A 72,089-nucleotide genomic window follows, 5' to 3' on the forward strand; every position below is an offset into this window, starting at 1 on the left:
GTGGTGAAGCAAAATGCCGACATACAGATGTATTTGTGGTGCTTTTATATTCAAGCGTCGCATATCCCCGATGGTAACGACACGATACAATTTAAAAGTCTCACATACCATCTTTTGTGCCGTCTTTTTTTTTTTTTTTGCAACTTCACAACAGCAACATAATGCACAGCACTGTATTTGAGCCACTGAGAAAAAAATAAAGGACACGGTGAAAGCGTGTATTTTGTGATTAAAGTGGAAATTTTGGCTTTAATCTCGAAATGTCCACTTTAACCTCGCAGTTTAATTTATCATTAAAGCAGACCATCGTAAACGTCACCCAGTTTTTAATCGCTATGAGCTTCTTGGACCTGACAGCAGACGGCAAGCAGCAATAGATCACCACACAGAACAAACTGAATGTATGATATTTCAACTCTCTGCACATTTAGAATCTTTAGATTTATACTTGATATCACTTTCATGATGAAATGCATTAAAGTGTGTATGTTACATTTTACATATAATTTCATTTAAATAATGAATACTGTAAATAATTACACACATGGGGGTGACACGGTGGCGGAGCGGTAGCACTGCTGTCTCGCAGGAAGTTATGTTGCTGGTATTTCATCCTTGTATTCCACACTGTGCTCCGGTTTCAAATAGTATAGATTTCAAACAATTGCTCACTTGTCCAGGCCTGGCAAGCCAAGCAAATTCAGCCAAAGAGTTGACCATTTGATACCAAAATAAGTTTCCAGAAACCTTAAAATTTTATTGTGGGATCTGCAGGTAACTCTTGCAAAAGTTGGTGTCAAAGTCTATCTACAGGGTGGGCCATTTACATGGATACACCTTAATAAAATGGGAATGGTTGGTGATATTAACTTCCTGTTTGTGGCACATTAGTATATGTGAGGGGGGAAACTTTTCAAGATGGGTGGTGACCATGGTGGCCATTTTGGATCCAACTTTTGTTTTTTCAATAGGAAGAGGGTCATGTGACACATCAAACTTATTGGGAATTTCACAAGAAAAACAATGGTGTGCTTGGTTTTAACGTAACTTTATTCTTTCATGAGTTATTTACAAGTTTCTGACCACTTATAAAATGTGTTCAATGTGCTGCCCATTGTGTTGGATTGTCAATGCAACCCTCTTCTCCCACTCTTCACACACTGATAGCAACACCGCAGGAGAAATGCTAGCACAGGCTTCCAGTATCCGTAGTTTCAGGTGCTGCACATCTCGTATCTTCACAGCATAGACAATTGCCTTCAGATGACCCCAAAGATAAAAGTCTAAGGGGGTCAGATCGGGAGACCTTGGGGGCCATTCAACTGGCCCACGACCAATCCACTTTCCAGGAAACTGTTCATCTAGGAATGCTCGGACCTGACACCCATAATGTGGTGGTGCACCATCTTGCTGGAAAAACTCAGGGAACGTGCCAGCTTCAGTGCATAAAGAGGGAAACACATCATCATGTAGCAATTTCGCATATCCAGTGGCCTTGAGGTTTCCATTGATGAAGAATGGCCCCACTATCTTTGTACCCCATATACCACACCATACCATCAATTTTTTGTTCCAACAGTCTTGGAGGGATCTATCCAATGTGGGTTAGTGTCAGACCAATAGCGGTGGTTTTGTTTGTTAACTTCACCATTCACATAAAAGTTTGCCTCATCACTGAACAAAATCTTCATCGTAAACTGAGGGTCCTGTTCCAATTTTTGTTTTGCCCATTCTGCAAATTCAGTGCGCCGATCTGGGTCATCCTCGTTGAGATGCTGCAGTAGCTGGAGTTTGTAAGGGTGCCATTTGTGAGTAGCTAATATCCGCCGAAGGGATGTTCGACTAATGCCACTCTCCAGTGACATGCGGCGAGTGCTACGCTGTGGGCTCTTGCTGAATGAAGCTAGGACAGCCACTGATGTTTCTTCATTAGTGACAGTTTTCATGCGTCCACATTTTGGCAAATCCAACACTGAACCAGTTTCACGAAACTTAGCAAGCAGTTTGCTAACTGTAGCATGGGAGATGGGTGGTCTCGTAGGGTGTCTTGCATTGAAATCTGCTGCAATGACCCGGTTACTGCGTTCACCAGACATCAACACAATTTCTATCCGCTCCTCACGTGTTAACCTCTGCGATATGTCTATAAACAAAAAAAAACTTGTAAATAACTCATGAAAGAATAAAGTTACGTTAAAACCAAGCACACCATTGTTCTTCTTGTGAAATTCCCGATAAGTTTGATGTGTCACATGAACCTCTTCCTATTGAAAAAACAAAAGTTGGATCCAAAATGGCCGACTTCAAAATGGCCACCATGGTCACCACCCATCTTGAAAAGTTTCCCCCCTCACATATACTAATGTGCCACAAACAGGAAGTTAATATCACCAACCATTCCCATTTTATTAAGGTGTATCCATATAAATGGCCCACCCTGTACAACTAGCCATCCCACACGGCTCCACCCGCATAGTAGTGAAACCAAAACCAAAAAAAAAAAAATCAAACAAAATAGCATTGCTAGCTAAGCGGAGGCAAGGTACGCTCCAATACGTCATGAGAGGTAGAGCGACTCGAACAGAAGCTGGTACGCGAGCGAGCGAATGACTGAGTGACTGAGGAGGACCCTGCCCAGCTTCCTACTCTTGACGTCAAGCTTCCCCCTCCCCTTGGCCCACAGCCTCAGTCTCGGAATTAGCGGAAATATATCGCTCCTGCAAGCGAACAGTGATTCTTAGCCCGATGACAGAAGACGCAAAATCAACCGGAATGTTCAAGCAAATTATAGAAAACAACCTGATCAAAATCCGTTAAGAAGTTCTCTCGTGAAAAGCGCACAGACATACAGATGCCGGATTTTATATACGCGTATAATAAGTCGGGTCTTGAAACCCGAAAAAAAAAATAAAAAATGATCATAAAATCAGACATTTTGACTTATACGCCCTGTCAAAAAAATTGTCAAACATCTTCTTGTTTCCTCCAATCTCGCACCAGTTTCTCCAACACATCGAATTTTGTTTTAGCAGTGCAGTTACCAATTTCTTTTGCCACTTCAACGACTTGTGCGTCTTGATGGTAGCACTGCTGCCTCGCAGTTAGGAGACCTGGGTTCACTTCCCAGGTCCTCCCTGCGTGGATTTTGCATGTTCTCCCTGTGTGGGTTTCCCCCGGTGCATTGGCGATCCTAAATTGTCCTTAGTGTGTGCTTGGGGTGTGTGTGTGTGTCCTGCGGTGGGTTGGCGCCCTGCCCGGTATTTGTTCCGGCCTTGCACCCTGTGTTGGCTGGGATTGGCTCCAGCAGACTGCCATGACTCGGTGTTAGGATATAGCAGGTTGGGAAATGACTGACTTACTGACTGACTTCAACGACTTTTAATTTAAAACCAGCTTCCTATTTTCTTCTGATCGAATGCTCCAGTATATATAAGGGATGCTCTTACGATAAAGTTATATGAGGGCGCGAGATACAAAAAACACAAAACAGCGCAAACGTCACTTTGAAATAGTTCAGGTATTGCCGTGTGGTCAAGTAGGCACATTACATAGGAAAAAAGGCCGTGTGCTCCATGGGTACTCTCGCAGGTGGGCATTAGCATATCATAATCTCTTAGACCAACAGCGTGAGATTTCTGCATTCAACTTATATGACCAAGTCAAGTCAAGTTGGGAAGCAAGCACTGGTACAGTGTGTTGCCGCACCCACTACATGGCGAAAAAACTCGGGATCCCGGTTTGCAACCCCCCAGACAGACACACGGTCCAGTCCCACCCTTTGGAAATGACCCTCTATTTGCTGCAGCCAGGTGTTACGTGGGCGACCCCTTGGCCTGGTCCAGCCACTCGGGTCCCCAACAATGAGGATCTTATGAGCTGGATCACTCTCGGGGAAACACGCCACATGGCCGTAGTCCCATAACTGATGCTCCCTCACAATGCAGATAACGTGTCTCATTCGGGACTCCATGAGCAACACAAAGTCGAACCAACGGTACCCAAGGATATTCCAGAGAGACACAGTACCAAAGGAGTCCAGTTTTCGTCTCAGGTCACTGGATAGCGTCCATGTCTCGCAACCATATAGCAAGACAGGAAGCACCATGGGCCTCATGTATAAACGATGTGTACGCACAGAAATGTAGTGTAAGAACTTTTCCACGTTCAAATCGCGATGTATAAAACTTACACTTGGCGTAAAGCCACGCACGCTTCCACGGTACCTCATACCCTGTTATACGCAAGTTCTGCGCTCGGTTTTGCAGAATGGCGGTACCCAGCGTCAAAGCTGTGCTACTGATCATGTGTGGTTATTCTTTCTTTTCCTGACGCGGCTTCATAAATACACTGAAATTAACCGCATATTGTTAGTTTATTGCATCTGATTGTAATTAACTTGTAACAATATAATGGCCCAGGGAATAGCCATAGTATACCAAATACCATAACTGCTTTAGCGTTGTTACTCTCACTGCACCTTCCATTTCTTCTTTCAGCTCCTCCCGTTAGGAGTTTCCACAGCGGATCATCTTTTTCCATATTACTCTCACTGCACCACTCAGAGTATTTATATCACTGTATATGAGTGTGAATCACAGCAGCAGCTGATCGGAAAGAGAATTATCGGTATACAGCATCAAGGACACGCTGTCTCAGCCACGGCAAAACGTTTTAAAGCCTTTCCTGTACGGACCTCGCGGTTCACAGTTTCACCCCAAGAACTCTTAACGCACTCAATCAAGTGCTCCTTGTAGAACTGTCTGTACTTATAAGTACAATCACCTCACTGTAAACTTGCACTACAGTTATATCATCGCACAACCTGAGCCACTTTATAAAGCGTGTATTTACATATGATGACGATATCATTTGTAAGATGAAATGCAGCAAAATATGTTGATTATATTATACAGATGAAACTAACTTCATGTAAATAATCTATATTGTTAATAATTAAACATGTGAGGACACCGTGCTGCAGCACTAGCTAGTTTATGTATTGTTCCTGCCTCCCGCTGTATATTTGCTGAGGCTGGCCCGACACTGGAAGGATAGAAGGACAGAATAATTAAACACGTACTATGAAGATATTTCAATGTTCCTTAACAGTTCTGAAGAATCGTCGTTGTAAGCTTACAGATGGCTTAACGTCGATTACAGAGCTGATTGTGTGGCGATTGGGTATTTGGGGAAAGAAAAGTAAGGACAAGAACTGGAGGTTAGTACGTTTGGAAGAGACAGCACTGCTACAATAAATTATTTCATCGAAGGTCACGCATGGCGCAGCAGCATCTTGTGTGAGACATGAACTATCACTGCGCCATCGTGTTCTTAATAACATGCTTTCATTCCAATCATCATGAAAATGAGATCACGTATACATCTCTATATTTTAGTTATTCGGAGAGCTGTAATATCACAAATGTAATGGATTCTGTGTCCTGTCGGAGGAAGAGAAAGAACGGAAGCACGTCGTGATTCACACACATACAGCACATTGAAGATCAAATACAAAACAAAGTATTTAACGTGGGACTTTAGTTATGATGGGATTTGAGAAACAAGTAAATTAAATGATTTTAAGATGAAGTTTATGATGTTCTACTTTAATGACAAAATAAACAACGTGATTAAAGCGGAAATTTCAAGATAAAACTTGACATTTCGTGCTTTTTTCTCCCCACTGCGTGCCTATTTTTCTTCTCTATACTCTAATAAGCTTTCATACGACACTCAGACGGTGGGCTACGACTCGCCTTTTCACGGCAACTTTGATATCTGACAACTTTTTTTAATTCAGGAACTGTGCGACTTTGAGAACGTGAGCTTTTGAGCTTGTCCGACACGCTATGTCACTCAATCAGCTTCCTTTTGTTGTTTATACCACTGTTTAAACCAACAAATAATATGTTTTTCCTTTTCCTCCACTTGGTATTTACTGAAATTCTTATATTTTCCCCCTTGCTTTTCCCATTGTCTTTTCACAGAACGCTGAGCTTAAGGGCTACATACAGGTGCTGGTCAAAAAATTAGAATATCATGACAAAGTTGATTTATTTCAGTATTTCCATTCAAATAGTGAAACTTGTATATTAGATTCATTCATTACACACAGACTGATGTATTTCAAATGTTTATTTCTTTTAATTTTGATGATTATAACTGACAACTAATGAAAGTCCCAAATTCAGAATATTGTGAAATGGTTCGATATTGAAGACATCTGGTGCCACACTCTAATCAGCTAATTAACTCCAAACACCTGCAAAAGCCTTTAAATGGTCTCTCAGTTGAGTTCTGTAGGCTACACAATCATGGGGAAGACTGCTGACTTGCCAGTTGTCCAAAAGACGACCATTGACACCTGGCACAAGGAGGGCAAGACACAAAAGGTCATTGCTAAAGAGGCCGGCTGTTCACAGAGCTCTGTGTCCAAGCACATTAATAGAGAGGAGAAGGGAAGGACAAGATGTGCTAGAAAAAAGTGTACAAGCAATAGGGATAACCGCTTGGACCCTGGAGAGGATTGTGAAACAAAACTGTGGGGGAGATTCACAAAGAGTGGACTGCAGCTGGAGTCAGTGCTTCAAAGAACACCAGGCACAGACGTATGCAAGACATGGGGTTCAGCTGTCGCATTCCTTGTGTCAAGCCACTCTTGAACAAGAGACAGCATCAGAAGCGTCTCGCCTGGGCTAAAGACATAAAGGACTGGACTGCTGCTGTGTGGTCCAAAGTTATGGTCTCTGATGAAAGTCAATTTTGCCTTTCCTTTGGAAATCAAGGTCCCAGAGTCTGGAGGAAGAGAGGAGAGGCACAGAATCCACGTTGCTTGAGGTCCAGTGTAAAGTTTCCACAGTCAGTGATGGTTTGGGGTGCCATGTCATCTGCTGGTGTTGGTCCATTGTGTTTTCTGAGGTCCAAGGTCAACGCAGCCGTCTACCAGGAAGTTTTAGAGCACTTCATGCTTCCTGCTACTGATGAACTTTATGGAGATGCAGATTTCATTTTCCAACAGGACCTGACACCTGCACACAGCGCCAAAGCTACCAGTACCTGGTTTAAGGACCATGGTATCCCTGTTCTTGATTGGCCAGCAAACTCGCCTGACCTTAACCCTATAGAAAATCTACGGGGTATTGTGAAGAGGAAGATGAGATACGCCAGACCCAACAATTCAGAAGAGCTGAAGGCCACTATCAGAGCAACATGGGCTCTCCTAACACCTGAGCAGTGCCACAGACTCATCGACTCCATGCCACGCCGCATTGCTGTAGTAATCCTGGCCAAAGGAGCCCCAACTAAATATTGAGTGCTGTACATGCTCAGACTTTTCATGTTCATACCTTTCAGTTGGCCAACATTTCTAAAAATCATTTTTTTGCATTGGTCTTAATTGATATTCTAATTTTTAATTCTAATTTGGAGTTTTTTTTTGTTTTTTCTGTCCACCCTGGCCATCGGACCTTACTCTTATTCTATGTTAATTAATGTTGACTTATGTTTATTTTTTATTGTGTCTTCTATTTTTCTATTCATTTTGTAAAGCACTTTGAGCTACATTTTTTTGTATGAAGATGTGCTATATAAATAAATGTTGATTGATTGATAATTTTCAGAGATACTGAATTTGGGACTTTCATTAGTTGTCAGTTATAATCATCAAAATTAAAAGAAATAAACATTTGAAATACAGTCTGTGTGTAATGAATGAATCTAATATACAAGTTTCACTTTTTGAATGGAATTACTGAAATAAATCAACTTTGTCAGGATATTCTAATTTTATGACCAGCACCTGTATATCAAACTTTTTTCCTTTCCATTCTATATGAAAACATGACATTTAAATTCTTTGCCATCACTACAAAACTACATGGGGTAAATAAATAAAATACAATTTTGGGTGGAGAATTCCTTTAACTCAAGGAAACAGATTTCTCTATTTTTAAACACACTCCCTTTTCATCAACTTTCTGAAATATTCAACAATAGAATTCCAAATATGCCCACTCCACTGCACCCCACAGTGACACTAGGTAACCAGAATTTCGGGCAGTTTCTGGCCTGCAGCTGTAATCCCATTTTCTACTTTTTCTCTGGATGTTTAAATTTCTAAAGTTCATATATATATTGCATTACAAGTCAAAATATTTGTATGCATGAGTGAAAATGCAAGCTACACTTTTGTAAAATATGAACAATAATTATTACCTCACTGTGATTAATGCTCTAAAATCAGGGGTGTCGAACTCCAGTCCTGGAGGGCTACAGGTTTCCATTCTAAGCACCTTCTTCATTAGTGACCAGTTTTTGATGCTAATTAACTTCTTTAGCCTTAGCTTTAATTAGCTTGACTCAGACCCCTTAGTTGTTTTTTCCTTAATTAGCAGCCGGACATGACCAGCTCACCCGTATCTATCAAATAAAATCTGAAAATAAAGATGAAGGTCTCAGTAAGGTTGATCCCTCAGGTTACCAAAACATTTTAGGAGTTCTTTGAAAAAAACAGAATATCAAGTTTTGGAAATGTCTGCTGTGGCAAAAAGAGAGCAGCAACAAGCCATGGAATTGACCAACGGGTTTAATTAACAGCAAGAGTCAGCTTATAATTAAGGAACTGGTTGGAGTTTGAAGCCCCAATTTAGCTGGTCATCTGTTGGCTCGTTTCATGTCTCATTTCTGTTTGGCTGTCATTTAATGAAGGAAAGAATCAATTCAGAGGACTTAATCCTTAAAAACATGGCTATTAAAAAATAAAGGGAAAAAAGTTAATTTGCAGTGAAAACTGGACACTGATTAGGAAAAGGGTTAGAAAGAAAACCTGCACCCACTGCGGCCCTCCAGGCCTGGAGTTTGACACCCGTGCTCTGAATGGTTAAGCAGATGTGCTCTAAACTGCAGATTCAAATTAGGTGTTTTTGATGGCAGGTTTTAAGAGGTACTATGTTAGGAGGGGACATGGGCATATGTAAATAGTTTGGTGTTTTAATAACTTACTGTTATAATTTTTTATCCTGTACTCCATGAAAACTACTAAAGAAAAACTGAAATTCAGCTTTAAGGGAAATTGGCACAGTCAAATTATATCATCTACAGGTTTTTCTGCCAGGTACGAACAGGCAGTTTCAAAGTGGGTTCTACATAACAGATCACGGTCAACATATTAAATTCATTTTCCACTATACATTTGCCAAGACAGGGTGGAGAACACGCCACACTTTTGTGACCAAGATGATAGCAAACAAAAAAGCCCATTTCAGTTTTGTTTTAATAAACGTCTAATAATGACTTCACTTTGCTAAATGATCATTTTCACATTGCAACACATCACTTCTCTTCTCTCTGCTGTCTCCACGCCCCAAGATAAGAATGCTTTCCTATCCAGAAGAGAATATGCCCGGTGGCTGGACAAGCATGGCAGAATTTCTTTAGATGGATTTGTCTTCCAAGTTTTAAGATTTAAATTCAAAAATATGTAAGTTCCCCAAATAAAATGGAAAAACTGGCTTTTCGGTATGCAACATAAACAAGTTGATCCACTTTTTGAAGAAGACTGCATCCATCAAGGAAAGTTTCACCTTTTGGGTGGTTCTATACTGTGGCAGAAAGTTATCAGATGTCAAAATTTAGCAATTTCATATCCATGTTTGCACTTTAGTTCCCAATGGCAGATCTACATAATAGAAAACTGGTGGTTATCATGCTTGCACAGACTTAACTATGATCACATCCACTAAATTGTATGCCCAGAAATGAAGAGAAACTTTAAAAAAAAAAAACAAACACAAACACACCTTTTCTAGGTTGGACATAAACCCCTGGAGCTGTTGCTACTTCATATGTATGGTCCCAATACAAATCCAAACTTTTGACATTAGCAATTAAACAAGTTCTACAAATAACTCGTCTAATGGAGGTTGTTGGTTGGGGGTCTGGGTGGGGTGAGAATATATGGAAGCTAAACAAGGCCCAAATCCAGATCACTGTACCTCACACTTGGTATGTATTCCAAAAACAGCCTTGTGTTTACCATTTTCAGTCACCTGTTTATACTGGCTTATCAAGATCTGCAACATTCTTGTTTCCTTAACTAAATGTTAATTGGGCCATAAACATTAAGGTAATGCTATAGAAGTAACAAGACAAGAATCCCTTAGATATTATGTGCTTTATTTAACCCGAAATCCTTAAAAACCACACAGACGCACACAACTTGCAAAATCTTAGTAATAAATAAAATCTGAAGAACCATTACTTTGCTACCCGTACCTCGTAAACATAAGGCAGATCCTGCACAAATGACTGCACAAGATATTCTTATAATACTTAATTGGCCAGAGCCATCAGCCAGAAGTATTAAATAAGCTATACATATTATACATTCCATAAATGACATTAAAGCATTTTACACCATACCGTGTAAACTCCTTTAAAAAAACACATTAAAGTCAACAAAGTTATCGTACTGGTTGTCTCTATTCCAGGTAAAAACTGCCGAGTACCTGTTTTACCGTCACTGATTACATTTTGATTCCTTCAAATGTGAAAATAAAAATTCATAAAATAAGAGAAGACATTCCAAGTGCAATAAATGGAGAAAAAAAAAATCCATTTCTTTCTCTGAATATTACTTCACTAAGTGCTAGGACAGAGAATATACACCCATACCTTCCAACTGCTGCATTTTTCAAGAGCACTCAGGACCACAGAAAAGCGTTTAATTAGACAGAACTCATGCTTGTTTTTTCTTTTAACAAATAAATTTAAAAAAAAAAAATGGAGGTTAAAAAATTCACTGAATTGTTTTTTTTTAAAAAGCAAGGAGTTTAGATGCCAACAAAAATACAAAAACGTTGTTCCATTTATGCTTGGTTTTGTTTTATTCCGTTTCCATGAGAGATACATCGTCATCTTTTTCCTTTTCATTCTCTGAGGGTTGCCCATCTTCTAGTCTGAGGGTCTCTTCTACTTGCTGCTCTTCACATGGGAGCACAGGGATTTCTGGCTCTTGGTCAGACTCTGGTTGTGTCTCCTCTGTCTTAGTTACAGTCTCCTCTAAACAAAGGGAAATTTACACAAAAAGTGACTGGTTAGATTCACCTCAAATGCTGAAAACTTTAGTGGGCATCTAAGGCTTTAGATGTCAGAACTAAAGTGTTTTTGAACCTATTAAAAACTGAATAGTGACAGATTTACTTGTAGTGATGTTAAACCACTTGATTGCAAGTATTAAGTTAAATGGTCATACACAGATGTGTAGAGTACAACAGAACACAAGTGAGAACAAACACAGCAGTCTAACACATTGGTTTCACTACTTCACATGAAAAATGATTAGCTTAAGCATAGTCGTTTTTATTTATATATCTGGATGTTTTCTTTACATATAAAACTGTCATTTTTGTATTTTATTAAATTAGGTGGAATAATTTTTCAAGTTTGTGTATTTTATACACAAAGGTCTTTCTGAATCAGATTCATACAGCATCATAGGCTACAGTATATGATAAAGGAAATGCTTAATAAAAAAAAAAAAAAAAAAGTGTATTTAGTGTATAAAGTCAGACAAGAGCAGGCTGTGAAATTTACATGGGGAGTCATAAAAAGTCAAATCTTTTACTTAACAGTAAATACCTTGACGGCAAAGAACATCTGAACATTTCCAGCAATGCAAGTCATTTGCCACAAAGTACAAGCAGCAGATCAATCAATACATTTGGTCACAACTGTTAAAATGGGAGTAGGTAGGGGCAAGTTAAACAACACACTGTCAATAGTTTATCTTAATGAATTTCTATATTACAAAAAAGGCACCACAAAAAAAAAAAATCCTGTCATTCACATTTAAGCAATACATCAAAATAACCAAAATCAATCCAAACTAGATTTCAGGTAATTCAGTGTAGGTTTATTACAGTCCTGCATGGTGTACAATTGTCTTGACACTGAAATGAACAAATTGAAAATCTCTAAAAAAAAAAAACAAACTGACCTCTTCAAACCCTATCACTAAGCTGTCAAGGATTAACCAAACATGGAGGTGGAGAACACCACAGCATTCAGATGGTGTTAGAAGTATTTTGCAGCTCTAAATCATACTTCTCATGAGCTACTCCAAGTGTAAAGCAAGGCAGGTAACAAACTAGCATTACTGTTGTTTTTGCAAGTTATCTTGGATAATGGTGCCCACTAAATAAAAACTAACCAGGCCAGCATTTAACCGAAACATCTCCCAACTTAAATTCTGGTTTATTTATTCTATCACGTACATATAATGTAGCTTTTCTGAAAAAAGAAAAAATCCAGTTAAATCAATAAATAGCCAGAAGACAAATCATAGAATATTGCATGTACCTACCCAAGCCACACAATGCATTTCAAATAAAAACAGCCCCCAGTCAGTGAAACTGACACACTATACCAAAGAAAACTAAATCATTGCAAATCAATATTCAGAAGTAACAAATTCACAGCCAAAGTCACATTAGTAGGAAATGCATTATAACTGTTTATTAAAACATACAGCAGAAGCTTGCATATAGCAATCTAATGCAATTAAGTTACAGTAAATGCTAGACATATATGTAGAGATAGAGAGAGATATATGTAGAGATAGATAGATATATTCATATTTCAATACTTTGTTTTATCCCTGAAATGCAATTGGACAAAGACCAATATAAAGGCCGGAACACAGATGATCATACTATGGGTTTCTGAATTCCTTTTTTGTCACTTTACATATTGCTATTTTAAATGAATTTAAGTTTTAAATAGTTTTTGACAACATTACAGACTGCTTGCACTACCCAAAGGTAATTGTTGTATTATGTAATACAACATGAATTTCTGTAACAAATGTCCTATTAAAACCAGTAATCTTCATTTTTGGAAGTGTGAAATGCCAAATTGGTGTTATGCAGCTAATTTTACAATACTTAAAAATTACCTTTTTCTGTGAATATACCTTAGTTTTATATTAAACTAGCAAAACACCCATGCTTCGCAACAGAGAAGTAGTGTGTTAAAGTTATGAAAAAGAAAACATTTTAAAAATAAAGTGACATGACTGTCAATTTAATTGTCGTAGGTTTATTTTAGTGTTGACAGTGAATTTCATGATTGTAACGAGAAGAGTCACCAGCAGGAAGACATGAAGGAAGGTGAGCAATAACAGACTTGAAGTGGTGGAGTAAAGAAGGGAGCAGTGAGCACGACGAACAGCTGAGGAAAGTAAGGAAATGAGTGAGGAGGCAGATGAGCGCGGGATGTCGTTAATGTATAGAGGCAGGGAGCCAGCCACATGGTAGGTGCGCGGACAACGGCCATACAGAAAAAAGGAAGGGACAGCCCTTGTGAGTCTCTGCTGTGAAATAAATCCTCCGTTAATGGAAATAAGGAATGAAACCACCAAAAGGAGAGGTCAGTTCCGAAAGCTCCTTATGGCATTAATGGCGAGAACGCCAAAAAAACTACGTTATTTTCGGAAGTTCATTAAGGGGCACGGCGCGAAATGAAACATACTTAACGTTTGTAAGTACAGTGTAAAGGATAAGCATGGGAAATTTGTACGTACATTGCATGTCACAGAAATAGTGAGGAGGGGTTTCCCTATCTATATATACAGTTTAGGTAGTACACCCGTTCTCTAGCCCAAGTTGTTGCAATAGGAAAAGAAATATACCTAACGTTTGTAAGTACACTGCAAGGAATGAGAATGCCATAATTTCAGCTTCCCACCTATATGGAAATTGGGAGAATTAGTGAGGAGACAGTGATGGCTTGCCTTTTATATGTATAGATAATAATAATAGTTCTAATACAGGCTTCAACTAATTTCAAAATCTCAATCCCCCCCAAGGACAAACAAAGCTCTACCTATCTATGTTTTAAAAATGCAAGTTGGGGAAAGGAAAAAAAAAAAGATAAAACAAACCTGACAATTAGGGTTAGGGTTAAATAAATAGTGAAGTGAATTGTTCAGCAAGGTCGATAATAAATTTCATTCATTAACTCATCACTATGATTCAACAAAGCTTGAAGCACGTTACTTTAAAATTCTTTGCAATTGTGCACTAACACCTATGATATTACTTACCATTAAAGAGAACTCCAAAATGAATTCAACAACCAAACAGGACTTTACCTCTACAATATGTCTGAAAGATGATGTAAATGAGCACAAAGTGGGTCACAGAAAGTTTGCCAGACATTGACAACTCAGTTAACACTGTGTCTTGCTTTCACTGCATGCATATCAGCACTACATATTAGCCATCAGAGCAAACTACTGATTTATCTAGGAGTTTAATAAATGGGGCATTGGTTTTTTTAAGATAAAGACCTCATCAAGAGCCAGGCCAGATTTAAATGTTAATTTCATGAGTTTTGGTCTGTTATGTCCTACAGATAATTATAAAGGCTATAAAGAGTATCTGAAGATAATCACTCCTACTTAAAAACAGAATGGTAGACCGGAATTCATATTTCAGCATAGCAAAAATAAAGGGAAACACCAGAAAAACCCTAATCTCAAAAATGGGAATGGATTTGAGGAGTTGACATGCAGCTCAAAAGTTAAAAAAGCATTTTATTTGCAGAAATAGAAAGCCACTAGTTTTTCCCAGCCAAGCCCATCTCAATTTAAATAAATTTGCTAAACTGCAATAGCATCATTGATCACAAAAGACCTGTTAAGCACCAAAGCACCTCATTAAAGTGTGAATCATTACAAAATGATTCTGAAAACGATCACCTTCACTGTATAGAAAATTTTAATTTAGTGATAGCAAAAGCAGAAGCCCATATAAAGAATGGTAACCTTTTACTTGGAGATCAGCACTGTTTGAGGTGAAACTGTGAACTTTACTCCAAGGAGCTGTAGCTAATGGTACCGATGCTTCACCTTTCTGAAGGCAGGGGGGAATGTTCCCCTTTTCTTTCCTAGCTAATTAGAAAGAAGTATAAAAAGGAACTAGTAGGTATGGTATTGATATACATAACTGGTTAAACTACAGAATATTCTAAAGGAACAGAAAAAAATCCCCTATTTAAATGGTTCACATAGACCTCTAACAAAACCACCCAACATTACACTAACATTACCTTACACAATAACAAAGAAATTTACAGAAATTATAACTGGATCTACAATATCATGAATGGTGCAAAATACTAGAGATACCAATTTAATCAATCAATAAAAAATTTTAATAAAGTCAATATTAGATTTTTTGCATATTGGTTAAGTAGTTTAAATTCTGAATTGTCCACAATATATTTTATTTATATTAAATTGAAAATTACATTTTTGCAAGATCAGATATTACAAACCTGTACACTGCAGGTTCTCAGACAAGCAATCCGAAGGAGATGCAGCTGAAGCCTGAGAATCTGTCAGAGGTTTTTTTTCAAAACTGAAGTCAGGTAAACGAGGTGCTTGAGGACGCATTTTCCGTGCAGGATTTAGAAAGAAGCAGTATGCACATCTAAAAGCTTCCAAGATAAAAAAAAGTATATAAAACTTACTTTTAAAATATATTTGAAGCTCAAATAACAAAAAAGCCACATGCAAAAACAGACACTTCAAGGACTCTACACCATTTAATTATAAAACAAACACCTGGTAGCCTGTCACTTTTTTCTTGTAACTAATTTTTTTTTATTCTTGTTTTATTGGACAATGTATTATAAAATAGTGGCTGTTATTTCTTCCACTACTTTTGCCATTATATTACTCCAGAACTATTCAAAAATCTTTATCATTAGTAAAATGGGAAGATTTCTACTTCTTAAACACATTTTTCTGCTCCACTCTTGCATCTACTACTGTAATAACACAAGATATTGAAGCAATTCATTGAAAGTCACTTTTTAATCTGAAATCCCCAAATTTTCTGTTTCTTATGCTATTAAGTAGCCTTCTCAGTTGGCAAGACAATGGAGAAATAACTGTCATACTTCCGATGTTCCTTTTGTCAACTTAACAAATCCCATTTTTGAACAGCTTTAAACAACCTTTTACAATAAGAGCAATGTTTATTTTAGATATGTAAGCCAACCCCAGGTTTAGGCGGCCGTTTACTAGACATACCGTACTTCAATGAGGCACAACAAATCAAACACAATACACATACAGATTCAGGTCGCCACTATTAATTTTTTGCATCAACTGTAAAAAGGAGTTGAGAGAATTTGATCAATTGTGTGTTGTATGAAATTTCCTGCAAATACAGTATAAAAGTGTATGTAGCACCCAGACCTTTGATTCTACATTTGAAGATATTTGAACACTTACCTTAAACATTCTAACCTACGTTTCTGGCTAATTTGTTTTGTACATTTTTTTCTAAAAACATTTGGAGCTAAAATGATAAAATCAGGGGGAAAAAAAAAATTCTGATAAGATCTATAAAAATGCATATTAGGACTTACCAATGTATTCATATTCCTCTTTCAAGGCCATACCATTATGAGAAAAACACTGTTGACAGATAAGTGCATACCTAAGGACAAGTTTAAAAAAAAAACAAAAAAAAAAAAACACACTCATCACTAGGAATCAAAGATTTAGCAAGTGATTACATGATTAAATGAAAAGCAGATGATGAAAAATTAGGCAAACCACTAAGAGCAGTTTGTGATGGCTATCTACAAAGATTTGAAAGGCAAAATGTTCTACACTTTTGGCAAGACTTAATATCGAAAGTATAATTTATATCCAATTATTTTTTGGACAAAATAAGATCACCACGATTAAGTGTTTTTCCTGTGAAAACGTACACACAATAATATATTAATTAATGTAAGAAACAGACAAGCTAACTCTGCACCAACTATGAAACAAACTAGAACCCAGTACTATGAGGTAGTACTTGATCCACCAAAGTACAATATACAGTGTTACCAAGTCCAGTAAACAACCAAACACAAACCAGAAAAACTAACACTCTCAATTTGCTTCAATTTTAGATGGCAATCTAAATTTGTCGTCATTCTAAAAATATGATCACAAACTAAAGACCAAGGAACTGTAACAAGTTACACCTATACAAACAGGACTAGATACGGAGTACCTGTTTTGAGGACCATCTCCTACTAAGAACTCTATCACTCTATCCATGGCTCCCCTTTCCCGTGGGAGAATTGGTCTTGCAAGAGGAGGTCCAGGTGGATGTCTGCCTAATCAAGAAAAAAAGTAAAAGCTTATTATGCAATAGTGAAAATCAATTAAAGAAAGCTTCCACTTAAGGAAAACTTGCTTTATCTATTATGCATTCAGATGAAAGATCAAATTCTACTTATTAGGTAGAATTTAAAAAGTATTTCCATAAAACTATCCTTCTGTTCATTTCATAACATTAATCATAAAAAACACAGCCTAATTGATATTTATGCAATTCATCAACCTGCAACACAGCAAAATTGCAGTTTAGGGTAATCAATTGCCAGATCATAAATGGACATTTCATAAGAGGTTTTTAATAATTACTTATGGACTGACATCCCTCCAGAATCATGTATCTGGGTATTCATGCTGTTATGGTGTGCAGTAATTAATATAATTAAACATAAAGAGCAATCATCACAAGGCGACTGGTCATTTCTGGAGAGCTTGGCAAAGTCTCAACTACCTGCTGGTTATTAATTCACCAACATATGGAAGCACAGTGGTACCTCACTTTGTATTAAATTGGTTTTTGCTTCAAATAAATGATCTAATGAAAAAAAATGAAACACTATCTTTGCCAGCTGTTTTGGGAAATAGCCATTTCAATTTTTAAATAAAATCAACAAATTCCAAAAATGCTGATTTTTGAAGTGTAATTCTACACTGTATAAAAATGTGCACATAATTTAAACAAATTAAACTAATCCCCAAGTCACAGGATATTGCAATTCTGATTTTTTTAAAACTAAAACCAAAAACATTTAACAGTTACAGCATTCAGAATGAACAGAAGTCATAGAAGTCAATATGCTAAACTCCTGACAACACCATGATACACAGGGTAAACCAGTTTAGAAATCAACAAATGAATGTACCTCAAGTTTGGTACACCAGCCTTAATCCGAAATATACTTAATTATAAACTGTGGAACACTTGAGAGGAAGGGTCTTGTTATGTTCAACTGTTTTGAGCTTTGTGCCCATTAAAACAGTGATATTCTAAAATTTTAAAAAAGTAATTTCACTTTAGGAACTTAAAAGAATTTCCAAGAAATGTTAAAATATTGAGTCTATACATCAGAAATATAATTTAAATTTACCCATTCCAGGCATTGGTGTTCCAGGTGTCATTGCCTGTCTCATAAGGTTTTGCTGAGCTATTGATGCAGGGTGACGTTCTGGGGGCCCACCTGGAGCAGAAGTAGTCATCTGCCCGGAAGGGGTCCCAGGAACAACAGACAGTGCAACTCCATGACTGGGATTTGCAGGCACAGGAGTTGAGGCAGTTGGATTCCTCTGGGAAATATTACGTTGACGAAGATCTGGACAAAACAAAATGTCAGAGTAGAAGGTGTGTGATAATATTGATGAAAGAGGCTTAATTTCGACACTTGAGAAGTCCAAAGAAAAGGAAATTAAGCAAATTAGAAAACTTAAAAATACAGTTAGTATTTTAGTACTGCTATGAATGGCTTAATTTTGTCAAGTCAAATAGCTGTTATGACACAGATGGAAAAGACAGCATGAAGTAGGACTTAAGTGGAAAAGTAACTTATAGCATGTTAACATTTTCATTTTTTCCTATCCAATCACTCATATCAAAAGGCTTTTAAAAACCGAACTGCTTGCATTCTTAATGTAAATAAAGCCCAACTCGCTGCCAAACAAAAGTAAAACTTGTTTACAAAAACTACCCATGCAATAAAACTACTTAATTTTCTTCAGTTCACACAAGCAATAGGTTTAGTTTCTGCTCGGCTATACACAAAGATACAAAAGGCTAGACAATTGATTTTACATCAAAATTACCATCTAATAACGTGACAAAAACCCACTATCGTCTGATTTTGTCTTTTTCAGTAGGCAAGTATATACAAATTTATAGGCAAGACCGAAACTTATTTTAACAAAAATACATATCCATGATTAATTGCGCACAACACAACGAACTACTTTACAAATATAAATGTAGATAAAACCTTGTCATGTCAATCCAACCCATTAGACAATAACACTATGACCACAGCACTTACACACAATCATTAACAATGAAAAACAGTAATTACAAACCAGGATGAAAACAGTGATTTGCAGTTTGGCAAAAAAGTTAACATTGTGTGAGCTACAGAAGCTGACAATTACCAGGTCCCTTACAGAATCAAACTGTTTTGCTCTAACATCATATTCACTACTTTGATGGATTAAAATACAGGTCCTCTCTTAAACACTCTGCTGCTGTTACTACTGACAAGATACTGCCTTTTCCTTTCCTCTGTCCGTAATAGCAGGGTGATGTACCATGTTAGCCATTATTGCTGCAATAAGAAGTCAAGCAAAACAACAACTTCTATTGGCTAACAAAACAAAACAAAAAAAAAAAGATTACAAAATGCATGCATATTCTAATCTTTTTAGTTAGCCAATAAAAGAGGTAATTTTGCTTGGCTTCTCATTCCTTTGTCCCCAATTCAAAACACCAACAAAAATGGGACACCCCTAAACATATCACTCTGTTAAACAATACAAACGTATTAAATGTAATATGCACTGTGGTGCAGTGGACAGCAAAGTCTTTCATCCCATATGTATATTGAATAAAACTCAAAAATTCACAGGTATACTTAACTTAGCACCCATAAATATCAAAACATATGTAATCTTATTTGTTGCACAATGGGCACCATTGCCATTTACCACTATTTTCAAAACAGTCAGTATGCTGGTAAGCCTTAGTGAAAAAGTTTTTTTTGGTGGGATTTTTCAATAATTTATTTAATGTGTAGCTAATATGGAAAAATAATTTCAAATTACTGATTTAATTTCTCCCTGTGGTGGGCTGGCACCCTGCCCAGGATTTGTTTCCTGCCTTGCACCCTGTGTTGGCTGGGATTGGTTCCAGCAGACCCCGTGACCCTGTAGGTAGGATATAGGGGTTTGGATAATGGATGGATGGATTTAATTTTTTTTAAGATCATTACTCATACTTCATGGCAGGAAATTTGTTTTATTTATTTGAATGTTCTGCTGTGCCATATGCACTCAGAGGTATTGTGGGTTCACACTTGGTTGAATTTGCTTAATATAAAGGTATATTGTAACTCTACTGTGACAACAGCACTAACTGTACTGATTTAATAAATGTAGTAATGTCATTCTTTAATCTTATTCTTTAAGTATAGGAACAGTAAAGTTAGAAAATAAAATAAAATTGCAATTAAAATCTTAATTGATCTTTTCTAGAAATCTTACAGCCTTAATATATACATAGATATTACATACATACATGAAGTCGTCAAATCTAATCTGCAAACGTGAACACAAATTTAGGAAACAAAACAATGAATAACTACAACGTGGAGTTGGGGGACATATGTAAAAGTCTTTAATAAACCTGTTTAAGGTTCTTGTTCTTTAGACCATTTAGTTTTAAATTTGTTTTTTACTATAGTATGCTACCTTGGCCAGGCCTTGGAGTTAAAGCTGCTCCTGTTACTGGGATTTGTTCCAGTTCCTAAATAAGAAAACATATACATTTACTGCCAACTTATAAAAATTAAGTTAATTCACAAATTAAAAATACATGAATACTTACATTCTTTTTCTTTGAATCAGGATCAAATCTCTCTAAAATTAATTTGGCTGTTTTATAAGTCTCTTTTTCCATCACTTCTTCAAGCTAATTAAAAAATAAATAAATTACTTGCTTTGCACTAAGTTTGTAAATAAGTGATGAACATACTCAATGATGTAAATGAAGATTTTAAACTACACATAAAATATAAAAGTTGTATACTACTAACTTAATATTTCTCTTAAAATGAAAGACTAAGAGCCTAACAACAAAAACACTGTAGCAGGAAATTAAGAATCTGCAAGCATGCAAAGTATCTACAAATCATAATGGCTGTTAATTTTGTTTAACAGCTTCATTGCAAGGAAATGCCAAATAGTGCTAATTGTTTACATATAATGAGGAGAATAATTATGTGCACTAACTTCGATAATGGAATGTGCAAAAATCCATCAGCCATAATTATTGGAAGTTATTAGACATGACAGTAAATGACAGGCAATTTCTCAGATTTATTTCCTCATACCACTTAATGCTATTAATTTAAAGAAGGTCGTTAGCAGAGTGCTTTACAGAATAAAGTCTCTGTGCCAATTAACCGCTGTCTGCATTGATTTTAGATTATTTATTAGCAGCAAGCAATTAGCTTGCTGCAAAGAGCTGTGAAAACTCAATAGAGGCAAAAAGAGCTATGAAACTTCCTATAATGACTTCAGGCGTATATCTCATTTACTTCAGCACTCCCCTCACAGTGGTGGTCTGAGGCAAAATTTGCAATATTCTTCAGTTAAAATAAACATTTAAAAATGAAAAAAAAACCCATGCATATATTATATATACACACAGATATCAGTGCTAGACTGTTTGAAAAGAGTGAAGATGTAAGCAAGGTGCATTTTAGTGTATATATAAAGCAGTTAATGTGCATTTAATCACCAAGGTATCCAAGTATGAATATTTTCAGTTGTCAGCTGCCTTTTAACAACCATAATGCAGATTCAAGGCAATTTTGAGTTTACAAAAAAAGAAATCTTCCACAGAAAAAAAAAAACAAAAAAAAAAACAAAAGCAACCTGCTTTTTACAGGAAAAGTAATATGACAGTTGGAATTCTCAAGACTGAAGTAGGAAATATTTATTTATTTTTTAATTTATTTTAATTATTCAAGAGAACACAACGTGCCACTGGAATTTGAGACTGCCATCAAATCACATCCAGAAGCAGCACATTTGCGCTTTTGTTTGGTTACCTCCTATTGTCATCTAGACGGTCTTCAGTACAATACGACACTAGATTATCTCTTTTCAAATGCAAGCTGCTATGCACAGCCCCATTATGGTTTATATGCACTCTACACTTTAAACAGAACAATTTCCAATTGTCCACAAACAAGCCTACCCAAAGGAAAGCAGAATACGGTGTACATCATTGCTCAATTTCTACCAGTGAAGCAAAGCAAGGCTAGGAGAAGCTGCACAGAATAATCTGAACAAGTTGTCAACAACCATACTTCTATAGCTTACAGCTACTCTGCCCTGGATGCTTTCTGGAAGCTTGAACAAAATATATAAAAAGGTACTGTCTATAGCAAATTGTGACATTAAGCTTTTTTTTCATAAATTGAACCAATAAATGTAGAAAAGGTTTTATTCTTATACACATGAATGTAACAATATACATATTAAAGTATGAAGTTAAAACGTGACCACAATATAAGCAGAACTACAAAAACTACCTAGGGCCCTCGGACCCTCAGATCATTATACTCCTGCAGCATTGATGTGTCTAGTTAGGATGCTTTCACAGTCTGGTATAGGAACTGCACTATCATCAATCGAAAAGCCTTGCAGGGGGTAGTGCCCAACAAATCACTGGAGTTGAAGTTCCCAACATACAAGGCATATGTTAGACGGTGAGTAAGGAAAGCCAGGAAAATTAATGACCAATGCTGTCATCTAAGGCATTCTATTGCAACACATTTTTTTGTGTTGTTAGTATGTATTGTAGAGTATGAATTTAACAATGTTTAACAGTTTATTTTTAAGACAGTGTGTGACTGGTGAATTCATATTTAAATGTATTATGCACAGTCTATTGAGTTAATACTGCTCTACTACTGCAGGCATTGCAAGTTTTTCACTCACTTATACATTTGTATTAAATGATACAACAACAGAGATTTGACTTGATTATTTTCAAACTAATAGATTGGTAAAACCATAACTGATATACAGTTAGTGAACCAATAAATTACAAGAAAGCACAGGGGTAAAAAAGCATGAGCACTCACAAAATGCATTACAAATGTGTTTTTATAAAAATGTTTGTCAAAATTTCCCCAAAAGCTACAGAATTCACAGGCATCGCCGAGGGGTCTATAATTAACCAGCCAAAGAATGCACCAGCATACTTAAAATTAAAATTTAGTCAGAGGTGCAATAAAAATAAGCAAAGTAGTGGTATACCAGAGGGGTTACATTCTTTCTCAATGGTTAATTAATGTGGAGCTTAGTAAAATGCCAGTGCTAAGACCTAAAGAATGTAAGAAAATGTATTCTGTTAAAAAAAGAGTACTGTATATTAACATCTCTCAAGGTGCATGCACATCAAACGCAAACATTACATAGATGGTCCCTGAAGGAAAGGTAAAAATTTTACAGATGCTCCCAAAATGCAGGCTAGGCACTATTGTAGGCACGGAGCTGGACAGTTCGACATCCGTGGCAGAGCGACGGGCGCTGAGCAGGCTCCTGTCAATCATAGAGAATCCACTGCATCCACTGAACAGGATCATCTCCAGAGGAGCAGCTTCAGCGACAGACTGCTGTCACCGTCCTGCTCCACTGACAGACTGTGGAGACCTCACACTATGAGACTCTTCTATTCCACCCGGGGGTGCGGGCGGTAAACGTTAACATTATACAAAGTTATTGTCCGTTTTACCTGCATTTTTATCACTCTTTAATTTAATATTTTTTTTTTTATCAGTACGCTGCTGCAGTATATGAATTTCCTCTTGGGATTAATAAAGTAACTATCTAAAAGAAAAGGTCAAGTCAGGTTGGAGAGTAAGCACTGGGAAACAGCACATTTCCGAACCCACCACATGACTAAACAGCTCAGGATCCTGGTTGGCAACCCTCCAGGCAGACATGCAGTCCAGTTCCACCCTAAGGAAATGATCTGCCATAACCAGGCGTCATGTAGGACATAACCTTTGTCTGGTCTAGCCACTCGGGTTCTTAACAAGGAGGACCCAGAGAGTTGGCTCACCCTAGGGGATGCAGGCCATATGGCTGTAGTACCATAACTGACACAACCTCACAATCTAGGTAATGTGCCTCATTTGGGACTCTGTGAGAAACCGCTAATTTGACACAAAGTCAAACCAGTGGCACCCAAGGATTCTCTGAAGAGAGACAGTACACCAAAGAAGTGCTTTCTTCATTTCAGGTTACTGGATAGCACTCATGTCTCACAAACATAGCAAAACAGGAAGCAAAAGGACTCAAACTTGGGCCATCATCCTTTGGCAAAGAAAAATTTAAAAGCCAAGAAAACCAAACAAAACAGGCTTGTATGTGGCTGTAAAACAAGGTAAAACTTAATAGGATTCTGCACTAGGTTTATATTTAAAGTCATGATCTGGCTACAGCAAGTCCAGCTTGTAATGTCCAAAAACGGAACATGCCCAATAGACACTTGATTCCTTGTTTTAAGTCACCAGCATTCAGAATGATTCATCAAAATGATTTTGGCACCAAGTAAATCATATCTGAGTCAGCCAGAAGGATACAACTTACTTTCCTTGGCAGCAATACTGACAAATGCAATCCAAATTTCTACATCCTGATCAAACACTCTACTTTTAAAATTGTACTGTGCTCCCTTTTTCAACGTTGCACATTCACATAAAATCTCCAGTCCCCCTCCCGCTTCTTCCACTCGGTCTGATGAAACCAATACAGCATTAAAAATGGCTGAAATAAGGTGCAAGCCAGTCAGTCATCGCCAGGATCCAAAATATCACAGACTTGAAAACTGCCAAAAGTTACTTTGAGATATTAAAATAGCCATTTTTCTACATTTGAATAACTTCTGTAAAATTAAACAAACATTCTTCCACACCTCTAACCCATAGTCTGCAAAATTAAATACATTTTAAAATAAAATGATTAATTCTGGCCACATGTATCAAATGTCACATTTTTACTGCCTATCTGTGGGGCTCATTTTTGATGTGATATTTAAGTGAAATGCAAAAGCCAACTTTGCCATGTTCAGTACATTCACTCCCTCCTGATTCACGAACTTGACATTAACGGTTTCAGGTTATTCACAAGTCAGCTGTGAACAATTAAATGGGAATATTTTTGTGGCTTACAAAAAACATGACAAACTTTGATAACTCGCAAGGCAAATATATATATAAAACAATACTGAAAATGATCTGTGTCACATAAAAATATATAAATGAATGTTGTAGTATGCAATTACACTAATATTGTTTGGAAAAAAAATAAACGTGGAGAGATCTACACCAGCTACCTTCTGCCCTTTAGTTATTCAGCAAATCCAGACATCTCCTCCTACCTTAGTTAGGTTCACACTCCACACTCACTCACTCTCTTCTCTGTACTGGAAGCCCACTTGGCACTTTAGCTATCCTTGGTCTCATCTTCCTCAGGCACTCACTCAGATCAATTCCCTTTCTCCCGAGTCCCAAACCTCAACACCTCAATCCAACCCCTCTCCATTTTATCCCACTATAATAAACAGTAACAAGAGCACAATGTACACGTTAAGATTAATGGCCAACAACATATTTTTGGAAAAATATTGCTAAAATGAAAGTTTAAAGTGGGCAGGTAAACAATATTCCAGAAAATATGTTCAGCACACCTTCAATTATTTTAAAGAGAGGCAGGGCACTTTGATTATCAATCCACATTTTCCCTTTAAATATTTGTGTTCTTTATCTCAAAATAATTAAATTCAGAGTCAAAAGAAACTTACTATTTTCTTCTTTTGAGACTTTAAATCTTCTAGTTTTTCATCTGCAAAACAAATTTAAAAAGTCAAGAACAGAAAACAATGAAAATGTGAATACATACTTATGTAGAGAGTTGTTGGCGATTTACACTTTTTGCTAATTAAGGCCCCAAACAGCTGCCCAAATGTGTTAGTTTACAGAAAACACAGCTTTAACAACTAAAATACAGTATAAAGAAACATATATCTCTGTACTGCAATGTAAAAAGATACATTAAACAAATGTAAGTTAATGCTACAAATAAAACATTTCACATTGAAAACAAAGCGATGCAAAAACACCCACCATCAGTGAAGGTTTCATTTAGATTAGTCTTTCCCAAAGTTCCACTATTTTACTAACCAAAAACATTCTAAACATTAGCAATCTAGAAGAGAATAGGCCATTAAGTCCAACAAATCACTCCAGTCCTACCCATATAACTCTTCTATAAAAAAAAAAAACAAAAAAACAAAAACACAAGTCTAGCTTTAAGAAATCCCTAAATTCTTACTGTCTACCATGCTGCTTGGTAGCTTATGTGTAATGAAAAAACTTGCATATATTTCTGCAAAATTTACCCACACAGCCTGGCAAAAGGACTCCAGGAGCCAGGAGACGTGTGCTCTGCAACATAGCGAATGCAGAACTTGGTGCTTTTAGGTTTACACCCAGATGCGCTACACTATTTCGACACCACACTAGTTGAAATTCTCTCACTTAGATAAATATACATAATCATGCTACTGCACTAAAATAAAAGAAATTAAAAAGTAGCACGATATTCATTGAGAAATCTTACAAAACATTATGCAGCTTGACTTCTGATTCTCACTATAGGTATTTCATAAGTCTGTTTATCATGGTTGGAATTAACAAGGAAACAATAGTTACCAAAAGAGAGAGATATTCTAACACACAACTTGATTTCTTCGCTCAGCATTTCTGATTATTAAATTAGTCAATCTACCTTATATTTTGTTTAAAAAATTAGGAAGGTTAAATTTAACTTTATTTTTCTTTAAAAAACAGCAATCTGCCACAAATGCATCATTTCCAAATTGGGTTTACTACCACAAGGTTGAGAATGAAATTAAAAATAAATAAATAAATAGGGTTGGGGATATGGATTTAACACTTTCAAACAATGGCTGTCCTTTTATTTCCTGCCTGAATGCCTTACTGACCCATTAGCTTTGGGTCTTGACTGGATATATGAAGACTTATCAATTTAAGCGGAGACTTCTCTGCTATGACAATATCCCCTACAGTTGTAAACACTCACACTGTACAGACATAGCACGGACAGACATGATATGTCCAGACAGTCAAGCATTGGGAATTTGGCTGATTCACAGTTAGTGGTACCTTAAGATAAGAGTGCCCCAACGTACGAGTTTTGAGATACGAGCCATCACCAAGTCGATTTTTTGCCTTGAGTTACAAGCCAAAATTCGAAATACGAGCCATCAAAGAGCTTGTCGCCATACATTCTGGGGAACTGATGACAGAGGAGTTGACGGAACTACAGACGCAGCAACATACGGAGGTTCACTCTTAAAGTGAGATAAAGGAAGTGTTTGCAATGTAGAAAAAAAGTTTTGAACTTTAAAGAAAAGAAACGCCCTGAAAAAGTTGTAACTGATCACGCACCAGCGCTATTTAATGATAGTTGCCTAACTCATTTCAGAAACCTTCTAAAGGGGAGGACTAAACAAAGCTCCTTGGACAGGTTTCTATTGAAACGCCCCGAGAATGAAAGTGACGAAAGCGTGGTAAACAAAAAAAAACTAGTGAAAAATTAAATTAAGTAAAAAGTGAAGTGAAAGAAAAAAACATTACAATATGCTAATCGGCTTCGCCAACATCTGTTTATTTCTTTAGATTCTCTTTTATGTATTGGGTTTTTTGTTTGTATCCAATATTTGTTCATTATAAATACATTTTTCGTATGTTGAAAACATTTAAAAAAAAAAAAAAAAAAATTGGGGTGGTTTTTTGGGGGCTGGCGTGAATTAATCTCATTTCAATTAATTTCAATGGAGAAAATTGATTTGAGATACAAGCATTTTGACTTACGAGCCCGGTCACGGAACAAATTAAACTCGTATCTCAAGGTATCACTGTACACTAGGGGACTGCTGTTGACAGCAATGTTAGATCCACAACTGTGCATCACCTGCTTTCTGTAATCTAAACCTCTTTCTGAATCAGTATCAGTGCAAGATGTATTGATGTTCCAAGCACTGATTCTCATATCAGCAACTTCTGACAACTGCCATTTTAGTACATCATGAGAACTACTCCAGTACAAGAATATATTTTGATTTGAAAACAATGCTGGCAATGCTGCAGTACGCTTATAGAAAAATATTGCAGTTCACTTGCACTCATTCAGTGATGCAACTTGCTAAATTATGTGTGCGCACACAAAATAACGAACCTGTGTCCAAGCCCACTTTCACCTATAAGAGATGCTGGTGCTGTGCACACATCGTTTCACCACATATTTTGGCTATGTACAATGTCACTATAGATTCATGCCCTCAGTTGATGACAGAGGAGCTCAGTGAATCCATAACCAGTAGAAAAAAAATATTTACAGTACCATTTATCATATTAGCAGGATTAAGAAAATGGATGGGACTAGGATCCATATTTTTACTCAGTTACTTTAGAAATAACTAAAATCCACCAACTCTTCACAATTTAATGCAACATTTAAGAGTTCAAGCAGCACAGTTCTCTTTACAGTCCAAATAAGAGGTAGAAATCTGTTCCAACATCATTCACAAAAGTATTAATACATTTCATGTGATGGAGAAGGAATCTTGATATACTGTGTGCGCAAGACACTAGATAGAAGGGGAGTAAGGCCAGGTGGATTGGAGGTGGATTCAAATTATTATATGGGGTTGCGGATGGAAAGAGATATTCGGCCGGGTCTATCCTAAAAGGAACGTTATGTCAAGAGTATTTTGAAGGTAAAAAAAAACAAAACAAGTGTCGGACAGAGCAGGATACTGAAGGTGATGATGAAGGTGCATATGGCCTGCAAGTTGGGCGAGTGATGGATGAGAAAGGAGACTTCTGGTGCGAGTTGGATGAAGTGGTAGAGTGTACCCAAGGTAGAGACAGTGGCGATTGGAGTGGATTTCAATGGGCATGCGGGTGAACGAAATAGAGGGGATGAGGTGGAGTTGGATAGGTATGGTGCCAAGAAAAGATCAGACGATAATAAAATTTTCTGTAAAGAATGGATATGGCTGAGGTGAATATGTATTTTAAGAAGGAGGAACACAGGCTGATGTAAAAAAGTGGAAGATGCACACAGGTAGATTATATCCTATGGAGGAGGTTCAATCTGAAGGAGATTGGAAACTACAATGTGGTGGCAGGGGAAAGCGTGCTTAGGAAACAGAGGATGGTGTTCTGTAAGATGATGTTGGATATCAAGAAAAGGAGGAGAGTGAGGGCAGTGCCAAGTATCAAATGGTGGAAGTTGAAGAAGGAAGACTGTAAGGTGGAGTTCAGGGAGACGGTAAGACAGGCAATGGGTGGCAGTGAAGAGTGACCAAACAGCTGGGCAACTACAGCAGACGTGGAAAGGAGACAGTTAGAAAAATGCTTGGTGTGACATCTGGAGCGAAGAAGCGATAAAAAGAAACCTAGTGGGCAGTAAAGCAGAGTACAGTGGTGCCTTGGTTTGCGAGCATAATTCGTTTCAGAAACATGCTTGTAATCCAAAGCACTCTTATATCAAAGCGAATTTCCCCATAAGAAATAATGGAAACTCAGATTTGTTCTACAACCCAAAAATATTCATATAAAATATGAAGTAAAAATGCATAAAACAAATTAACCTGCACTTTACCTTTGAAAAGAATCATGTCTGGTGTGAGGTAGAGGAGAGAGAGAGAGAGAGAGAGAGAAGGAGGAGGAGGGAGGTTGGTTATTGTGTAGGACAACTTTCATTATAAGTAACGAAATCTCTGCTATCTGTAGGCTCAATGGAATCTTTCTTTTTTTGCGACTTTAATAAGGAATCTATCCAATGACAGTTGCTTTTGCTTGAAGAGTCACTACAGTTAGACACAAAATTAAAAAAATGCTTTACGTACTGTAAGCTTTCTAAACTCTTTTGGGATCCTCCTCCCCCCCAATGGGAAAACACGCAGAAGACTGTCCTGAAGCAATCACCGGATCCCAGAGCTGTAGCAGTTCGCCACAAATTTGAATCCGAAAAGATCGCGGTCATGCTAAAAGCGCCTGCCGTTGATGGGTGATGCAAGGAACATTATATATGCAAGGGCACAGTATTACTTGGCCATTAACCTTGCGTCAACCCTGCCTGATTGTGGTCTGTGTATAGGAGAGTGGTAGAATCCACTACAATAAATAACCGTGCTGTTCCTGTTTCGTGTTGGATAAAATCTGTTTTTGCTAAAGTACTGAGATTCAGCTTTGTGTTTTGGGGTGCAAGACAGGGACTCACACGTACAGCATACACGTGGTCACAATGATATAGTAAACAGTACACACTTGCACGGATGTTGACTATATGAGTGAGGCACGCCGACTGAGACCGAGCATGGAAGACAATTACCCACAATGAGAGAGAAGGACCATCAGCTCAGTTGTGATCACGTGACGCTCAGACAAAGCGTATATGTACTACTAATATTGCAAGACCTCGCTCGTTTATCAAGTTAAAATTTATTAAAAACTTTAGCTTGTCTTACAAAACACTCACAGACTAAGTTATTTGCAATCCAAGGTTTTACTGTATACAGAAGTGGGATAGTCAGAGAGATAAAGTAGACAGTAGTACAACAACATAAGGTGCAAGTCAAAGAGAGAGGTGGCAAAGGCTAAAGAAAGAGTGTATGATAAGTTGTATGACAGGTTAGACACTAAAGGAGGGAGACCAAGCTGGGAAAGATGTGCTACAAGTTAGGGTGATAAAGGATGAAGAAGGAAATGTACTCACTAGAGAGGAGAGCGTGTTAAGCAGATGGAAAGAGTACTTTGAGAGGCTGGTGAAGAGAGAGAGAGGGTTGGATGACGTGAAGATAGTGAATCAAGAAGTGCAAAGTATTAGCAAGGAGAAGTAAGGACATCTATGAAGAGGATGAAGAATGCGAAGGCTGTTGGTCCAGAAAGGGGAGATGGAAGTGGAGTTTTTACACCAGACTGTTTAACACAATCTTGGAAAGTGACAGGATGCCGGAGGTGTGAAGAAGTGTATTAATTTTTAACAATAAAATGGATGTGCAGAACTGTAGTAACTACAGAAGGATAAATTAATGAGCCACAGCATGAAGTTATAGGAAAGAGTAGTGGAATCTAGGTTAAGAAGGGAGGTGATGATTAACAAGCAGCAGTATGGTTTCATACTGGGAAAGAGCACCACAGATGCGATGTTCACTGTGAGGGTGTTGATTGAGAAGTATAGAAGGAGTTGCATTGCATAGAAAGGAGTTGTGGTATTGTATGAGGAAATCAGGAGTTACATACTTCTCTGCAAGAGTTGTACGGGATATGTATGAGGAAAGCGTGACGGGGCGAGGTCTGCAGTAGAAGTGATGCATTCAGGGTAGAGGTGGGATTACATCAGGGATCAGCTCTGAGTTATTTCTTATCTGCAATGGTGATGGACATGTTGACAGATGAGATCAGAAAGGTGTCCCCGTGGACTATGATGCCTGTGGGTGACATGGTGATCTGTAGCGAGAGTAGGGAGCAGGTCAAGGAGGGAAGATATGCTCTACAGTTGTAGACAAAAGTTGAGAATGACAAATATTAATTTTCACAAAGTTTGCTGCCTCACTTATTAGGCTGAGTGGTGGCTCTGTGGCTTGGGATCTGCACTGGCAATCAGAAGGTTGCCAGTTCAAATCCCGTAACATGCCAAAAGGGACTCTGCTTTGTTGGGCCCTTGAGCAAGGCCCTTAACCTGCAATTTCCGAGCGCTGAGTAGTGAGAAAAGCGCATATAAATGCAAAGACTATTATGGCAATTTGCATTTACTTTAGAATGTTATGTCCCTCTTTGCTATGAAAATGAACTTAATCCTAAAAAACCCAGTTCCATTGTTGTTGTGAAGGCGGCTTTAGGATGCCCAAGAAAGTCAAGCAAGCACCAGAACCGTCACCTAAAGCCAATTCAGCAGCGGGCACCACAAGTGCAGAGCTTGCTCAGGAATGGCAGCAGGCAGGTGTGAGGGTATCTGCAAGCACAGTGAGGCAAAGACTTTTGGAGGATGACCTGGTATTAAGAACGGCAGCAAAGAAGCTAAGGACCGACTGATATTCTGCAAAAGGTACAAGGATTGGGAATGCTGAGAACTGGGGTAAAGTCATTTTCTCTGATGAATCCCCTTTCAGATGGTTTGGGGCATCTGGATAAAAGATAGTCAGGAGGAGAAAAGGCAAGTGCTACCATCAATCCTGTGTTATGCTAATAGTAATGCATCCTGAGACCATTCATGTGTGGGGTTGCTTCTTAGGCAGAAATGTTAGTGAGCCCACTCCCTTGGCTAAGAACAAAGCCATGAATGAAGAATCGGACCAAAATATCCAATGAGAGCAACTTCTCCCAACCATTCAAGAACAATTTAGTGACGAACAATGCCTTTTCCTGCATGATGGAGCACCAGGCCATAAAGAAAAAGTGCACTTTTTGGTTATTCCGTGTTTAATGTGATCACAATGTACATGCAGGTTTTGTGTTTGGGAATGGAGTCATTGCATGCTTTGTAACATCTTAAAAAATATCAATATGCAAGATTTAAATTTTGTAAAGTTTCAGAATTATAAAACTGTAAAAACATATTAACTTAAACTTGGTTTTTGAAATAAATTAATTGTGCCAAGTCACCAAAACTACAGGTGTATGCTACAAATCATTTTACAAAAATAAAACTCAATAAAAGAAAATCTTACTGTTTCTCTCTGTCCTTTTGGAGAAAAGCCAGATCATCAGTTTTCTAAGAAACCATACTCTGTAAATAAATAAATTAAATAAATAGAAAAGCCAGACTTGGCCAATAAAATTGTTGCCTAAGCCTTTATTTTCATTACCTCAAACTATTAGGTTATAGGATGTAGCACAGGCTTATTACTTTGCACTATTTATGGCACATTGGGCAGTATGGAAACAAGGATGTGCTGGCATTTATTTTAGATACCAAACGAAAACCTCAAATATAATACATATTCAGTTCTGAGTTGCCGGTTCTTATCAAAACTGTTCTTGAATTACCTTTTTAAGAAAGGCAGTTGTACATACACTATAAATTATACTAGCAAAAGAACTGGTTTCATCCTGTACTTAAGCACTATACAAAACAAATGTAAAATTATTTTATCTATGTCACATATGAGTATTATTCTTGTCCATTACTACAAAAAACACACAATATTCAAGACATTTCATATAGGTTTAAGAAAGGATTATATAAACCATTAAGTACCATTTAAAAAAATACGGAAAAAGTACTTTCTTCCTGTAAAAGTACACATCAGATTTAAAACAACATTATAGTTTAATTTTAGAAAAAGGATAAGTTCAGTATTTTTCAAGCTGAACTTATTTCTTCACAAACATATTCAATTGCCACATGAAATTTTATTGTAAAGTTAAGCATTTTCTATAATTTAAAAAAACACCACACTCACATTTTATAAATAAAGGCTTTTGGAAAAAATGGCACATCACGTGAAAAATGAGTTACCAATACAGTACATCTACTATGAAGTGTTAAACATTTGAATTTAAGAAAACTTGCCTTTCATGTTCCTGATGTATATTTGGGATAGCAAAACTGAATCTGAAATAATAATTCTATCGCATATTCCTAGTACAATTTGCTCTGGATAGTTTTTTTTTTTTTTTGCTAGTGTAATAGCAGTAGCCTTTGTGGGATGAGTTCTCACATAAATAAGGAAGCAAATCAACATGATAGATACCTAGCACAAGGCAGAAAACGTTTACTGTGACTTGGCCTTTTGAGAGGAACCCACACCCTGCAGATTTTGTAAATTTTGAAGCTTTAATTTTCTGGTCATGTTCGGTGACCTATAGCCGCCATTACAAAACAAAGGCAGGCAAGATATTTATATAAAAAAAAAAAAGTACAGAAAAAGTGTAGCTTATGAACAATTCCACATGGCAAAGGCAAATATACTATGTTTGTGAAGAAATAATTTCAGCCTGAAAAAAAACACAGAACTTCTCCCTTTAAAGTAGCTTACAAATAAAACTTTTAAAAAACAAATTAAAAAAAAAAACAAAAAAAAAAACACAGTATATATGCAAATTCAACTTATTATAGTTTTGTTCAGTGTTAATATGATATTATAAGCACATAACGTCTACACCAGGAGTCCTCAATCACAGTCCTGGAGGGACGCAGAGGCTGCAGGTTTTTGTTCTAACCTGGTTGCTTAATTAGAAAGCAATTATTGCCAATAATTTAATTTTATGACTTATTAGTGCTTTAACTCTGCTATGTCAGGTCATTCTCATATCCTAGATTTTCTACCCCTAAGGATATCAAATGATCTGAAGACTAAAATAGATGAGTAATTCTCAGTCCTTCACTTTCCTTCTAAGTATTTGATTAAGCCCAATAGTGCATGATAACTACACAAAGGTGTAAATGGTAACAAGCTAAATGGAGAAATGCTGGTCTCTTTTGTCATTTGCATATTATTGCTAATTAGGAGCAATTAAACCCAGAATACTGCTGCTTAAGAATAAAATATGCAATAAGGGTTCAAAATCTTAACGAGCGAGACAACTAAAGCAACAGTGTTACTTGAGCAATAAGTGTTTCTTATTAAGCAACTGGGTTGGAGCAAAAACCTGCAGCCACCGTGGCCCTCTGGGACCGTGATTGAGGACCCCGGTTTACACTATTGAGTTTATAAAAACACATTCTCTAGTGGTTTACTCATACAATAGTGCCTAAAATAAATTGCTCAACTAAAACAGAGCACTGTTTATAGAAATTAAATTCAATCTACTTACAACACAGGAAATGCAAAAAAAGGCAGAGCCATGATTAGGCGTCCTGTCCACTGCTCAGGAAAATACCACAAATAAACTACTATGCAGGTGAGAAGGTAAAGGAGAGATGAATAAAGAAGTAGTCTTCCAACCCATAGCTTTAATAGTCTTTGGTTTTTTTCTCGAAATTCTTCAAGGTTGTGAATATCCTAAAGGACAAAAATATTCACAAAAGACATTGTTGTTTAAGTATGGTCAGAAATATTCGATCATCCGAGTCAAATACCTCAACTGCCAAAAACACCTTACCCTATATTCCTATTGATGCGATGTGGAATACACTAATACATTTTAGATGACCCCTACAGTGTCAGCACTTATTTAAGAAAAGTACTATAGGCAGTCATTCCTTGTGCAATGGATGAGGATCATTATGCAAGCACTGACTATGTCTTTTTAAAGAAAGAAAATGTATAGGAGAATTAATTATTCATCAGCTGCATTCTTTATTTTACAGGAAGGCAGAGGAGCATTCATTTTCAACACTTGTAGATCCAAAAGGTATTGTAGTAGACGGCTGCCTTTTTTAAAATAACCAAAAAAAAAAAAAACCCACACACATTTGATGCTGTTATCTGTGCCCTTGACTAACCATTTATACAGAAATGTTTAATTTAATCTCTTCTGCACTTCCCACCAGGGTGTCAAAAAATGAGGGGACATGGGGTTAGTGAAAATTCCCAAGTATACAAACATTTTTAAAGGTCTCGCTGATTAAAGTTTTCACTCATTTTATTATACATGAGTGATGGGAAAAGAGTAAGTTCTAAGGACTATTATAAAAATGTTTTGTATCTTCAATTCTCACACTTCACTCTGATTAGTGAGTTTGCAGAAACTGAATAAAGTTGAGTGCTTCTGTTCTAAAAATGGTTGTGGAAAAATCACTACTGAAATGCAGCGAGAAACACGTGTGCTTTAGCACTGCTCCAATTCAAAACACAAAGGGGTATTAAAATATTGACAAGTATTAGGAATGCTCTTTTCAAATCTTTACAGTAATTTAATTGCAGTACTCTTTAACGTGAGGTATTATGATAATTAAGCCAGCATGTGTCCTTTTATTGCAGCAAACTTCCTGTACTGTAAACACAGAACAGCAATTCAAAGCTTGTTTTACCAAAAAGCGAGACTCCTTTATGTTATAAGAGGTGGAGCTAAAAACTGAGAAAAAGGAATAGGAGAAGTCATCCTGTGAAATTAAAGGGCAAGAAAAGCTACTTTAATGAACTCAGAACTTTTTATTTTGTCCTTTATAATTAAAGACTGACACTGCTTGAGACTGGACAGCGAGCTTGTGTTAAGTGTAGCAACTTACATTTTTAACTGGAAATAAAGAATTTAAAATTGCTGCTAAGTAAATATGCTTGTTAGCTTAACAGCAAAATGTGTATTTTACTTAAATATATCCAGAAGGCACAATTGAGGCTTTTTAAAAGATTTGTACTGAGTTTATTATTTGTGCATGTCATACAGTTTATATTTTGGTAAGAAACAAGTATCACATAATTAAAATTAAATCAATATTTATAATTACACCTCAAGATTTACAAATGTCTAGCTCAGGGGTCCTCAATCCCGGTCCTGGAGAGCCGCAGTGGCTGCAGGTTTTTGCTCCAACCCAGTTGCTTAATAAAAAGCACTTATTGCTAAAGTAACACTTCTGCTTCACTTTAGTGATTTTGAGCCCTTATTGCTTAATTTTGTCTTAAACAGCTATTTTAATTGCTCCTTATTATCAATAACATGCAAATGCCAAAAGAGAGCACCATTTCTCCATTTAGCTTATTTACATTTACACCTGTGTGTATTTATCTGCACTATTGGGTTTAATTAAATACTTGGAAGAAAAATGGAGAAAAAAAGTGAAGGACTGAGAATTACTCGTCCATTTTAGCCTTCAAATCATTTGCATGATAGAAAGGGAAAGAAAATCTAGGATATGAGAATGACCTGACATAGCAGAGTTAATTTAATTTCATAGCTTGTTAGTGCTTTATTGGCAAGAATTGCTTTCTAATTAAGCAACAAGGTCAGAACAAAAACCTGCAGCCACTGCGGCTCTCCAGGACTGGGATTGAGGACCCCTGGTCTAGCTGATACACTGAAGAAAAAACACCTGTATAAATAAAGTAAATGTATATTTTAATAACAAAAAAGCCGTACTGCAATTAATTGTTAAAACCTATAAGTGCAGGTATATTTACATTTAGGAAGTGCTTAACTGCCAATATCAATTTATTGTGCAAGTATACCGATTTTTCTTGTACGAGAAACAGTGAAAACTACTTTAAATTAAGCTTTTCTTCAGATACATTACAGAATTACAGAAAAGAATTCAACAATATCACACATTGTAATCATGAATAGCATTTCTTTTATGCCACATGTATTATGGATAAACACTTTTGTACATATTTTAAATACATTTTTAGTATTTTTATGGTCACTGAACAGTAACACCTGTGGTCTATACTTTTAATATAGAACAAAAAGCTTCTATGCATTTGATTATGCAGAAACACTTAAAAAAAATTTTTTTTTTAAGGGATTAAAAAAAAATCCAACCTGTTGCAATCAAGCTCCAGCCTCACTGGGCCACAAGTTTTGGGCCTGCACCAAATTAACATCATTTTGGACTAAAACCTTTAAATGCTTTTCATACAGCCTTGGTGTCACAATCCCTCCTAATCCACTAACAGCTGTATTTGGTGTACTTTCAGATGCTTAAAGTGGAGAAGGACAAACAAACTGATTGTCTTTACTTCACAACTGGCACGTGGCTTGTCTTGCTCAACTGAAGAATCCTAACTCACCTCTGTTAATTCAGTGGTGATGATATAGATTATTTGAAATTGAAAATCAAATGCTCACTTAAAGGATCTGTATAAAACTTTTTCAAAACCTGACAGGATCTAATCAATAACATTTTAGAACAAGCATTTAAATTGATGAAGTGGATTCTCGCCTCTCTTTTTTATTCATTTATTTACATACTTTTGCTATTATTAAAGTTTTACTCTGCTGGCCTAGCTCTCTTTCTCATAGTTGGGGTTGATTTGTTTCAAACCTGGTTTTGTTAAACTTGACTTGCTTGTATGGAATGTTATTTGATTTTAATAAAATCAATAAACTTATATAAAAAAAAAAAAAAAAACCTGATCGGAACATACCTAATTATGGTGTGGGGGTCCCTACGCACCTAAACTAAAAATACAAAATAAAGTGAGGCAATATTTACATAAATGCTTTAATGATCTTCTAAATTTTGTAGGCAGCAAGCAATACAGAATGCCCAAATTAAAAAAAAATAATAAATTCAATTGCCACAAGGTGAAACACCCAAGTAATTACAACACAAACTTTGCCTAACTTATAACTTAATAAAACATGACAAAACTTGTAAAAGAAACTTCAAACCATTTTAATCACCATTCTAAGGCATAAGTAACAGCTTTGTTTAAAAAGAAAAGCCTAGTACAAGTGGAAAAAAGCTTAGAAGTCTAAATATGATTTAAGACATTTTAGAGAAACTTACTAAAATACAAACAAGCTTAGTTTTCTTTCATTTAATGTTTGGTCATAAATATAATACAGTAGATGTTCGATTAACTGTCTTTTACAGATGACACATGTCACTGTCACTCCAACTATCCAATTTCTTGTGTACTTGAACATACACCATGACATTAAACTGCTGGCAGTGCACAAAAGCATATGCAATACCAAGAAAGATTTGCTGGCTGGGGACAAATTTCACTTAGATGCTTTCCCGTCCCATTTTCAAAAGCCAAGAAAAGCATATCCCACAGTTTCAACTGCACACAGATAAGGCAATGGACATGGCACAAATGCAAGTCCGTGGAAAGACAGAAAAATTAAAGTAGAAAAAAAAATGTACCTTGTCAATGCCTTCTAAAACATCCACAGTAGAAGGTTTACTCTAATGAGAGAAAAAAAAAAAAAATATATATATGGAAGAGTACCAAGCTTTAACAACTCATAGTACTGCATGCATTAATCATTTAAAAAAAATTTTAATGCTCTAGGATATTTCCAGTTATTAATACCTCAAATAAAACAGAATACGCTGTTTCAACAATTTTGCAACAAGCAGTTATAGGTTGTCTGCATAGGATTAAAATATGCAATAATGACTTAACACTTTACACAACAAACTGCTTAATTCTAAACTAAAAGAAATCACAGAATTGTAGACTAATCTTTCAATTAAAAAATTAATGGATTGTCAAGGTCAAAACACCATTATTCCTCAGACTAATTTTAGCACATCTTTGGTTATAGTAACTAAAGCATTCAAGGACTGTAGTTTCCTTCTATAAATAGCAAACAGTAAAGTCAAGATGGAAACATAAGCTCTGTGAAAAAAACATTTGGTACACAAACCATATCGGCAACAGCTCAGGCAACATTCTGTGACTTTTTAGGATGTGAAGATTATGAGGTGTATAATTAGGTCCAATTTCAATGTAAATACCCAAATCAAAAAGGGAACTCACAAAATCATCATAAGGAGAAAAGAGAACACAAACTTTCTTGGCAGAAACTATGCTTTCCAAAGAACAAACACAGCTGTGTACTTGAGGAATATACTTCAGAGGAGAATAAACAAATGTATTACTGTCCTAAAAGCTAGCTTAAAAAAAAAAAAAAGGAGGTTATCTGATGTGTAAAACTTTATTTCTTGCAAACAAGAAATACAATAATTGACCTCATCCTTTAACGAGAAATCAGGATCCATACATCAGATGTCAAACTATTTGATAATTTTTTCTTTACAGCGAGCATACTATAGAAAAATTAAGTACCAGGATACAACCTATTAAAACTTTGCAAAGATTAATGAGATTAACAATCAGCTATATTTGTTTATGAACTAATATACTTGAGTAATTTTTCCCAATAAAATCAGATGCACATTTGATTACAACTGATTCTTACCAAGCAACACGTACAAGGGAAATAAATGCAAAAAGCTGATCTTATACTCACTCTCCACTTTGAAAGAGTAGCCCCCATTTTGGCTTTATTTCCTTTTTTGTCTTTATTTTTTAAACGACCTACAAAAAAAAGAGCATCAATTATTAAAAAGGTCTAATAAATTGTACCCGTAATTGTGACACAGTAGTAAACAGTTGAAATTCCTTGCTCTCTGACAAATGACAGAAATAGTGTTTAGTAGTTTCCTCAGACTTTGTACACACAGTATGGTTCTGTTATTTTTCTTCCTTTGTTGAGTTTCCTCAGTATGCATGCTCTCCCTCTGTTCTGACCTTAAAGGAATATGCCATCCAAAATGTTATGTTAATTATGTCATGTACTTTGTAGTGGTGCCCAATACAAATTCTGAATCTGAAGTTTTTTTTTATGGACTGCACAGAAAAAAAATAAAAGCCAACAGTGATCAATTGTGTACAGCGTGAAACAACTTTGAAAACTTCCATTTAAAAAAGAAAATCCTCCATGGAATTCGTCACATACTGTAATTGGCATGTCAGTTATCCAATCATATGCTTAAAATGTGCAAGACATACTGCCGTTTTCAAAAAATACTTGCATTATTTATGCTGGGTAAGCAGGGCATTTACTCAGATTGGAGTTGGCCACAAATATCTAAAAACATGATCATATTGCCGATTTATAAACTAGTTACTAGGACATGAGTGAGGTGAACCTACAACATATCTGTCAATATTATATATCTCCATCTCCCTAAACCACATAACCCACTTATCTAATACATGGATGCCAAAAAAAAAAGGATGGATAACCCATGATCAGTTAGTGGGTAACCAACTCAGGACTGGGCAATACACTTTCCCCCCCAAGTTGAGTTTAGAGTAGTTAAATAACCTAAAACACATCTATGGGACAGAGAAAAACTGAGTTCCCAGAGAAAGATCCTTTAAATCCTGCATGTGCACTGTAGGCCCTGGATTCAAAATCCAGTACTTTGTAAATGTGAGACAACTGTGCTAACATTTAGAAAAGAAAAATATAAATAAAAGCATCATAAAGTATACAAATATGAATCATAATGAACATATTTCAACTCGCACTAAAATGAAGACTTTTTTCAACACTGATTCTGGGCAGAAGGGATATAAACACACAAGACGTGGGTCATGTTTGAAACAACCTCACATAATCTGCTGCATTTAAGGAAAAAAAATTAACCAAGATTTTTGTACTTTAGATAAATTAAGTGAACTTAAAATAATCATGTTTGTGATATTACATAGCTTTTTCTAGTTACTTTGATATAATTCTCTCAGATGTCAAATTAACGACGTTTAAACAAAAAACGCTGTATTATTTTCTTTTAACAGAGACGTAATCAGCCTCTGGGACTGTCATACTCACTCAGCTCTTTCAAGTTAATCTTACTCAAAATTAACATTGTTTTCGTACTCAAAACATGGGATTGCCTACTTCACAATACACATTTGAATTAAGTTAACTAAAAGTATACAATATATTTGCATAAAGATCGACCCATTTAGCTGCACAGTGTCAAAGAGACTCCCCTACACTTGTACAGGAAGAAAGTTAAAGACATCTAGCAAACTGATTTTTCTGAAAGTTGTGGAAAGCTGACTCAGAATGCAGATTTCTTTGACACACTGGCAAGTTTGTTGTCCACACTACTCTTTGATTGCTATATAATTGTTAAGATCACACAAAAAGTAAAAGAGTCTTGCATATTCTTAACTGTTTGTATTTTAAAATGGCTGCATAAATGTTAATTATACCAAATGTACCTGTATGTCTTTAAAATAATCAACAGATTGCACTGGAGACTAAACATATGGATTATTTTTTAAATTGTTAATTTCATAAAGTCATTATATTTAGTAAACAGAACATAGTATAATTTATGTGAAAAAACTTGACCTAAAGTAAATCCAATTATTTTTTGAGTGAAGTTAGATGGAAGACGGAGGGGCGTGGCAAAGAAAGCAAATAATAAAATTTCTTTCTAGGCAATGTTCGGTTTCCGCTTTTGAAAACTGCATAAAACAACACACAAACGCACACACACACACACACACACACACAAATGCAAATATTTACTACCACAACTGGAACAGCCCCCGGCATGATATTTAGCATACTTGTACGTAACCAGGAACTTTATGTTGGGCTTTAAACACTTGTCGCCCGGACTATCAAAACACATGCAAATAAACGCCAATTGTGATCAGGATGCAGAACACATTTACTTCAAATTTGGTTTTAAGTGACAATACAAATTATGATGCCCTTATAAAACAAACCTCAAAAAAATAACATGGTCGGCTGAACGATTAACGGACACACTAGCAAAAAGCTGTTGTCTCAGTCGCCTCAGATTATAACAGAACCATTAAATCAAGGCCCAAAGAAAATATATATATATCACGACCTAAAAAAAATAATTCACCTTATACAAACGGAATATCTACAACAAAGCTGCATTTGTTATAATAACTACAGCACACACCCGCTATTCCTCCAGTTCACCCAACTAAACGCTTCATTCAAAAGCAGTAAGTGGGCCTACTCAATTCTCAAAGCTTTTCTAAAATTGCATTCACTTTCACAGTTGTGGCTTCTTTTTAGCAAGCTTTGCTGCAAATTGTTTAAACCTGTAGCATTTTAAACATAATGCAAACACATCTTCGCACTGAATTTTACCTGCACTGCTCACAACAGCGTCTTGTTTCCCTCTCTCGGGCGCTGACTTATCTGATTGCTATGACGTGGAATGTCAGCCTCCCAGCAGCCTGTGCGCGCCTGCGCGCACTTTCAAAAAGGAGGGGCCGAGCATGACGGAGTTTTCTAACAGATTGGTGGGAGACTCGAGGCGTTTAAAAAAAAAAAAGAAGAAAAAAAAAATAAGGGTGGGCGGATCTGCATTCCGTGTACTCGTCTACCACAGTGTCGAAATCTTTTTGTTACATGACCTGCTTCGAATTAAGTAAAAAAATAAATAGCGGAGGCTGCAAAAATGACCATCTTCACTCAGGTAATTTAAGTAAGATGGACTTGGGACGCCAAGGTGGCAAGTTCAGATTCCGACCTCAACTTCAGATCATTCAGAAAGTAAATGGCCTATGCGTCCACGTTGCAGTGATTTTGAAAATTGTGTGATCTAACGAAGTGACACACAGTCATGTGAAAAAGTAAGTAAAACCCATGAAAATTGCTGACTTTTTTAGCAGTTTAACACATACGTTAACGGGCAAATAGATATTCATACAAACAAAGCTCACAGATTAAGTAACAGTTTTTCTTTTCAATTATTTATTCAACAAAATAACAGTAGCTGTAATGGTCTAACTGGGGAAAATGTGAAGTCCACACTTGGTCTCAGGTGCTGGCATTGACCCACCCCGTCCCCAACAGCACCTCATTTAGGCGTTTGGCATAACTGCCCACCAGTCACTAATATTGACTTGGTGAAATTTTCTCCATGCAAAAATTATTCAGTTGCAAGATAGTTTGTGGGTTTTCTTCTATGTACCTTAATTCTAAAAAAATAGACTGACATGTTTCTCAAGAATGATGTTTTATCTTGGTTTTGCTGCATTCCCATCACTTAACTTAAATACACAACAGAATGTCTAAAAGGAAAAAAAGAAAAACTTCTGACTTAGCTAAAAATAAACAGAGCAGTCACAGTGAGGCATTATAAATGCAAATTGCTTTTGGCATAAAGGAACCCCAGCAGCAATTTTTGAGATACTTCTGAATAATTGTTTGGCCTAAAGTACTCAATGCTAGTTTGGCAACAGCAGTTTATAGAGAAAAATGAATCTAGATGTAGCACAGAGACATTGGAATATATGAATCAGGGATCACAACCGGCAAGACAACAATTAAATAAGAAAGCTTAGGACGTGTAGCTGGAATTGTACTCAGAAAACAGAGAGGTAAGTCATAAGCCAAAGAGTGTAGTGTGATATAGATGCTGTATAGCACCCGACACAGACTTATCACTGAGGCACGTGTAAAACTCAACAAAAGACTTTTATTTCTTTCTTTAGCTGGAAGGCACGTCTTCCCCATGAACCCTCCAGCCACAACACAGTCCCAAGCACAGTAACACAAACCACAAATGCTCTCCCGTTTGGCTCCACCTCCGCCTCCGCCTCCTGATTCTGGCCCTCTTTATAGTCCACCCGAAAGTGCTCCAGGTGCTTGATCACCTGCTTCTGATTGCACTTCCAGGCGGGGCTGCAGAGTTGTCCGGGCTGGCTAAGGGACCCATGCAGCACCCCCTAGCGGCCACCCCATATCCCAACAGGACTGTGGAGAACTCCATCTCCTATGGAGCCCTGCCACCAAGTGTCCCGGGGGGAGGTATTGAGCAGTCCATGATTGCTTCCCCAGAACATGTGTAGAAGGGCCGTCCCTGCCAGGCATGGGACCCGGCCGCCCACCACAGTAGACATATCAACAGCCAAGAAAAATGAGATGTAAACCTTAATCAGAAAACAGAAAAACGTCTATTACTAGTGGGATCAAAAACTAACAATACTAAATGACACAAACTTTTTTGTTTCAGGAATCCAATCTTGGATGAATTAGGTACGTATGCATAGTTTGCCTCCCTCCCATTAAAACCACCCTTCTTGATTCAATGTTTGAAACACCAGATAGACTAGATTTAAAGTTGGTTTGGTTTTATTATATGTGAAAAGATTCAATAAGATTGACTCATCCGTTATGGAATCATGCACAGTTTTTGGATTGCTTCCCATTACAACCCTGATTAAATTTTTGAAATGCATCATAGCCTGTTTTTTAAGTTTGACCAACAGCAATCTACATGCAAAATCTCAGGAAAATCATCCCAGCTGTTTTTGCCTGATTATCAAGCAAAGAAACCGACAAAATGAGATCCAAGGGTTAAAATGGGGTCCCTCAGTGTACAAGGCAGATAAAAAATATCAAACAAATGTGAAGAATTCACAACAGAGACATAAGGTTATGCAATACCAGCTGTCCCCCATGATTCTGCCCACGTAGTAGTGGAACAGGACAAACTTTAAAAATCAATAAAAAATTTTAAAAACTGTATCTCTGGCCAAGCGGAAGGTAGATATACTCCAATGTCAAACGTTGGCACTGTATCTGATCATATTCATCTCTGACGGGAGAGCGTCCCCCACGTGGGGAGAAAAGCATGTGGCTTTGATATCTCCGGCAATCAGCAGCTACCCTTTAAAACACACTAAGCTCTGATCTCTCTCAAAAATGTCAAACTTTACTCCTTAACAATCCGTAGATGATAATGTCTGTTGAACAAACAGGTATTACTAGCTAAGCGGAGGCAAGGTACATTCCAACATGTGGCAAGTAGTAGAGCGACTCGAACGCATGCTGGGGCGTGAGTGAGGAGGGCTTCGCCCCCTTCCCCTCAGCCCACAGTGTCTGTCATGGATTCACGCAAATGTATCAGTCCCGCTAGTGAACTATGATACTTAGTGGAATGAGAGAAGTTGCAAAATCAACAAGAATGTTCAAGCAAATTATAGAAAAAAAAATACTAAATCCTTTAAGTTGTTCTTTCATGAAAAGCGGACAGACAGACAAACTTTGGATTTTATATATATGCATGCATACATATATATATATATATATATATATATAATCTATAAATATAAAGTCCTAAGCCTGAAAATGCAACGATTTTATGTCACATTTTATGTCACATTTTTTGTCATGCTTTAAAATGGGCTTATTTTAAAATCTACATACTGTATATATGTTTGGTATTCTTTTTAGAATTTACTGAACTATAATGTGATGTTGTCAGATTTTCAGATTCTGATTCCATTTTTAAATTATAAACTAAAAAATATCAAGAACTCACGTCTCACGAGACAAGACTTTGTGCCAAGCAATTTAAGCACATCCGGGACTGGAAATAAAACAACAAAGAGTAGGACAGCTGCTGTATAGGCTTTTAAATGTTTGACGCGTTGTGGCAGCAGCAGCAAGCCAGCACCCAATCGAACAAAAAGGAGGTAAAAAAAAATTTTTTGTTTCCCATTGTATCACCATTTAAGAGGGGATTTCAGAGGAGCGACCTTGTCTCCTTGGGGTGCGTTCAACCACCCTCTTCACAGTATGACCGGTAGACTGGCTGCAACTGAGAATTGGGCGCAAAGGCACCAGGGGGGCTTGCCCCCCAGTATGTATATATATATATATATATATATATATATATATATATATATATATATATATATATATATATATATATATATATATAAGGTGGCAGTGGTAGCGCTGCTGCCTCGCAGTTAGGAGACCCGGTTCGCTTCCGGGTCCTCCCTGCGTGGAGTTTGCATGTTCTCCCCGTGTGTGCGTGGGTTTCCTCCGGGCACTCCGGTTTCCTCCCACAATCCAAAGACATGCAGGTTAGGTGGATTGGCGATTCTAAATTGGCCGTGGTGGGTGTGTTTGTGTGTGTCCTGCGGTGGGTTGGCACCCTGCCCAGGATTGGTTCCTGCCTTGTGCCCTGTGTTGGCTGGGATTGGCTCCAGCAGACCCCGTGACCCTATTCGGATTCAGTGGGTTAGAAAATGGATGGATGGATATATATATATATATATATATATATATATATATATACACACACAGTGCATCCGGAAAGTATTCACAGCGCATCACTTTTTCCACATTTTGTTATGTTACAGCCTTATTCCAAAATGGATTAAAATCATTTTTTTCCTCAGAATTCTACACATAACACCCCATAATGACAACATGAAAAAAGTTTACTTGAGGTTTTTGCAAATTTATCAAAAATAAAAAAACTGAGAAATCACATGGACATAAGTATTCACAGCCTTTGCTCAATACTTTGTCGATGCACCTTTGGCAGCAATTACAGCCTCAAGTCTTTTTGAATATGATGCCACAAGCTTGGCACACCTATCCTTGGCCAGTTTCGCCCATTCCTCTTTGCAGCACCTCTCAAGCTCCATCAGGTTGGATGGAAAGCGTCGGTGCACAGCCATTTGAAGATCTCTCCAGAGATGTTCAATCGGATTTAAGTCTGGGCCACTCAAGGACATTCACAGAGTTGTCCTGAAGCCACTCCTTTGATATCTTGGCTGTGTGCTTAGGATCGTCGTCCTGCTGAAAGATGAACCGTCACCCCAGTCTGAGGTCAAGAGTGCTCTGGAGCAGGTTTTCATCCAGGATGTCTCTGTACATTGCTGCAGTCATCTTTCCCTTTATCCTGACTAGTCTCCCAGTTCCTGCCGCTGAAAAACATCCCCACAGCATGATGCTGCCACCACCATGCTTCACTGTAGGGATGGTATTGGCCTGGTGATGAGCGGTGCCTGGTTTCCTCCAAAAGTGACGCCTGGCATTCACACCAAAGAGTTCAATCTTTGTCTCATCAGACCAGAGAATTTTGTTTCTCATGGTCTGAGAGTCCTTCAGGTGCCTTTTGGCAAACTCCAGGCGGGCTGCCATGTGCCTTTTACTAAGGAGTGGCTTCTGTCTGGCCACTCTACCATACAGGCCTGATTGGTGGATTGCTGCAGAGATGGTTGTCCTTCTGGGAGGTTCCCCTCTTTCCACAGAGGACCTCTGGAGCGCTGACAGAGTGACCATCGGGTTCTTGGTCACCTCCTTGACTAAGGCCCTTCTTCCCCGATTGCTCAGTTTAGATGGCTTCTGAGATAGTTTTAGGAAGAGTCCTGGTGGTTTCGAACTTCTTCCACTTACAGATGATGGAGGCCACTGTGCTCATTGGGATCTTCAAAGCAGCAGAAATTTTTCTGTAACCTTCCCCAGATTTGTGCCTCGGGACAATCCTGTCTCGGAGGTCTTCAGAAAATTGCTTTGACTTCATGCTTGGTTTGTGCTCTGACATGAACTGTCAACTGTGGGACCTTATATAGACTTGTGTGCCTTTCCAAATCATGTCACATCAACTGAATTTACCACAGGTGGACTCCAATTAAGCTGCAAAAACATGATCAGGGGAAACAGGATGCACCTGAGCTCAATTTTGAGCTTCATGGCAAAGGCCGTGAATACTTATGTGCATGGGATTTCTCAGTTTTTTTTTATTTTTAATAAATTTGCAAAAATCTCAAGTAAACTTTTTTCACGTTGTCATTATGGGGTGTTTCCATTTTGGAATAAGGCTGTAACATAACAAAATGTGGAAAAAGTGATGCACTGTGAATACTTTACGGATGCACTATATATATATATATATATATATATATGTATATATATATATATATATATATATATATATTCTGTATATATACAGATGTCATCACATTCTCAAATCTTGTTGATCCACTTTAGATTTGGGGTGTACGTCATTTATTTCACAGATATTTTCTTCAACACAGTATCAAAAGAGATCATAAAGAGTTGGGGCACCAAATGGTGAACCCCATAGAATGGTTGGCAAAACAGCAAACACAAATTCAAAATAATCATGAGTATTTATTCCGAGACGCTAGTCCAAGTAAATGATTCAAGGTGCCAGATCTTACGGTTTTAAGTCCTTCCAGCAGGAAGAGGCAGGTCCAGGTGGGAGGACACCAAAAGCGATGTCAGTGGTGTTACAGTCATCAATCTTCCCGTCTGCAAAGGGAGAAAGAGGAAAGGCTTTAGGGTACATCACCAACACAGTGTTGGAGAAGTACAAACATTAATGCCCATAAGCCTTCTATGTGTGACAACAGTTTAAATGTACTGTAGCAAGATGGTGGGCCATGTTGTTTGTTTTTGTTTTGTTTGTTATTTTAAGTTTTTGTTATGTAAAATGTTCTGGTCAGCAGTCTTTGGGGCAGTGGTAATGGTCATTTACCAAAACATATGGTTATGAAGAATATGGGCTTCCACAACCTTTCATCTAACAGGTAGACTGTCTGTAGGTCATGATTTCTTGCCCAGCCTAGCCCTGTATGTTTATCACTGAAAGAGAAATGAACTACAGTCTGAAATATCTTCAGATTCTGGAGAGATGTGACCCTGCATCAGTGGAAAACACTTGCTGGATTAAGTCAGGTTTGTTCGGAACCCTCAGTTGATGTCACTGCCTTCCTTAACCTGGGAAGAATAGGCATTTGAGTGTCCTACAGCAGCTGTGAACATGTGCTGCTCTTTCTGAGAATCACCCCAAGTGCAGCCTGCCTGCATTCTTTATCAATTATATTGCTTTGGCAAATGGCTTAAAAAGTGGTGTATAATTGCTCCCTTATGGACCTTACAATTTAGCTGACCTGCTTTAGATTCCCTGGATTAGCTTTGCTCCAAGTACCAAGCTGCACCTGCTTTGTTACCTGTGCTCTTCTCCTGAACATCACCTAACAATAACACCAAAGGCAATAGCACTCATTGTGCTCATTACTTTACTGAGTTGTTAATGTAGTAATGCTGATGTGAAATGTATGGCTGACAAGCCATAAAATTCATTATGTTTGCTTTACTGAGGGAAAGTGTGAGTGTGAATTTCATCTTCATCGTGACAATGAAACAAGTATCCATCCAACCATCCATTATCCAACCCGCTATATCCTAACTACAGGGTGACGGGGGTCTGCTGGAGCCAATCCCAGCCAACACAGGGCGCAAGGCAGGAAATAAACCCCGGACAGGGTGCCAGCCCACCGCAGGGCGCGGACACACACAGCACACACTACGGACAATTTAGAATTTCCAGTGCACCTAACCTGCATGTCTTTGGACTGTGGGAAGAAACCCACACAGACATGGGAAGAACATGCAAACTCCATGCAGGGAGGAACCAGGAAGTGAACCCAGGTCTCCTAACTATGAGGCAGCAGCACTACCCACTGCGCCACCGTGCCACCCTGAAACATGTATACTACACTAAAATGAAAAATAAAAAAATGCAATAGTAACAGTGTGAAAACATGAGCTCATTATAGTTATATGAAAGCAACATTTACTGAGCATACAGCTGTGCTAGTTGCCCAGGCTGTAAAACTTTTCTTTAACTCAGTAGGTTGGGTAAATTTCTCAACCGGTCGACAAAAGAATGAATATGTGGGCTTAGGGTTCATTCCCAGGCTGTGAGGCAACCTTCACCAAGTGGTAAGGGACAATTAGTTTACAGAATATAAGCGTCTAGTTGTGTACTGATGGCTCCTTTGCCACAGATGCACAGCATGTTGCCTAGCCTGCATTAATTTATTGTGGGACTGCTCATTGGCAGTCAGTATGTGATCTGGACTATGATTTTGGTTGATGACAGTGCACCCTAAACTAAACCCAAGCTCTGTTTAAATTAGTGTGATATGTTCCGAAGCCTTTTGTTAGGACAGCAAATTTAGACAGGGTTGAGTATAACTTCTTTTTGATATGCTATCTTTTTTTAGTGGGATGGTCGTTTAGTACAGTGGGCAGCACTGAATAATTATGCCAAATATTTCTACTGTTAAAATGTGTGCTTCAATTAAAATATTTAAAGATTAGATTTTTTCAATTGTAATCGAAATTTGCAATTTTTCATGCTCTAATAGAGTAAGTAAAGGATCATAAATCAAACATAACATCATATTCATAATCATTGACCTTGGAATTGACTAAAATGATACCCACATGCTTATGTTTCAAATTTGTCATTTTTAAGCTTCTAGGAGTGGCGCTTAAATGATTAGGACCACTGGTAAATAATCAAATATTAAAAATGTCATCATATTCATGACCAGGCGACACGTGGCACAGTGGTAGCGCTGCTGCCTCGCAGTTAGGAGACCTGGGTTTACTTCCTGGGTCCTGCCTGCGTGGATTTTGCATGTTCTCCCCATGTCTTTGTGGGTTTTCTCTGGGTGCTCCGGTTTCCTCCCACAGTCCAAAGACACACAGGTTAGGTGCATTGGCAATCCTAAATTGTCCCTATTGTGTGCTTGGTCTGTGTGTGTGTGCCCTGCGGTGGGCTGGTGCCCTTCCCGGGGATTGCTCCTGCCTTGCGCCCTGTGCTGGCTGGGATTGGCTCCAGCAGACCCTGTGTTAGGATATAGCGGGTTGGAGGATAAATTAATTCATGACTAGCAGTCTCAAAACAGCTTAAGAACAACACCCTACACGCCTATGTTACCAAACTCCATTTTTTTCAAAGTTTTGTGAAAAGGAGCAACTTTGACCACTTGTGTCACATTAAGTGTTAAACCCTTAGGGTCAGTTAATGAGGCACACAATACGTCAAATCCTTCTGATCATTTTCATTGAAGACACATATTGTTTTACTCTTTATAATAATGGGGTAATTTCCTGCACAAAATATTGAACAAAAATGGCCTACAAATAATGTTTTTTCAGGTGTAGAGGGCCAAAAATAGGAGGGAATTTCAAAAAGCTTAACATCTTGTATACATAGACATTAAGACAAGTTGAACAGTATGTCATATGTGGAGCTTTTCTTGTACTGGTGATTCAGGAGGCACCAGACAAAAAAAAAATGTGATTTCAAAGCATTCATAAGTAATTTGTATTAACACAATACAATCATCCAGCAGTTTATATTAGAATGTTTGCAGCCATACTAATTATAGCAGCCCCAGTCATTTCTCTTACAGCAGTGGTTCCAGGGTTTAGTACAAAATGGTCATAGTGGCTGCTGGTTTTTATTCTAGTTCAGTTTATTAATTAGAAACCAAACCTCATTGACAGCAAAACTGATATTTAATTCTGTACCTTCCAGTCTGCCTCACAGGGTCATTCATTTATTGCATTTTTCTTTTTTTGTGAATGTCATGCAAACTGTTTGAAGACTGATGCAGGTTAGTAATTCTAAGTCCTTGACTTTTTTCTCTTCCTTTTCTTTCCAAATGTTCTACTAAAATAGATCCTTCACGGTAAGTACACACAGGTGAGCTGCTCATTCCTTTGTCATTTGCATCTTGTGGTTAATTGGCAGTTGGTTAAGAAAACAAGAAGCAATTAAAGCAGAATGCAGCTGTTTAAAAATAAGAAAAGCAATTAAGAGCTGGGAATTTTAAGAAGCCATTTGACTAAAATGAAGAACAAAAATGTATCTTGTGTGATAATTGCTCAGCAGCAAATTTTGGCTTCTAAGTAAAACAAAAAGAAAAAATTAGGTAAGAACAAAAGCCTGTAACTACTGCCTCTCTCCTGGACTGAACTTGAAGACCCATGTTTTACTCCAGGGGTGGGCAATGTTGGACCGGGAGGGCTGCAGTGGCTGCAGGTTTTCATTCCAACCCAACTGCTTCATTAGAAACCAATCCTTGCATTCCAGCTTCACTGGGTCACATGTTTTGGGCCTGCACCAAATTAACATCATTCTGCACCAAAATTTTTAAATGCCTTTCAGACAGCCTTGGTGTCACAATCCCTCCTAACCCATTAACAGCTGTATTTGGTGTACTTCCAGATGGGCTTAAAGTGGAGAAGGACAAACAAATTGTGATTGCCTTTACTACACCATTGGCATGCAGACTTATCTCACTCAACTAGAAGAATCCTAACTTTCCCCTTTTAAGTCAGTGGGTAACTGATGTTTTATACTATTTGAAATTGGAAAAAAATCAAATTCTCACTTAGAGGATATGTGCAGACATTTTTCAAAACCTGGCAGGATCTACTCAATAACATTTTAGAATAAGCTTTTAAAGCACTAAGGAAGCAGATTCTCACCCTGTTCCTTTTTCTTTTTCTTCTCCATTCATCTATATTCACTTATTAATTCATCTATTTATTTATTTTTTACTAGGTTTAAGTTATATTCTGCTGCCCATGCTCTCTTTCTCAGGGGTGGGGGTTGATTTGTTTTCAATCCTATTCTTGTAAAATTGATCTATTTGTATGGAATGTTGTGTGATTTCAATAAAATAAAAAAAAGAAAAGAAACCCATCCTTGCCATTCTCAGAACTTATTTAATTTTATGGCTTGTTAGTCTACAATGTTAGGTTCTTATTTTGTAGATTTGTTTCCTTTCCAAGGGTTTCATCCAAATGATTTGAAGGCTAAAACGGATCATTTTCAGTCTGTCAAATTATTCTCTTAAGTGTTTTATTGTATCAAATAGTGCATGATGAACACACACAGATGTAAAAGGAAACAAGTTAGATGGTGAAACTGCTGGCTCCTTTGTCATTTACATCTTATTGCTAATAAGAAGCCATTAAGACAGTGATTGCAGCTGTTTAAGATTGAAATAATTGATTAAGGGTTGGGAACCTTACCAAGCAAGACCACTAAAATGAAGCATCAGAATGCGACTTGAGCAATAAGTGCTTCATCAGCAATAATTGACTTCTCATTAAGAAACTGGGTTGGAACAAAAACCTGCGGCCACTGCGGCTCTCCAGGACGGACATTGCCCACCCCTGTTTTACTCAAATAGGAACTGTCCAGGGGCTTTATTCATTTTCACAAGAAAGACTTTAGTGTGTCATCTGAATTCTTCAAAAAATACATTGTGGCTATGCAAGTATATTAATGAATAAAAATAACAATAATATTTCTTTTTATAGCACATTTTCATACAAAGGATGTAGTTCAAAGTGCTTTACGAATGTCAAAGACATAGAGTTAAGCAAAGAGATTAATCAAAGTAAAATTAGTTATGAATAATAGTGAATAAATAGTATACAATAAAATTAATGCAATCTTACATAAGATAATCTTTATATATAATACACTACCGTGGCAGTTCGTTTGTCTGTTCAGGATTTTAAATCACCTGTAGCTCGCAAACTGTTTGACCTGAAATTTGATACAAATATACTATGTGGCATTTACTATCCGCTTTCGGGTGATAAGTGACCTCCAAGGTTATTCCTCTTTTTATTTTATGTTATTGTAGAATCAACTCTCGGTAGTGGCCATCAGGGCGGCGTGGGCCGTGCAGCGCATGCGTACAGGCGCCATTCTCATCGCTTCCACCTTCGCCGTCCCTTCCCCTACCTCTTCATATCTTAAATCATTCTTGAGGCAGATTGCAGACTTACGTGCCAGCTTAAGTGAAAAATGAAAGAAAATGTACTAAGTAATTGCAACACAAAAACTGACAATCAGTTTTAATGCGAAAGGATGCCAACAAAAGAAGAGAAGAAGCAGGCCGCTAAGGTGGAGAGCTGCTCCGGAAGCAGCAAGCGCATCAACCTCTGAGCAAACAAATGTTAAACGTACAGAGAAAGAGGATAAAAACTAGGAATATTCAAGTCAAGTGTATTCACTGCACGTTATCGTTACTGGTTAAGAATAATTAAAAAAAAGCTTTTTCACACTGGGATCCAGGTACACATTAGCTCCTTTATTAAAAACAAGAGCAGGCTAGTTACTTATTAAAACATAAAAAATATGATTCACGTTAGAATGCAATTTCATGTGGCAAATTAATTTATATGTGAAGAAATAAGTTTGACTTGAAAAATACTGAACTTTTCCTTTAAGACTACTTTCTCAAATATTTCCAAGTTACCTAAATAGATACGATGAAGCAGGCATAATGCACAGCCAGAAATGCTTCATGTGGTCTTGATATGCTGTCTAACCTGCTACTGCATGGCAGAAATTGGTTCTAATTAGTTCTTCAGATCACTTTGCTGCACATTGAGGTATAGTTGGTTACTGCTAGGTTCAGATTTCAACTTGCATGCATTAATATCAAGGGGAATAATTTAATTTTGATTAATCTGATGTCTGAAAGTTTTATGAAATTCATCAATATTATACTGAAGCAATAAGATATATTAAGTATATTAAGGAACACTTATTATCAGTGCAGTAGGGTTCCCTTTTTGCTCAAATCAATCTTTCAGAAATTTCTCAGATCTTTGGTCAATTGTACAAACAAACTGCAGATTGCTCAAATTAAATACCATAAGAATAAGAAATGGTTACTTTGTCTATTGTTACATTTAAGGACAAACAAATCAGAAGTTACTGTATATTTATATGAATTGAGCCTTCAGAATTACAATGAAGTCATTTTGATTATATGGTAATTTTAGCTCCGATTTAGCACACTGCAAGTTTTATATTTCAGACTCACCTGGATGGTGTTCAAATCCCTTTTCTTGTCACTTTTGTTCATTTATGAGTTATTTATTTATGTTAATGTTACATTTGTTAATTATGTGCATTGTTCCTTGTTTTTTTTTATCTACAGCTTTGTTATGTGCCTTATGTTTTGTGGGTGGTTCCCCAAGAGGCAGGACCATTTTCCCATCATCTCTAAAAGGGAGGGTTCCTCACAGATCCTTGCAGTCCATCTTGAATGCACTAGGGAGTGGTGAGTTCTTATGGTTTTTTGACCTTGCCTTTGATTACCGTATTGGGACTTTATTCACGTTGGATTGCCTTTGCTGCAAATTCATTTTTGAGATTTTGTGCTTTTCGGCGCTTCACTGTGTTACAAAGCCTTTTTGTGAAATAAATATTTTATTTTATAAAGATCCTGAGTTTGCCCTTATATCTAGCCAAGGTTTGATGGTAATAACCCCCGAACGTGCAAAGAACTCTTTTAGAACTCTTTGCTTCTGGACCAGGGCTAGATTAAAACCTTTAGAGAACTTAAAAAACTTTTAAAAAAATGGTGCCACCATCTATATCAAAATACAAACAATAACAAACTCTAAAATACATTTTTATTTTTCAAAAATTATCCAATGTCTGGCAATGCAGCACTGCACTTACTCTCCATGGACAACTAAACAGGACAGCCAACATGACCAAGACAAGAATGATCACGTGAGCCTCAGTGGACCATTTGCTAGTTACCATTTTATTATTATTTTTATTATATATATATATATATATTTTTTTTTTTATTTTATATATATATATATATATATATATATGCTAGGGGGGCAAGCCCCTGACACCTTCAGTGCCCAACCCCCAGTTTCAGCCAGAATATTAGTAAAATCTGTAAATGTACAAAAGAAAAATTATTATTTATAGGAGCTTCACTCACCAAGGGGCCTGTGTTATGCGCCAGTCACTTTGCGTCTCTGCCACTCACGTTGTGAAGAGTGGGGCTGAACGCACCCCAAAGGGACGCAGTCGCTCCTCCGAAACTCCCTCTCTTAAATGGTGATACAATGGGAAACAAATTGTTTTTTTTTTACCTCCTCTTTGCTCGATCAGCTGCTGAATTGCTACTGCTGCCATGCCGCGTGATCTGCATCTAAAACATTTAAAAACCTGTACAGCAGCTGTCCTGCTCTTTGTGTCTTATTTCCGGCCCCAGGCGTGGTTAAATCTTTTGGCACAAAGTCTTGTCTCGTGAGATGTCAGTTCTTGATATTTTTTAGTTTAGAATTTCAAAACGGAATAAGAATTTGAAAATCTGACAACATCACATTAAAGTTTGATAAACTCTGAAAAGAATGATACCAAAATATATATGTAGGTTTTTAAATAAGCCAGATTTAAAGTATGACAAAAAGTCACATAAAATCATTGCACAAAATCATTGCAGTTTTAGGCTTAGGATTTTATATATTAGAGTATATATACAGTATTTAATTTTTTCATTTAATATTGGAGCCCCTTTTTGTGGAACCTGGTTCAGCTACACCTTTTGCAGTTTTGCCCCATATTGTCTATGGTAAATCCGGCAATGGAAAATTTCTGTGGTGTGGGGGGCACATGATTATTTTGCCCTAAGCACATGATTATTTTGCTTAATGGTCAATCCAGACCTGTTTATACATTGTGTCAAGTAAGCAGTCCAAATAATCTATGTTAAGTGCCTTTTGGATTAGATTAGATATGATAAACTTTATTAATCCAATGGGGAAATTCTAATTTTTCAAAATCAGTGGAGCAATATCTTAAGGTGTTCAAATACAGACTATGTATGGTGGTCACTTTACGAAGTTCCCTATTCTAGTATTGGGTTAGACTCCTGTTTTTGCCTCCTGAACACCCTGAATTAGTCAAGGCATTAATTCATCAAGGTGCAGGAAACATTCATTAGAACTTTGTTCTGTGCTGACTCTGTTTAATTTGGAGTTTCCTCCCAAACAAAATGGGTGTAAGACCTCCTAAAACAAGCCATGGTGCAGGCCAGAGTCCTACCTGGTCAGCCCAACAGGGTCTCACTTGTCTTCAGTCAGTTCCTAAAGGCTACTTACTGGCTTCAAATGAACAACAGTCTTACAAGAGGGGTGATAGACATAAAATCTCGACTCGTATTAAAGGGCAAACAAAGCATCTTTAGGCAGAGTGAGTGAAAGCTGCTGAAATTCAGTGAAAGGATGTTGGCTCGGTATGGATGTGAAAACAGCATGACCCAACAAAAAGTTTATGAATGGGCAGGAAGAATAAGTATAACCAAAGAAGTTCGATCTGGTCGGCCATCAACATCACACACACAAACACACATAGACATAGTGAATGCCTTCATCAGAGAAGACCGATGGATTATGTTTTCTGCTGTTCCACATTTGGATATCAGCTATGGATCTGCAAGTGCCATAGTGCATGATGACTTGGGGTACCCTAACCCTAAGTCTAACCCGAAACAGCTTACTGATCTGCATAAGCCAACATTCTTCACTGTAGCACATTGTTCAACAATGGTACAATCCCGCAACAGAGCATCCATGTTTATTTGACCCTTGGACTCATCTAGACTAACGGCAAAGAGCTGCACTGTACATGCTCAAACTACTTATAAGCCATCATGAACATGTTGTATTGCATCAGCTTTTATTTGTTGTGATTACTATGTAATTTTCATTTTGCCTTTATTTTTGACTAGCCATCCTCCACGGCCCCACCCGCATAGTAGTGTAATAAGACAGTGAGGAGGGCCCTGCCCTGCCCGGCTCCCCCCTCCTTACACCACATTTCCCCCTCCCTTCAGCCCGAAGCCTCTGTCTTGGATTTTTGTGAATATATCTCTCCTGCAAGCAAACTATACTTCTTAGTGCGATGAGAGAATAAACCAGAATGTTGAAGAAAATTATAAAAATAAAAAAATCTGATCTAAATCCGTTAAGTAGTTCTCTGATTTGCTACTTAAGCAGAGGGTAAGGTAAGCCCTGAGATTGGTGCGTGAGTGAGGAGGGCCCTGCCCCCTCCCCTCGGCCCGCTGTGTGTCTCTCAGATTTGCGGAAATAAATCAGTACCGCAAATGAACTATGATACTTAGCGCAATGAGAGAAGTCGCAAAATCAACCAGATTGTTCAAGCAAAATATATATAAAAAAAACTCAATCTAAATCAATTAAGTACTTCTTCTCGTGAAAAATGGACAGACATACAGACAGACAGACATTGGATTTTATATATATATTGAGATTTACTCTCAAATGATAAAAAATGTCATTTTCTATATAAAAGATATTATAAATATATACATAGTGCCTTCAGAAAATATTCAGACCCCTTCAGTATTTTTTATATTTTATAATGCTGCAGCTTTTTGCTAAAATAGTTTAAATTTATTTTTTCCCTCATCGAACAACACACAATACAACAACAACATTTATTTCTATAGCACATTTTCATACAAAAGATGTAGCTCAAAGTGCTTTACAGGATGAAGAAAGAGAAAAAAGGTAAAATATAGAAGAAAATTAAATGAGGCAATACTAATTAACATAGAATAAAAGTAAGGTCCGATGGCCAGGGAGGAAGAAAAAATATGCAGAGGTTCTGTGGCCAAGAAACCACCCAGCCCCCTCTAGGCATTCTACCTAACATCAATGACCTCAATCAGTCCTCATTGTATTCAGGGTTCACATGGAAGAACTTGATGATGACGGTCATATGGGCTTCTGGCCTTTAATCCTTCAGTGTAGGGACATCACTGTGCTTTGATTAGGTGGTGGTGGCACAGATCGCCACCACAGAAAACTGGAAAAAGAACAGCAGAGAAAGTAGGGATTAGTATGGATTTTGGAGCCACCATCAATGATAATAATAATAATTGAATATACAGAGCATCAGGATTAAACTAAAATGAAGCTATGAGAAAGCCATGTTAAAGTAATTGTTTTTATCAGTTTTTTTAAAGTGCTCCACTGTATTAGCCTGGCGTATTTCTATCATAACAGCAGAAGGCTGCCTCGCCATTTCTTTTAAGTTTAGCTCTTGGAATAATAAGCAGACCCTCCTTTGAAGATCTAAAGTTACAAGTTGGAGTGTAAGGTGAAAGACATTCTGAAATCTAGGATGGAGCAGATTATTTAAGGCTTTGTAAACCTTAAGCAGTATTTTAAAGTCAATTCTAAATGACACAGGTAACCAATGTAGTGACATCAAAACTGGAGAGATGTGCTCGGATTTTCTTTTCCTAATTAAGATTCTAGCAGCTGCATTCTGCACTCGTTGCAATCGATTGATGTATTAAATGGCAAATAGTGAATGGCAAAGAGAAAACAAGATTTGCGGAATTTTTGCAAATTTGTTAAAAATTAAAAAAACTGCAATATCACATTGACACAAGTTTTCAGACCCTTTGCTTTGACACTTAACATTTGAATCAGGAACATCTCATTCTATTGATCATTACTGAGATGTTTCTACTCCTTGCTTGGAGCCCACCTGTGGTCAATTCATTTCACTGGACTGGTTCCATAGAAGGTCCCACAGTTGAGCAAAAACCAAGTCATGAGGTCAAAGGAACTACTTACAGTGCTTAGAGATGAGATTTTGTCAAGTCACAGATATGGAGGAGGCCACAAATTATTCTGCAGCATTGAAGGATCCCAAGAGCAGTGTTGCCTTTATAATTTTTAAATGGAAGAAGTTTGGAATAACCTTGTCTCTTCCTAGAGTTGTCTCTCTTGCCAAACTAAGCAATTGACAGAGTTGGGCTATGTTAAGAACCCAATGGTCATTCTGGCTGAGCTTCAGAGAACCTGTGTGGAGATGAGGACAAACTTCCAGAAGGACAATCACCACGGCAACCATCCACTAGACTGGGCTTTATGGCAGATTTTTATAAGCTTTGAGTTTGTAAAAAGACACCTAAATGACTCTCATACTGTGGAAACAAGATTCTCTGCTCTTTTTAAACCAAAATTTTAGTTCTAAGCATCACATTTTGAGCAAAATAGGCATTGCTCATCACCTGCGAAATTTATTTCCAGGCATTGTAAACCTTTTGTGTTCTTTGGAGCTTCTTATTGTAACAGAGCTTTTTGTGAAATAAATCTTTTATTTCATAAAAGATTGCATTTGCCCTTATATCTCCACCAATAGGCATTTTTGGAAGTGTATTTTTAAGGTTATATGGGATTTTTTTGCTCTCAGTAAAGGCCCATACCATTTCGATGCTCTGAAGCATAGCACTTGTTATGTAAGCTGATCTGTTTACACGGCCCCACCTCACCAAATATCACTGCCTCCACATTCCACCCTTCCACAGTGCGAATCCTGCCGACTATTCTAAGTGAATTGCTTTGGACTCACACCATGAGCAGTCTCAGTTTGCAGATTTGCACTGTAAAAACTGCTAATGGTCAGCTGCAAACCCATGACCTCTGGATTACAACAGCCCTCATAAGCAGACTCTCTACAGCTTTAACTAAAGGAGACTTCTAGCTTCGGCCAAGCAGAGGTTACCTTGTAAACACTGTAAGTGGAGGGTTTCCTGGTGACATCAGTTTAGCTGTCTACTTAGCCTCCACAGTGCACCCGATCACAATACAAATCCTGCTGACTATGCCAAATGTATTGCCATGGACTTACACTATGAGCCATCACAGTTTTGCAGATTTGTACTGCAGTAACTGCCAATGGTCAACTATGAACCCACAACAACAGCACTCAGATACAGACTCTCTATAGCTTTAGCTGAAGGAGACTCTACGTCTCAGCCATACAGAGACAGCTTTCTAAACACTGCAGACAGAGCATTTCCTGGTGACCTCAGCAGAGCTGTCTACTCAGCTACAGCAGCTAAAAAGGTTTAATTCCCTATTCCACTAGGTCATGATCTTTCATCCTTTGTCCAGGAAAGCACTTGGTTGCTTATCTTTGCATAACTTCTGTAATTTTGTGGCGTGCTGACCAGAACTTCACAGAAGTTCAAATGCGTTATCCAATTTGAATGATATATAAACATTTTTAGTCATAAATTAATTACATATAATTTTTAACCATGATGGGTTTTGATATATTTCACTGTATACAGCAAACAAAATTTGTATATTATCAAAACAAATGGAATCATTTTGTTTATATGCATATTTTTTACAGAAGTAATGTAAATGAAATCACAGGAGGTCTCAAGTGGCAAAGAAACAAATGGGAGACAGAAAGCAGCAGGCAAGAAGCTTAATTGAAACCAATGCTGGTGAGGAGGTTATATTTGAACTTTTATTATATATTTAAGAAAAATATGGCATCATTTTAGATAATAAAATGCTTTCTTCTGGATTTTTTTTAATTTTAATCTCGCACATTTTATCATTCTGCCAGATACACTGTAACATTTGCTTATTTTTTTGTCTTAAATTTAAACTGCAGTTTTTTGTTCTGTAAAATGCTAAGTCATCTTTTTTGGCTGTTCTGACATTGAAGTTACCTTTAACACTACCGCTATACCATAAACACCTGATTGATGGAATGCTGCTGTTTGTCCTTCCAATAGATTCTCTCATCTCTGAATGTACATATGAGATGTACATATAAGATATGTAAAATAAGTCAAGGTTATGTTAAAATATCCTATAGTTTTGGATAATGGTACAGCACCTTATAGAATTAAAAGAGCTATAATGATGCACAAAAACCCAGCTGTAACTGACAATTGATCCCTCAGCAGAAATGTGCTGTCTTTCCTGAGAGATCGGTCAAAATGTCACCTCTCCTTCCACACAGCTGTACTCCCCAGAGAAGGCACAGCTGAATTGAATGCATGGGATGTTGGGAATTGCAAGGAGCAAACATCTTCCAATTAGCTTAACAGCCTGTGACAGAGCTTGTTGCATGTCTATGCATGCTGCCGATAACATTTAGTGAAACATGTATGTGTAGAACTGCTGCAAGTCAAGACTGCCATAACCTGAGGCCTGAGTCTGTGAAAGAAGGGAGAATTTATTATCAAGGCAAACATTGGGGGTAAAAAGTGACCCTTAAAAGGATCGTTGGGCACAAATATCTGAGCCCTAAACGGAATCACAGGCCATGCTTCAGTTCGCAACTTCTCATCAACAGAGTTTTTCCACTACTTTTAAATTAGAAACTTTGCTAAATGGAACCTGTCAAATTTTCTAACAGTTCTTTCCTTTCAAAGATCCCAGGGTAATGTGAGGAAAAGACCTTTCGCCTAATATTTCAGTAAAGGAGTGGAAATCAGCCATGCATAGAATACATTCAAACTCCATATGTGCAAAGCAGTCAATCATTCAACTTAAACTCTTTTATCGAGCACATTTAACTAATTTAAAATTGTCCAAAATGTATCCAGGACAAGATTCAACCTGTGAACATTGCAATCTAGCTCCAGCCTTACTGGGCTATGTGTTTTGGTCGTGCACCAAATTAACATCATTTTGGATAAAAATATTTGAATACCTTGGTGTCCCAATCACTCCTATCCCATTAATAGCTGTGTTTGGTGGACCCTGGATCAGCTTAAAGTGGATAAGGAAAAACAAACAGTAATGGTTTTACCTCACTACAAGCATGTAGACTTATCTTGCTCAACTGGAAGAATCCCAATTCACTTATTTTAAGTCAGTGGGTAACTGATGCTATTACTATTTACTACAGCATTTGAAATTGGAAAACATCTAATTCTTATTTAGAGGATCTGTTCAAAACATTTTTTAAAATATGGCAGGATATAATCAATACAATAATTCATGATTGCCACAAAAAAAAAACATTGCAAAGATAAAAAAATTAATTCTGGTTGACCAGCACACCCCAATATGACTATCATAAAAATACATGCACATTTCTGCTTATGTCTGCTTTAAGGTAGAGATCCTGTATTTAAGTTTGAAAAGGTATTGAGTACAACATTTGCATATTATAATCAAGGTATGAAATATGGGTGCCTTGGAGGGTCTGAACTCCTATATTTTCCTTTAGGGCCTCCAGAAAACCAGAAATCATGACTGGGTGTCCCTGGAGAAAAGGTTTAAAAACATATGATGCTGTTATATATTATTCTCTGTCTGGTTTTGTGAGAAAGTACAGTATTCTTACAGCCTTCAGTTAACTCTTCTCAGGCTGGGTGGAGCTAAAAGCTTGAGTGGTAGCAGTCCATTTAGCAGGGAAAGAGGATGACAAACCTCATGAGAATTCAAGAAAGAGGTGGAGACTTAAAGAAAAATATAAACAGGAACCCAACACATCTGTTAGTACTTGTCATGGTCTCAGTGATACTGAAGATCTTTTTCAATTCAGTTCATTTCTGTAAAGCACTGTTTACTGAATGCAGGCTCATAGCTCTGCAACTGTTTTGCGTTAAATTTAATTGCGGATTTTAGTGCTTACATAATGTATACACATAAAGATATTAAAGTAAGTTCCAATATATCCATATATCAGTAGTGATACCAAACAAATTAACATAAATGGATCCTAACAATACATGTCAATTAATGTACACTTTAACTATAGCCAGTTGATAATGGAGGAGAGGAAAACAAAAACTCCAGTCAGCAACATCCCTTGAGGGAAGAAACATCTGCAGGGCCCATAGTCATTTAATATGCAAAGTCAAAAGGCAGGTCAGACACAGGAAATCTCAATCAACTCTCTACCCACTCCCTCCTTGTTATGATTCTCTGTTATGAATTAAGCTTCTTTTAATTTTCCTTGGGTGTCCCTGAATTTGGATTACTCATCTTTGTGTTGTTTATTGGTTTTAACTCCCAAATATTTAAATTCTAAAATCAAGATTTTGTTTTGAGTTCCAATTTAATATTTTTTTTTTTTGCCATCTTTTCTGACGCCATTTTGTTTTGATCATGAGATCACTATTTTGTGGGTTTTGTGTTGTTTGTTTCCATGGAGATTTCCTTTGATGCACTGGTTCTGAAACACTATAAAGGTATAGAGATCACAGTAAAATAGTCAAAAGTATCTAAGATTGGACCAAACTTAGTGTACCGCTTACTTTGAATATTGATTAGTACTCTGCCTTTTGATTTTAATTTTAATTTTTGGTTTATTATTTGGCTTTGATCTTTCTCTGTTTCTGGCTTTTGGTTTTAACCCTTGTTTTGCCATTTGACTCTGTTCTTTCTTCTGATCCTCACTCTTTAATTTGTTGGACTACCTTTTCTACAGTCAGCACACTCTTGACCTTTATACAGTATAAGTTTGTATTAAGCCATCCATTATGACCACAGAATCTTTTCATCCTTTCCAAGGCTATCAGTATTTCTGACGTCATCCCTGACTGGGAAACAGCTTGGGAGTAGAGCTGGAGGATTCTGAGGAGAGAAGCAGACTAAAGAAGGGGCAGCAGAATTTCCTACTTTTTGTGATACTTACATATTTTGTACAAATGACTAATAGCTAATATCTACTGTGAAATGAAATGTCTCTACACAGGAAAAGGGTTTGGGGCAGCCACCCATATACTTGAATAAGGCTGCAAAAAAGTGACGATTTATAGAACAGTAGTGTACAGATTGAGTCCAAAACAGAACTGAATTCACAGAGAGAAGTTGTCTAGCTTTTAAGGCAGGTGGGCAGAAGTGACATCAGCAGGCCATAAACGGAAGTGACGTCCATGGGCCCTGAACAGGAAGTGATGTCATCAGGCCAAGGCAGAATTTCCAGTGTTTGTTCTGCAGGGATAAAGAGAAAGGTTTTTTTGCACTCCACCACCCCCTGGATTGGCATGGAATTGCTTTCTTTTGGTCCTTCTAGCTGCCTCCTATGTGCAGATATTCAGGATTGAGGAAACTATATAGGAATAAAACTGATGTCACACATTGAAAATTTGGGAAAGGGTTATGGAGAGAGGGCTTAAAAAGGAGACAACCATAGTGGAGGAGCAGTTTTGTTTTATGCCAGGGAGAGGAACAATTGATGCAGTCTTTGCATTGAAACACCTGATAGAGAAGCATCAAGAAAAACAGAAAGGTCTGCATATGGTGTTTATTGATTTGGAGAAGGCTTATGATAGAGTGCCACATCAAGAGGTCTGGAGGTGCATGAGGGGGAAAGGAGGACCAGAGAAGTGTGTGAGGATTGTCCATGATATGAAGGAGTGAGTGAGGACTCAGATAAAAAAACAGTGTTGGGGTAACAGACAAGATCCTAGTTAGAGGAGGTCTGCACCAGAGGTTTTCTTGAAGTCCTTACCTCTTTGATCTATTTACAGATGTGTTGACCTATGGGATAAAACACCAGTTCCCCCAGTGTAGGATTTTTGCTGATGACATTGTATTGTTCAACACCAGGGAAGAGGAAGTGTAAAGGGGCTTTAGAAGACAAAGGATGAAAAATAAACAAGAAAAAGGAAAGAATATTCTAGTGATGATCATAATTCAGAAGTTAGCCTGCTGGGAGAACATTGAAAAGAGTGGATACATTTCAAAATCTAGGATCAGACAACAGAGTATGTTTTCTTTTTACCTTTTTCTTTTGCCATTTGGATTTACTTTGGGTTTGCTCTACAAATAAACCAGGTGTAGTTGGCTGGTAAACTGCACTTTCCAAATATCCAAGGTTTACGAGTTTTTGTTGTTTCATTGTAGATGGAAAAGCTTTAAAAAATTATCTCAAAATGCTAGTGTGAATTGAATATACTTAAAACGAAAACTGCATTTTAAATGTATCCATGTTAGTGTGGACCAAGCCTCACTCGTTTTCAAGTCAGGATAGTTTTGGGGAAAGTTATGGAAAGCAGTACAGTATCTGAATATACTTTTTGAAAGGAAAATAGCAACATAAACAACACATATACACTTCTTGGCCAAAGGCTGGCCACTTACAATTAATTTCATTTTGTGTTTGTTTTGATGGCTTTGGCAATTTGAGTTGTTGCGCAGCTTTGTGGTCCTGGATTGTCTGTGGACCTGTTGGATTTTGTTGGATCTGTCCATTATTGCTTGTATGCAGAAACAAATATACAAGGATACATCTGGTGAGATGATTTGTGTTTTCCATTAATTAAATGGTGTTCTGTATTTTAATATATTCTTGTTATCATGGAACAGGAGAGAAGTGATGGGATGAATGCTGTTCAGATGTGCAAGTAAGAGTTTCACTGTACCCTGTACATGTGACAGTACCACTACTGCTACTACTACTGATACATTTTGCTGAATAGTATGCAGTATGATGAATTATGCACTGAGGTCTTTTAAATGGAATACGCCACCCAGAAATAATATTTTTTATATTCTAATAAGCTTTCAAATAAAGCACTTCCACGACAGGAAAAGGGTTGGGGACTGTCCCCGTATAATGTCCGTTGGACAAAAGAAAAATGCAAAAGACTTGGATTCTGATCAAATAGGAAATACAACAACTGAAAATGGTAACAAAAAAGATGGCATTTGTATACATGGAAAAAATGGAGGACGGAAATGAGTTGTCAGGAGATGACGTCGAAATTGTTGGAAGGATATAACATCATCAAAGGGGGACTGGAAGTGAGGTAATGAAAGAAGTGATGTCATCACATGGAGCCGGAAGTATCATCATATAAAGGAGCCATAAGTATTGTCATCAGGAGGTGTCGAAAGTGATGTCTTGGTGGCCATTTTGGAACCCAGAGCTAAGGTATGTTTTATTTGTTTTCTTTTTGTCTGATGAGAGAGAGAGAAAGGCATTAGTACCACAAATCAACCCCTTGTCTTGCGATATTTCACTCACCTTTGGGCTTGTTGACTGCCTCCTGAGCGCACCTGTGTGACAATATGTTACTAATCTCATGTAGGAGGCACAGTGATAGCACTTCTGCTTTGAAGTAAGGAGATCATGGGTTTTTGTCCTGGGTCCTCCTTGTGAAGTAGTACTTTGAGTAGTGAGAAAAGCGTTAGATAAATGTAAAGAATCATTATTAGTGATGACTGACAAAAAATTTTAATTTCAGGTTTTTTTAAAGATAACAAACTTTCTGATATAATGGGATCCAATAATGACCAATGCTGGTCAGCAACAAACAATATCAAAAATATCCATGAAAAAGTCTAATGTTACTTGTGTTGCATAAACCACGCACTAAGTCATCCAGTAGTATGCTCTTAATGTGCAAAGCGCTTTTATTTTTTGCTAAATATTGTTAAAAAACAGCTCCAAGAAATGAAAGTAGTCAACAAACAGGATGCCCACTCACTTGGAATTGCACTTTTAAATAGATCACCCACCGGTCCTGCACATTCATTGGTCAAGCATTCTGTCTTCATTTGAAAAATGTGAAAGTAAAATACTCAAAGGTGAGATTAACAAAAGTCAGAGCACAAAATACAAATATGGAGAACAAAAACAAAACTCTGCTTCCTCAGTGGGCTTGTTTGAACTACTCTAAAAGTCCTATCACCCCCGTAGAGTGGCTTGTTCACCACAACATGTCATTTCTCAAAATCCATCCTGTTCCATTTCTCTCCTTTGCTCTTTCGCTTTCTGTTTTACTCTGTCCAGACCCCAACCCTAAACATTCGTCCTCTGGCCATTTAAGGGTCCTACTATTGGTTATTTTATGGCCATGAGGCATTTTCAAACTCCATTTTGAGGTCACTTTCTGTCAAAACTAAAGAGACCCCATCGGTTAGAGACAGTCTTCCTGTGGTTCCAAGGGCATCAGACCAGAACTCCCTGTAACACCTCTTGAAGTCCAAGCACTCTGGGACTTCAATTTCCTCTTGGGCTTTAAAAAATGACCTAAAATGTAGTTAAAACACATGAAATCTTTAATGTATGGTAGGCTACCTAGCAAGACCCTAAGAGATTAAGAAAATCTGGATTTAGCCCATGGCATTGTATGCAGCAAAAGTCCTTTAACATCATGACCCATTGGCATTTCACAAATCGGTTACCATCTATTGATGGTTACTTACTGTTGTGGGCCGGCCGGGATGCCCATGAGGACCAGAGGAGGGCTTGTGCCTCCTCCAGACCGAGAAGGGGCGTCCGTCCTGGTTATACTGGAGGCCTCGGGTAGAGGGCTTGGAAGCCCAGCTCTGTAGGGACCCGTGGCCACCGGCAGGCGGCGCCCCGATGCCGGTATATCCTGTGTGGTCCCCGGCCGGGACGCCCAGGAGGACCAGAGGAGGGCTTGTGCCTCCTCCAGACCGAGAAGGGGCGTCCGTCCTGGTTATACTGGAGGCCTCGGGTAGAGGGCTTGGAAGCCCAGCCCTGTAGGGGCCCGTGGCCACCAGTGCCTTATTATCTCGGGAGCCCGGCACTTCTGCCACACCAGGAAGTGCCGGGGGGAAGACGACAGGGGACACCCGGACGGCTTCCGGGTGCGCAGCCGGCACTTCCACCACACGGGGGTGTGTCCGCGGGAGATTGCCGGGAAGCAGCTGGAGCCCATCCGGGTTCCTATAAAAGGGGCCACCTCCCTCCAGTCAGCGGCGGAAGTCGGGTGGAAGAGAACGGAGCTGGAGTGAGGACTGGAGGCGGCCAGGAGAAAGAAAGGCACAGGACTGTGTGGCCTGGACATTGGGGGAATCGGTGCTGGAGGCACTGGGGTTTGCGCACGTGATTATTGTAAATATTATTGTAAATAAACAGTGTGTGGTGGAAACAAAGATGTCCGTCTGTCTGTGTCCGGGTGAAAGTTCACACTGTATAGAGCCTACTATGGTTTTAAATGAATAAAACTTCTTTCTGGAACCTTCATCTAGATGGGCCTGTTGGGAACCAAAACTGGTTCCCGTATTGCACCATTCTAAAGAACCCCTCTGCCACCTTTATTTTTAAGAGTGTAGTATCCCCTTGAGCTACACGCACAATCCGCTGGTATCTGGTTATTGATTTAAAAGTTGTTATATTTTCGGTCATGATTTCTTGAGGAGACCACTCCTGTGATGTCAAGTGCTTAAATTACATTATTTTATTTTCATTTCTGAGTTTCCTCTGTTTATTACTCCTATTAACTATCTTCCGAGTTCAAGGCATGTGTAAAAAATGTCAAGTTTCTGAAAAGGAAGAGAAACAGATAGAGAAAATGGAAGGCAAAGCAGTAGACACAACAGAAATTGATGTAGATTACTGTGGAAGAGGAGGACGTGAACACAGGCTGTGATCCACTGGGTACTGAAAGCACATCAGCCTAACCTGCTTCTGGCTTTTGCTGAGCTCCCAGTCCAATCTGTATCAAGGTCAACACTAATAGTGAAGATTCTTCAAATGTAGTCTGCAAAACAACACAAGCAGGTTATTCTGAACACTGTTTGAAAAAATACAGAAAATACTCTGGATATAAGGAAACTAATAAAAACATTGACAGTGTAGTTGATTTAAAATATTAACAGTAAAGATGATTATATGAGTAAGGCAGGCAAACCTAACAAGCTCACCACTTAGTGTCTACAATGTTGAGTGGTGGAGCAGGGACTCTGTATTTTACAGTCATTTCTTGTACTATAGGCAGTATACTGTTTCTATCATCAATATGTAACCAAGTGATTAATAAATGGGTGTGCTACACACAACTGAATGCGCCGGCCGGTGGAGAATTGGCAGTCAGCTAAAATGTTAGGGCAAGAAGTTTCCTCTTTAGTTTTTTTTTTATTTCTTAAGAACAATCTGCCCAGTGTACTGTGCTGTGTGGCACCTGTGATTACACAAACATGTCTTCTGATTGGCTTGTGCCTTTCGCTCTGCCAGATCTCTTCTTATCAGAGTTTCGTCCAGTTTCCAGTTGCCTTTGGATTGTGCAGGACACCACTGGACTCACTGACACTTTGATTTTTTTTTTTTTTTCCAATTTCTCTAAATGAAAGGCCTACACTTGTAAAGGTAATAATAATCTGTATCATTTCATTTATTAATTACCATTTTCTTGCCATTATCACTGGAATATTGTCAAAGTAGTACCTCAGAAGGTGTAGTAACACAGTCTGTTCCAACTTTGCTTTAAGACACACAGTCATTTTAAGTAATCAATAGAAGTTGGGACACGCATACAAATTGTTTGCCCAACTTGCAAGGCTTAATTTACTTTAATTGCTGCAGAATATCTGTAGGTTGTAACCTGTAAGTTCCCTGAAGAGGGTACATTTGTAATATTCTGAAATGTCCTTTCTTTTAGTTTTTGCTAATCTAAACTTTAAATTTAAACCTCTGGCAGTTTACTACTTACCTTTTTACCATTTCAAGTCATTCATTACATTTCAACTGATTAAATTTAAGGAAATACTGAGGTGTTCTAATACTTTTAACCTGTAGTGTACAGCAGTATCTATTGATATGTAGTAGATCTACAACATATCTGTGGTAGAAACACATGAATCATCCAAACTGGAATTAATGTCAGATTGTGTCAAAAATAGGCCACAAATACAATTGGAAGACTACCAAATGTTTGGGGTTTTTTTCCTGCTAAATTTTAGTCGATATTGACATATTTTGGCTAATCCGGTCTTCATTTTGGAGCCAATCACAAGCCCAGATAAATAGGGAGGATTGATGTTAGGAAAAGAATCTGGTCTTAAAAAATCAAGCCAAAACCTATAAAACATTGACTGCACCTAGAAGTGGGAACAGACTATAAGGAAGAAGAAGACTGACAAAGGGATCAATTACAATTTATAAATGATAAAAAAAATAAAATAACATCTACAAAAGCAAAAGGGGACCAACACATGCAGATGTGGCCAAGACTAAATAAGATAAATCAGGGTAAACTTTTAAGTTTGGAGACAGTTAAAGAGATGTAGGGCAGATTTAGATGTTTTAGGTATAATGCTTGATGAGTCTATTTAGAATTAGTAAAAAAAATTATAGAGAACTCCATGGTGGATAAATAAGGAGTTAAAATAAAGGTGACGGTAGAAAAGGCAGCTGTGTAGAGAATATTAGACTTATTACTCCACCTTAGGGACTTGAGAGCACATGTTTAAGTGATACTAGTAAAGCTAAAAGGCAGTTGGAGAGAAAGGTGAAAGATGACTGACCCAAAGAGATTCACTCAACATTTTAGCCGTGAAAGAACAGTCAAGGAGTTAGAGAGTCACTGAAATGGTAAAAGTGAGCTTGGATAGCAGACACTCTGAATTTACTGAAGGTTATCCATGTGAAGAGTTTTATAACCTCCATAAAGTAACAGAGACTACTAAGAAGGTACTGAGTGGTTTGAAAGTTGTAAACGGATTAAATCCTAGATTAAATAGGCTGAAATCTAACAAACCACTAGGACCAGATAATATTCATCCTTAAGTACTCAACAAAGTTAATGAGTGCAGATTTAAGCCCCTGATGCATAGTTTTTTGAAAATCTCTGCACACTACATTTTATCAAATATTACAGGTAGTCCTCGGGTTACAACGTTTCGACATACAACGTTTCGAGTTTACAATGCTCAGTCCCATAAAAACTTAAAAAAAGAGAGACATGGGTGTTTTGACTTACGCTGTTAGCGTCGTACTTACAGACTACGTGGTCAACCTAGTTTGGTTCCGCACAGTGAAAGAATACGCTGTAACTCAGCGTATGAGTGAGGGAGTTGGCAAACTAGTTTCTTTGCGTGTGGAGGAAGTGTTCCGTTTGTGTGGCTTTGTTTGGCGACTTTGTGGCCCTTATCATGGCTCCTAAACGAAAGTCAGAGTCTTCAGACGGTAGTGCTTCGAAGAAGAGGAGAGCCATCACGATGGAAGTGAAATTAGACATTGTAAAGAGATCAGAAGGAATAAGGTAAGGATTTTTTTTACACTCGTTTTTTGTCATTTTTTCTGTTACTGCAGTACAGTGTTCAGTACAGTATATTTATGTCCTTTTCCTTTTTCTGTGGCTTAGTTGTGTTTTTATGTTCTAGATTATGATTTTGCAAATGTGTTAGGATAGGTAAGTGACTTAGGCTAGGGTGTGTTTCGACTTACACCAAAATTCGGGATACATCACTGTCGTAACACGGGGACACCCTGTATTCTGTTTTATGACAAGGTTGATTGGGCTGATCCAAGGAACTGTAGGCCAGTAAGCTTGATGTGCAGGATAATTATCAATCCATCCATCCATCCTCTTCCGCTTATCTGAGGTCGGGTCGCGGGGGCAGCAGCTTAAGCAGAGAGGCCCAGACTTCCCTCTCCCCGCCACTTCTTCCAGCTCTTCGGGAGAATCCCAAAGGCGTTCCCAGGCCAGCCGGGAGAC

At 37.6% G+C, this 72,089-nt stretch overlaps 1 protein-coding gene across 3 annotated transcripts; it reads right to left on the minus strand.

Annotated features, from left to right (window-relative positions):
• Positions 1–10,152: 10,152 nt before the first annotated feature.
• On the minus strand, positions 10,153–42,629 carry lnpa (limb and neural patterns a). 3 transcript variants are annotated; one of them, XM_039757689.1, is made up of 14 exons: positions 42,547–42,629; positions 39,862–39,929; positions 38,750–38,791; positions 34,810–34,997; positions 32,721–32,779; positions 25,761–25,801; positions 20,766–20,849; positions 20,630–20,684; positions 18,364–18,495; positions 17,079–17,184; positions 16,438–16,508; positions 15,337–15,498; positions 14,825–14,950; positions 10,153–11,058 (listed from the first exon to the last, which is right to left on the minus strand). In XM_039757689.1, the coding sequence occupies exons 2-14, from the start codon at positions 39,886–39,888 to the stop codon at positions 10,883–10,885; spliced, it is 1,269 nt and encodes a 422-aa protein (XP_039613623.1). In that variant the 5' UTR covers positions 39,889–39,929; positions 42,547–42,629; the 3' UTR covers positions 10,153–10,882. The 3 variants fall into 3 exon arrangements, with proteins under 3 accessions (XP_039613623.1, XP_039613622.1, XP_039613624.1); XM_039757688.1 differs by having other exon boundaries at positions 18,274–18,495; XM_039757690.1 differs by lacking the exon at positions 14,825–14,950 and having other exon boundaries at positions 18,274–18,495.
• Positions 42,630–72,089: the final 29,460 nt, after the last annotated feature.

This window comes from Polypterus senegalus, chromosome 6, assembly GCF_016835505.1.
Source record: "Polypterus senegalus isolate Bchr_013 chromosome 6, ASM1683550v1, whole genome shotgun sequence".
Lineage (NCBI taxonomy): Eukaryota > Metazoa > Chordata > Cladistia > Polypteriformes > Polypteridae > Polypterus > Polypterus senegalus.

What these genes read in the sequence shown, in the direction of transcription:
- lnpa (XM_039757688.1), bottom strand. Translation starts at nt 39,888, where the DNA reads ATGGGGGCTACTCTTTCAAAGTGGAGA. An exon ending in CTACTCTTTCAAAGTGGAGA is followed by an intron (nt 38,792 to 39,861) that starts GTGAGTATAAGA and finishes TTCTCTCATTAG; the next exon opens with AGTAAACCTTCTACTGTGGA. An exon ending in GGAGATGGTCCTCAAAACAG is followed by an intron (nt 16,509 to 17,078) that starts GTACTCCGTATC and finishes ACTTGTCCTTAG; the next exon opens with GTATGCACTTATCTGTCAAC.